Source organism: Chelon labrosus (assembly GCF_963514085.1).
Source record: "Chelon labrosus genome assembly, chromosome: 23".
NCBI lineage: Eukaryota > Metazoa > Chordata > Actinopteri > Mugiliformes > Mugilidae > Chelon > Chelon labrosus.
The window spans coordinates 19,214,027-19,268,003 of NC_140356.1; the positions used below are offsets into that span (position 1 = coordinate 19,214,027).

A 53,977-nucleotide genomic window follows, 5' to 3' on the forward strand; every position below is an offset into this window, starting at 1 on the left:
GAGATCTGTATCTCATTCCATGGCAACCCATCCGGATGTTGATGAGATTAGAAGCGTGCTTTCCAGAAAGCGTCACTTTCTAAAAGAGAGTATCAACTTGTAATTAAAAAAGTATTTTCTAATCTTTCTAATCTTGTCATTACTAAATTTTCAGAAATGGTCCTAGAATGACAAAACTTCTCACTTTCCAGAGATGATGAGGATTTTAGGAATGTCTCCTGGTGAACCGGCGCAAAAGGAAGAATCAGATCATCACATCTCACGGTTTTCCATCCAGTTGTTGACATTTTAGTCTGGGTCAAATCGATGGAAACCACTTCACTGGCTAGGGACACTCAGAAGATTTCCAAAACTGTGAGTGCCCTCCAAAAATGCAATGAAATAAAGTTTCAACAAACATCCTTACTTTTTGAAAAGGTCTTTACAAGAATGTTCTCAGCCTCAGTTTCTAAAATCAACGAATAATAAACTAAATTAAAGACAATATGGAAAGACTTTACATGTTTGCAAGGGTAAGGTACTTTCTAAAAGTCTTTGATTTCCAGTATTTCCACGTTTTTACTAAATACTTGTGACGTGATTAAATAAAGTTCCAAAAAAAGTCCACGCTGTTTTGAAAAGGCTTCTGCAAGAATGCTCTCGGCCTCAGTTAAATAAAGTAGTAACATATGAAAAGTGAAGATAATGTGGAAAGGGAAGACACTAAACTTCTAAAAGTCTTTCCAAGTTTCCAATAATTTCCCAGAATGTGATTAAATAAAGTTCCATCAAACTTTCTAAGGCAGTCTTAGCAGAAATGTTCTTGCCTTGTTTGACAGACTCAATCTCTAAAAAAGACCTTTTTAATAAATGAAAGTGTCCAAAACAATCTCCACTCTGGATGTTTGAATATTGAATTGGTCCCAAACCTTAACATTTGACTATCAACATTATGAGGACCCATTTGCACAAATGAATGTTCCACAAATTAACCTGATGCATGCACAGGCTTGGGTTTTAGTCTGTGCTGCCACCTTCTGGGGTGCAAAAAAGAAAACAGTTGTGAATAATTTTGTTGAGGGTGATTAGAAAGACAAAAGAGTAGGCATCAAATTGAGCCCTCAAATTAGCCATTAACGTGCATCAAAAGTAGAATTGTTCCTTCAGGATTTCAGCTTGTGATTAGTTTCAAACTAGTTTCCTCTTTTTTCTTTGTTGGAGGGAGCTCATATGGCCACTAGAGGGCCTCCTTGCCTTAATTTAGTGAAGTAGAAATTAGTAGGGGAGGCACATAGCACAAATTACTTCCAAGGACGAAGCTATAAACTGCTGGGCATTAGAGATTGAGATATTAAAGTTTACATGAGCTGGTTTTAGGATGAACAAGTATTATGACTGATCAACATTTTATGGCTTAGTATGATTTTGTATATAAAACAAATCTATTTGAATAACCAACCATGAAAGAAAATATTCCAGTAATCAAATAAAGTTTATTTTTACAGCACTTCTTATAGAACATCTTCAAATGATTTGATCGCATCACCTTCAAAATATGAAACAATAAGCAGATACAATCACAAAATGCATAAAAACATGAAATTAAATCAGCTCAAACAATAAAGAGTGCATCAGAGTAAAAAAAAGAATAAAGTGACATATTAGCACGATTGTTCAGTGAAGTGGAGTTGTGCATGAACCAACAAAAAGATGGAGGTCAATGGAAAAAAGAAAGAAAGCCTAGAGGAGCCGCTTTAACAAAACCTGACAGTTTGTTGGAGTGGGAACTCCAAGACTGGACGGAAGCATGTTAAATTCAGAAATGAGAAAAGGTCCATATGTATATATCGACCAGAGGTTGCGCTAGACTTTTTCGTTGTCTGTCATTTTGACTGACAGGGTCATAAAAATCCCGTCATAATCTATTTTTACCGTCACTTTAATTTCTTTAAATGATAATAAAGACATATTCAATAGCATTTAATTGTCATTAAAGTTTCATTAACTTTAAGTACTTTTTTCAGAACAGTATTGACTTTAAATGCCAATAAAAAACAACAACAAAAAAAATGTTTCGGCTGCCGACACGTCTTGTCCGTACTCGGAACTGGACTGCTAGCGTAAACAGCTCTTAGACGGTATCATAGGGTTGAAGTGCTTCGGTGGTATGCAAATTCCATTTTGGTAGCCGTTAGCTGCATAGACATAGACGTATATACATATATATTGTATCTACGTCTATGGTCTACGGTTAGCCGAGCTCTGACGTGTGCATCAGTGTAATCGGTGTACCAGGAAATCGTGCACCGACAAAAGTTCCGCGGTGTTTGGAACGCAATCTGCGATGAGAGACAAGAGCCATTTAATAAGGTCACTCGCCACCAAGTGGTCAGGGGTGTGAATTGCAATCTGTCAAAATGACGGATGGCCTTCAGATTTTTCCGTCTTATTTAAAAGAAAATGGTCAATGACGGAAAATATTGGGTTAACGTGACCCCTGATATCGACATAAGTAAATGTTCTCTTTCACTCTGATAAAATAGTTCTTTATTCCACAAGGCTAACTGGAGTTTTCACTTTCTCATATTTCTTGCACCTTGGCAGAAGTTGTCGAAAGTGCGCCAAAAACACAACTCCTCCTCATGGACCAATCACGCACAGGCCATCAGGCAATAAAGTGAAAAAAATCTGACGTTTCAGGACTAAAACTACTCACCCGCGTGAGTTCTCATGTGGTCAGTTAAAGAATCTGAGCGACTGAAACTTTTCCCACACTTTTTGCAAACATACGGCTTCTCTTGCGTATGAGTTCTAATGTGGAGGGTCAGAGCAGAATTTCGAATAAAACTTTTCCCGCACACTTCGCAGGAATACGGTCTCTGGCCTGTGTGAGTTTTCATGTGGTAATCTAAATGACTACTGTGAATGAAATTTTTCCCACACGTCTTACAGCAATACGGCTTCTCACCTGTGTGAATTCTCGTGTGGTCCGCTAAATGACCAGATCGACGGAAACTTTTCCCGCAGGTTTCGCAATAATACGGTTTCTCCCCGGTGTGAGTTCTCATGTGGGAATTCAGAAAACTACTTTGGCTGAAACTCCTCCCACATAATTTGCAAGAGTACGGCTTCTCGCCCGTATGAGTTCTTATGTGGTCAGTTAAAGTACTACTCCGACTGAAACTCTTCCCGCATGTTGTGCAAGAATGCAGCTTCTCGCCGGTATGAGTTCTCATGTGGTCCGTTAAGGTACTTCTCCGACCGAAACATTTACCGCACGTTTTGCAAGAGTACGGTTTCTCACCTGTGTGGATGCGTGTATGTTTTATAAACGCTGATGAGTCAGTGAATCGTTTTCCACAGGTGTTGCAAAGGTACGGTTTCTCACCTGTGTGGATTCTCTGATGTTTTGTCAGTTTGCACTGACTCGTGAACATTTTTCCACAAGTGTCACATTTCACAGGTGTTTTGATTGTGTAAGTATTACACAGATTCTCTGACATGGAAGATATTTCTACAGTGTTGCTGTGATCTGTGTCTCTGTAATGTCTCTTCTTTGGCGTCAGCTTTGCATTTAGAGTTGATACAGACTCTGCATGGTTGCTTTCTTCCTGACATTGGCTCTCAGCTGCAGGAGAGTTGCGAGAAAAGAGGTCAGTGTCTGGTTTTCCTCCACTGTGGCCACTTTCCTCATAACTAGAAGTCAAGGTATGATTATTCTGCTCTCCCTCCGGACTGGTGCAGAGTTCCTCCGGTTCCTCTTTAATCTGTGGAGGCTCTGGTTCCTGCTGCTCCAGACCGGTGTTTGTCTCCTGGTTACGAAGCTGCCCGTCAGCAAGATCCTCCTCCTCCTCCCGATATTCATCTTGCTGTGAGACGTCTGAAGAGACAAAGAAACGCCTCAAAAACATAATCTGAGAAAATATATTCTAGTTTTAACCATTAGTAGAGTGACTATTGACTTCTGACACTCTTGTTAGCAGTGGCTATAGTTGTTAGCAAGTTTCGCTGCTTGCTTCCCATGAAATTTCACTCGATCTCATATGAACCACGGTTGCAACAAGTCTGTGTACTCGATTATGTCAATTTGCATTTAATATGTCAATGCATTGCATCCGTTTACATAGCTCCCATGGTCAGACAAGCTGAAAATGAAAAAAGACCCAACCTGAGAGTCAAAAGTGTCAAAACAGCTATGCACAAGCATCTCAAAGGAAACATCTTGGGGCTTTACGACCTCAAAATGTCGACACAGACTATTACAGTGTGGTTTGAGGTTCGTGATGCTGAGCTGGTGGTCAGAGCCTGGGAGTCACTGTCGCAGTTGCGTTTCGACAAGAACTCAACAACAGCCTCCAAACATTAACATATTTTAAGACTCCCTTCCCCCTTTGAGATCTATTAATATAGCAGTCCAAGACTTTTACGTGCTGAACAGATTCAGTATTGGATTAAATAAGAAACTGTAATAATGTATTCTGACTGGACAAAATGCTAAAACCATTCAGGAAGCTACTTGAACGAGTTGTGAAACGTCTTCAAGAAACCCTACAATTAGAGTTAAGAGTCTTAACATCTGACCCAAGACGTTTCTCATCTGTTCACACCTCTGGCCGATACTGGTTTCTTAGAGTACCATTCATTGAGGAAACGTTTGCTGGCCATTGCCGATAAATGATCCCATTTAAACGGCAAGTCCTTCACCAGTCTTTTAGAAATAAAGAAGCTACTTGGATGATAAATCTTCTAGAAACCCTACTGGGTGATAAAACATGACCCAGATGACTGAAAACCTTCACAGACATAAAACCTCAATGTTTAAAAGTTTTAAAAGAATTCACAGACCTCAAACTGAACTTTGCTAACAGCAGAACGGAGAAGATTAAATGTCATGACACAGGTGCAGATGTAGAACACATCAACTGAAACTTTAGCAAACGAAAGTGCAGAAGGGTTGCTGTTTTCACAATCTGCTGTGACCTTCTTGTGCAGCAATAACATCAACTAAATATTTCCGGTAACTGCTGATCTGTCATCTACAGCAGCTTGGAGTAATTTTAGCTTTGTTGCTTCACTTCTGAGATGTTGGCTTGTTTCCTCACATGAACTGCTTGCTTCAGGTCCTTCGACCACATTTCTATTGGATTAAGGTCAGGACTTTGACTTGGCCGTTGCAAACATTCATCTTGTTCTTCTTTAACCGTTCTTTTGTAGAGCGGCTTCTGCGCCCGAGGCTTGTTGTCTTGCTGCGTGACCCAGTTTCTTTTAAAAGTCAGCTCACAGCCAGATGTCCTGACATTTTCTTTTAGACTTCGCTGGTTTCTTTTGTCTCCAAACATGACGCCTCTCATTTAAACCAAACTACTTTAGTCCCATCAATATATAAACCCTCAATATATATATGAATATAAACATACTCTCACTTAATACTGTATGTATATGAACATACTGTACTGTCTATACTACAAATGCCCAATCTTTATATTATTATGTACTATTATTGTAAAATACAATTCTATTATTGGTTTAATTTAGCATTTTGTTGTGTTTATAGCCATGCCAATAATTAATTATGCCATTTCTGAACTAGGTTTCAGAAAACTAGAGCTGAAACACATTTGCAAGCAGTATAATCTATCCTTATCTTTATTTTTAAATACTCTGTAAAACTCTTGTTACTAAAACTTATGAATGTATGTGTAAAAATCTGATTGATGACTAGTATTACCTTTGTTGGGTGTATTAAGAGCTTCATAGTTCCACGTACCTGTCCTGTGCAACTTTATTTCTGGTTTCAGGATGGTATCCAACAGTCTGCGCTGACCATCGAGCTCTTCCTCGTACTGGATGACGGTGTCTTCCAAGGTTGTGAATATTTCCTCGGCAGCAGCGGTTAGTCGGTTGTTGATAAAATGTCTGAAATATTGACCTGAAGAGATACAAGTTACTGCAACAACTGAAATATGTGACACAATCACAACCATTAACCCATTATTCATGCTAAATACTGTGTATATATGTATCTATATATAAACATACTCTCACTTCAAATATATACAGCGCCCTTAAAGTATTTTCCACATGTACACATAAAAATCACCAGCAGATTTTCACACAATCAAACCAATGTAACAGAAATATTACACTTGCGTATTTGTTTATTCAGGGAAAAATAGCCAATATTACATATCAGAGAGGTGCTCCTCTAGGATTAAATCAGAGTCCATGTGTTCAGAAGTGTTTCCTTCAATGTAATGAGACTCAGGTGTGGTTCAGTTCCTGGTTTAGTTTCAATAAATCAGGGATTTGTCTCAGTCTGATCTTCACAACACATGTTTGTGGACAAAGGAGCTTTCTGAGGAGCTCAGAGAAAGAGCTGTTGTTGCTCATCAGGCTGGAAAAGGTTCCACAACCATCTCTAAAGAGTTTGGAACCCACAAACAATCCACAGTCAGACAGATTGAAGACGACTGTCCCCCTCCACAGGAGTGGTCCACCAACAAAGATCACTCCATAATAGTCTGAGAGGTCCCAAAGGAACCCAGGGGAACTTCTAAGCAGCTAAAGGCCTCTCTCACATTTTCTAATATTAATGTTGAAGAATTCATGCCTGTCTGCAGTTCGGTAAACATCATGTGGAATATTTGGCAAAATGGACAGAGGAGAACAAAGTTTGATTTAAATGAGTGGCGTCATGCTTGGAGATAAACTGCATTCCAGCATCAGAACCTCATCCCATCCGAGGGTGGTAATGTCCTTATTTGGGTCTTTTCTTGGGGGCAATAAATTCCTCCAAGCAGGAGAAAATGTTCAGTTGCTGTTATTGCTGGGTTTACACCAGACGCTGGAGACAAGGGTTCACATACTTTTGCAACTCACACACGTGTACAAAGTATATTTTTCTTGAATCGATAAATTCTCAGGTATAATATTTCTGTTTCATTTGTTTAATCTGGTTCTCTTTGTCTACTTTCAGGAAAATCTGCACCTCTGCCTCCTCCTGGCAGATACAGGAAGCTGCCTTAAGACTGTTTGAAGATAGTTCACAGTAACAAAATACCCTGACGTTGAAACCAATCATAGCTGTGACGTCAGGAAACAGCTTCGGCCACCAAGATAGCAAACTGTTCAAAGTTTGCACAGATCAGGCCATAGCATTACGACCACCTTCCTAATATTGTGTAGGTCTCCCTTGTGGTGACTCAGAGAATGGACATGGGCCTTCTGAGGGAGTCCTGAATGGTCTTTGAGGGGAGGGGCCTCTGTGGATCATCCCACAGATACTTGATCAGTTTGGGATCTAGTGAATTTGGAGGCCAGGTCAACACCTTGTGCTGTTCTTCATGTTTTTTTTTTTGTTGTTGTTTACTAAAGTGTTTTTGTGGCTGCATCCTGCTGGGGATGGCTGCTGCCATCAAGGAGTGTCATTGCTATGGGGTGGGGGTGTCTGATCTGGTCTAGGTGGGTGCTACATGTCTAAGTAACATCCACACCAATGAATGCCAGGTCCAGAAGTTTCCCAGCAGAAAGTTTAATTGTCACAAGGTGGTTTAAATGTTATTTACTTCTCCTGTCAGTGGTTTTAATCTTGTGGCTGATCTGTGTATATATGAAATTCTTATTGGGGGCTGGGGGCCCCTTAAGATCTGAAGCTAGGATCGCCCCTGATGATGACCTTAATTTACTCCGTAGAACAAAAGCTCTGATTAGGATCCTCCTCGAGACATATCCGCTTGTTTATACATCAAGACTACTTCTAGTTACCTGTTCTTAACTTTGTTTCCGGTCTCCACGTGATATCCGACAATCTGCGCTGACGACCGATCTCCTCCTCGTACTGGACGACAGTATCCTCCACGACTGTGAATATCTCCTCAGCAGCAGCGGTTAATCGATCGTTGATAAACTGTCTCAAGTATCGACCTGAAGACATATTGCTCCTGCGGAAAACTATAAAAACATCTATCCACGTCAACAAACGCAAACTCCACCACGCACACGAAGGTGATTCCGCGTTCGTGTTTTTATTTCTCTTCTTCCGCCAGATGTGAAGTTTCTCGTTGACGCAGCTCGTTTCTAGATTCGCGACACTCCCACGGAATACTGTGAGACCGAAGGAATGCGGAAGTGGTTTATTAAATAGGCTTCTTCTTCTTCTTCTTCATATTCTTCGTCTTCTTCTTCTTCTTTTGGAATTTTTGGCAGTTTTGACGCTACTCATCATCTTACTTCCCTCTGCAGGATAAAATTATTTCGACACAATGAAGCAGAATTTTTTTTTTTTTAATTTTTTTTTCTTTTTTTTAAAAGAAATATTTTCGTTTATTTTTTTTAAACATTAATTAAACATATATATTTTTTTAAAAAAAGTAAAAAATTGTAAGAAATTGAAACACACAAAAATAATTAAATAAATTGTTTTAATTTAATTAAATTATTCAGAATAAATGTACCTCTCCCGCTTAAACAACTTAAGCAATTATCAACAGAAAATTTAAATAAATAAAATAAATTGTCCACATCAATATTTAGGCTGATTTTCTGTCAAATGTAGATCTTCAACCACCATATAAAATAAATAAAATAAATAAAAATACCTCTGAACAAATGTGCTTGTCTCATTTAAAGTTTTGGCAATTATCAACCAAAAAAAAAAAATAATAATAATAATAATAAAATAAAATAAAATAAAATAAAATAAAATAAAATAAAAACACGGAAACTACATTGTCCACATTGATTTTTAGACTGACTTTCTGTCAAACATAAATCTTTTAAATGGCTAATGAATAAAATACAATAAAATAAAATAAAATAAATCAGAACAAATGTGCTTCTCCCATTTAAACAATTGGCAAATATAAACAACAACAAAAAAAAAACTTGCATTGTAGTTGTCACTACATCTACACAGCAAAAAAGTACCTTAACAGTTTATTGTCTTTCATTTATTAATATTTTAAAACAGACAAAGCTTTTTATTGGTCACTGCTTCAAACAGCTAAACGGTGAGATTATGTCAGGGCAGAGATTAATAAATAAATACATAAATAATATATTAAAGTGTCTTGTTTTAAGTGAGTGAGAAAGACTTTACAGCTCGTACCATGACATGTATCATTTCCCCGTCACACACGATAAATAAATGTTCATGGTTCTGATCCAACAGTCGATAGAGATCCATTATAGACAGCAGCTGGTACGATATTCTTCTACACTACACTACAGTGCTTAATTATTTGGTTTCTATTTGCATACAGAGTGCGAAACTGAGGTCAGATCTCAAGTGCTGGGTGGGGACGCATGTGGAGACGTATTTTAATGCCAAGTGTGGACAAAGATACTTAAAGCTGACATCATGACATCCGATAAACTCACACATTCATCCTCTAAGAGCACTTAAAACCTGAAAGCGACACTACACCAACTCACCTGGACAAATTCTCACGCAGTTTTTCAAGTTTTGCCTCTCAGATAAGTTATTTCCATGATCTTCCTACTTGTTCTCAGTCAAATTCTTACTGTAAGTTTTCTTCCTTTTTGCAAGAATGTGCCTTCCGACCTGTATGAGTTCTCATATGGGCGGTCACTAAAGTACTTCGACTGAAACACTTCCCACACGTCTTGCAGGAATACGGCTTCTGACCCGTATGAGTTCTCATGTGGACGGTCAGACTACAACTCTGACTGAAACACTTCCCGCATATTTCGCAGGGATACGGCTTCTCCCCCGTGTGGACTCTCATGTGGACATTCAAACTCTTCCTGTAGCTGAAAATCTTCCCACATATTTCGCAAGAATACGGCTTCTCGCCCGTGTGGGTTCTCATGTGGGAAGTCAAATAGCTACTCTGAGCGAAACTCTTCCCGCAGGTTTTGCAGGAATACGGCCTCTCCTCTGTGTGCGTTCTCACGTGAACAGTTAAACTTTGGCCGTAACTGAAACTTTCACCACATATGTCGCAAGAAAACGGCTTCTGGCCCGTATGCGTTCTCATGTGGATATTCAGACTACTGCCGTGGCCGAAACTTTTCCCACATATTTCACACGAGTACGGTTTCTGGCCCGTGTGCGTTCTCAAATGGACGTTCAAACTGTTTCTGTGACTGAAGCTTTTCCCGCAAGTTGTGCAAGGATACGGCTTCTCGCCTGTATGCGTCCTCATGTGGACGGTCAAATTCTTATGGTGAGCAAATAATCTCCCACACGTCATGCAAGAATATGGTTTCTCACCGGAGTGAGTTCTCTCGTGGCAACTTAAATGAGCGCGACTACCAAAATATTTCCCACATATCTTGCAAGAAAACGTCTTTGTTACAGATTGTGACGTGTCACAGTTTACAGACTCTTTATCTATGTTAATATTACACTGACTCTCTGACAAGGGAGAGTTGTCTTCATTGTTTGTAGTTGGCCCTGTGTCTACATGCTGGCTTCCTTCCTGATATTCAACAGAGCTGTGAGAGAACAGCTGGTCATTATCTTGTTCTGATTCCCTGTATTCATCAACAGTAGGAGTCACCGTGAAGGCATCAGTCTCCTGTTTCAGCACAAGCTGTTCTCCCTCCTGACTGGTTGGAAGTTCTTCCGGTTCCTCCTTAATTTGTGGTTGCTCTTGTTCCTCCCGGTCCGGACTGGAGTTACTCTCCTGGTTATGTTGCCGCTCAGGTTGCTGTGGAAGGTCTGAAGAGACAAAGGAACACAACAAAAGATTAATAAAGTGATGGCAACTACAATTTCCAGTGAATGTACCGACTATTGTCCGAGCAGTCGATTAATCTTTTGCTTAACTAGTAAAATATAACAGAACTTTTTGTCTTCTTTTAGGGTTCTGGCAGTTTTGAGCGACTGGTCATATTAATGCCGGCAGAATAAAAAATTCCGGCGTCCCTGTTTAATGAATTTACTCACTTTTGATGTTTGGTTAAGGTCTTTTTAGATAAACATTTCAAAGAGTTGTCGTATTCTGTGCAAATAGATATATTTAAAGGGGAACTACTGTTTTTTACAACCTGGACCTTATTTTGTTTACTCACCCATATAACTTTGTCATTTGTAGTGAATCTGGAGATATTTACATCTGCATATATCCATATAGTGGGAGTGAATGGGGCACCGAAACGCAGCCTCTCAATAACGTATTATCTGCTGCGAAACTTGTTCATTTCACCAATATTTTGTTATCCTACGCTAGTGCTATTCCCCGTTGAGTCCGGAGTTACCTGTTGTCATCATCCTGGGTCTGTAGATTGAACTACAGACCCAGAATGATATGTCTTCTGACCTGTATGATGTCATCTCTGAGTACCACGTGCACCCGTGACGGTCGGCTTGTTTACCTGTAATTTTATACTTCTATTTTTTTGCAACATGGCTGAATATTTTTCCAGTTCTGAGGTGGTGGACGAACCATAGCAGTAGCAAATTACAGGTAAACAAATCAGGTCAATCTAGAGATCTATAGAGATGATGATAATAGGTGACTCCCGACTCAACGGGGAATAGCACTAGCGTACGATAACAAAATATTGATGAAATGAACGAGTTTCACGGCAGATAATGCGTTATTTAGAGGCTGCGTTTCGGTGCCCCAGTCACTCCTACTATATAGATATAAGCAGATCTAAATATCTCCCGAAGGACTACAAATTACGCAAAAGTTATATGGGTGAGTAAAAGATCGTATTTTATGCCAGAAATAAGGTCCAGGTTGCAAAAAACAGTAGTTTCCTTTAAGTCGTCTGTCCCCTACAAGACACTACCCCTCCTTGCTGACTGGGTTCTGCTCAGGAACATTAAACAATCCTCAGATTTTAAAAAAAAAAAAAAAAAAAAAAAAAAAAGAGGCACTTTACACTCCTTTAGCTTTGAATGGAAAGGGGAATTTGACATTTTTTTTTACATAAAAATGTTGGAGAACCCCATTACATACAGTATGTGGCGTCCACTTTTTATACAGTCTATGCCTCCAGGCTACATCGCCACCCTCGGCAGCCCCCTAGCGGCCTGGCGCACCAATCAGCTGCCTCAGATTGCATCAAAACAACAATCGTTTGTGTCACTTAGATAACATCCAACTAGAGCTCTGATTATGATTCTTTATGCCACACATCTTCCTCTTACTGTATTAAAACATGTTCTAGTTGCCACACACCTATTCTTTGCAACTTTACATCAGGTTTCAGGATGGTGTCCAGCAACCTGCGCTGACGATCGATCTCCTCCTCGTACTGGACGATGGTTTCTTCAACGACAGTGAATATTTCTTCGGCAGCAGCGGTTAATCGATCATTGATAAACTGTCTCAAACACTGAACTGAAGACATTGTTAAAAATGTAAACTCCACCGTAGCACTGAGCTGCTACAGCTGCTAGCTGCTGCTTTCAATTCACTACTTCCGCCTTGTCTTGTTTTGGTTTGATTGCCGGTTGGATAAGCAGCGCTCAGGTGCGTTACCGCCACCTAGCGGTCGAGAGGAGAAGAGGTGTAAAAAAATATATCAATCCATGCCCCGTTTGCCTTATAATCATACTAAAACAAGCTGTCAGACCTTTTATAGTGAAGTCTTGCATATTAAATTGCAAAAAAATAAGATTTTCAAAGTTTTTTTTGTTTGAATAACTAAATATTCTTATCAAACTCCAGCTTCCACCGCCCAATGACATGCAATTTAGATTAATTGGTGATTCTAAACTGGCTGTAGGTGTGAGTGTGAATGAAACAGCTTCTACGCAAACGAGAGAAGATTTCAATTCGCAGGCAATCCACGTGTACAGTAATAAATACGTATACAGTTCAGTTACAAATCAGAATGACACGAAATACATGTAGATCTTTGTTTCCCAAGATTTTGATGCACATACAAACCAAAACAGAGTCTCTTCTACGAATTATAAGACAGACAATCATGTTAAATATTAAAGTAATCCAGTAATAGTGTTACAACCAATGGTACATAGTGCTAGTTAGCTTATTCTGTGCAAATAGTGTTCAAACAGATCAAGACTTTACTTTAGATTTAGCTGGTAACAGCCATTAGACAATATGACGTTCACAGACTGACTGAGCAGCCTGATTTTAATCACCTGAGTGAAGTTTCATGTGGGCAGTCAAAAGATTAGAATGTCTGAAAGCTTTCCCGCACACCTTACAAGAGTACGGCGTCTCGCCCGTGTGCGTTCTCATGTGCACGTTCAAAATGCTACTCCGGCTGAAACACTTCCCGCATATTTCGCAAGGGTACGGCTTCTCGCCCGTGTGAGCTCTCACGTGATCGATGAAGGAGCGACTGTCGGCGAAACCTTTCCCACACATGCTGCACGCGTACGGCCTCTCGCCCGTGTGAATTCTCATGTGGACGGTTACCTGAACTTTATGGCTGAAGCTTTTCCCGCACACTTCGCAGGTGTGCGGCTTCTCGCCCGTGTGAGATCTCATGTGCGACGTCACCTGGACTTTCTGGCTGAAGCTTTTGCCGCATAATTCGCAAGGGTACGGCTTCTCGCCCGTGTGCGACCGCATGTGAACGGTCAAGTTGCAGCTTTGACTGAAGCGTTTCCCGCATGTTATGCAAGGGTACGACCTCTCACCTGTGTGAGTTTTCAGGTGGAAAGTCAAAGCGCTGCTGTTCCTGAAACTTTTTCCGCACATGTCACATGAGTACTGCCTCTCGTCTGTGTGATTGCTCATGTGGGACACCAAAGTACTACTGTATTTGAAAGCCTTACCGCAAGCTTTGCAGAAAAACGACCTCTCGTCTGTGTGAGTTGTCATGTGAGCTTTTAAGTGACCGCTTTGACTGAAACTTTTACCGCAGATTTCGCAAGAATACGGCCTCTCACCCGTATGAATTCTCATGTGGTTCGTTAAAGAACCGCTCTGGGTGAAACTTTTCCCACATGCTTTGCAAGTATACGACCTCTTTTCTGTTTTCTTCTGGCGTTTATTCCGCCTCTGATTTTTAATGCAAGACTTTTTACTTTTGTTGTTGTTACTTTGACTTCTGTCTCTGTTGTGTCTCTTCTTTTGATCAAGTTTTGCAATTCTAGCTGATCCCGAGTCCTCCTCATCTCGTCTCTCAGCTACGAGGAAGCTGTCAGAGAGTAGATGGTCACCGTTTTGTTCTGATTCACTATAGTCAGTTTCCTCATCAGTGAACGCATCAGTCTCCTCCTTCAACACAAGCTGCTCTTCCTCCTGACTGGTCCAGAGTTCCTCTTGTTCCTCTTTAATCTGCAGAGGCTCTGCTTCCTCCTGGTCCAGACTGGTGTTTGTCTCCTGGTCACGGAGTTGCTGAACCTCCTCCTCCTCCTCCTTATACTTATGAGGCTCTGAGAGGTCTGCAGAAACAAAACAAACAAAAAAAAAAAAAAATCACACTTATAAGTAAAAACATCTATGATTTTGTGTAGTTTTGGAGCATTTCTGTTTGAACCAGAGTCTACATACTCTTACCGTTCTCCCAATCTTGCCTCTCAGCTACAGGAGAGTCGTGAGAAGGGAGGTGGTCACTGTCCTCATAACACCAAGGCAATGTTAAGGTATCGGAGTCCAGCTTCTTTACGAGCAGCTCTCCCTCCTGACTAGTGCAGAGTTCCTCCTGTTCCTCTTTAATCTGTGGAGGTTCTGGTTCCTCCTGGTCCAGACTGGAGTTCCTCTGCTGCTGGTCATCATCATCCTCCATATGGCCATGTTGCTGTGGGACGTCTGCAGTCGCAAACAAATATAAATTAAATTATTGATCAATATTACCAATAAAATACCTGAAACTCCCGTACTGAGTGTTGTAATACGACCAGCACGCTCCAATAAAAGTATGAGACAGCTTTGATGATGCTACATTAAATATAAATGGATAAAAATTAAAAAAGCAAAACAAAAAAATTCTAAATAAAAAACAATATTTTTCGATAATATAGTAAAAGCAGCAAAAGTTCGGTGACAATTAATATAATTAATATTATTATTGAAAGAGAATATTTTTCTTGCAGATTTCTTTCGGTGTTGCACTTTGTCGACGGTCCCTAGGATCTCGCTGCGCATATATAGTGATATTTTTTTTTATTTTTAATTTATCTAACTCATGAGACGGTTCGTTTTCTTGATTAAAAGTTATATTATAGCTTATTATCTGCCTTATTACAACAACAACAAAAAATAATAATAATAAGTAAGAGTCATCACGTTGGTGTTAATACCGTTTAGTTTGCGAAAGGCGGAAGTGCGACTCTAACCTAAACTTTACGGTAATCTGTGGCACCTTAAAATAAAACGTAACTAAAGCACTGATTCGCGTGTTTCTTGCGCCACATTCTCTTCTTAGTGTATTAAGAGTCATTAATATTTTCCATACCTGTGCTGTGCAACTTTATCGAGGTGTTTGTGTTGATATCCAGCAGTCTGTGCTGAGGAGCGACAGATTCTTCAGATCTTTTATCCAGCAGCATCAGTCGCTCCTTGATCTCCGGACCTGAAGACATCGTTCCTCCCAACAGCTGCAAGATTCATCTGCGTTAGAACAACATGTGGACAACACGACCGTCTCGTGTAAAGTCTGCTAGTGCTTCTTCTTTTGTTGTTATTAATGGAGGGTTGGTAATCCAGCGTAAAGGCGCATTACCGCCACTAACTGGCCTGGAGTGTGAAACGCAAACATAAACAGAAAAAAGAAAATAAAACTAAAATTATCTAAATTTCTTCTTCTACTACTCTTGATTTTTATATTGGATTAGATTAAACTTTATTCTAATTGCATATAGTACAGGTACATACACAATGAAATGCAGTTTGTCATCTAACAAAAGAGCAAACAGCAAAACATTAACCTCATAATAGTAAATGTTTTACAACAATAGTAAAATACTATTGAATACTGGCATATAGACTGGTATATGCAGTATACGCACACTTATATAATAGATTCATATATAAAAACATGCATTTACATACATAATTGTACATGAATATACCTTTAAATGTGTCACAAATCAGAGTGATGTGAAACAGCAAATGCACTTGAACGTGTTTTTCGAGGTTTAGCTGCTCTTATAAACCAAAAATGAAGACGAACACTATGAACTGATGACATGCTTGCATTTCCCGAAAACAGAAGAGGTTAGGTGATATTAACAGTTAACCCTTTGACTCCCACATTAAGAAATACGATTGTAACGATACGATATGCAAGTGAACCTGCTGGTTGCCCTGTTAGGGTTATCCTGTTTCATTTCTGGAACAATGTTTTATTTTACTTTTTTTCATATAAAAAAACATCACAGAGAGCAGGATTTGTTAAAATGGCCTTTCATTTAATCAACAAACATTTCATTCCGGATCTTGAAGTAGCGGTCGGTGCTGCCCTCTGTCTGGAAGTTGGCGTTGAAGTGGACGTATCTCCTGAGAACCCGGAAACGCTTCCCTGACATGGTGTCTGCCACTGGAGGGAAGCGTGACTCGGTGGCCCAGTAATCGCCGATAGCGGGGAACTGGAACACGCCCACATACAGCAACACTGACAAGAAATCTTCGACTTCCGCAGCCGTGGTTTTGTTGAAGCGAGTACTGGTTAGTGTGCTCAGCCATGTGCTCAATCATCTGGTCAGTGAAGAGCTTCTTGAAATACTCAAAAGGCTCCTGGACTGACTCTGGAACCGTGAAGACAGGCTCGGGCACAGTGAATGTAGGAAGGTCCCTCTTGGCCCACTTTCTGGGTTTCAGCTTTGCAAATGGAGAAGACCGATCATGAACGCCGTCTGAAGGGTCCTCCATGAGCCTGCTTTTGGTTCTCCGTTTCTTTGGCGGTGGCGGAACATTTTCTTTGCATGGAGGGACCCAGTCAGCATCATCATCCTCCTCAGGATCACTGACATCCTCACCCTCAGACTGACATGGGTCTGCAGGGACAAGGGCAACTGTTGCGTGTCTGCTACTAAGCCAGTAAGATGTGCGACAGTCCTTTATTCCTGAAAGATAACAAGAAACAAACATCATGGTTACTATTAAATTACAGATGTTCATCGGAGTTACCTACATTTACCTATCTAGCTAGCTTTGAGCAGTTGTGTGTGTTAATCTACCTAAACGAGTATTCTGACATATCAAAATGTTTACACAATCATACAGATTCATGCAATGTACATATTAATGCTGTGTGATGTATATTTTTCAAAGCTATGACCTTATATTCAACAACAGCGTGACGACTTGAGTTAGGTTGTTTACACTGACTGCTTACACCAAGCTCAGATGTACATTTTATCGTCTGATTTATGCCCTTCAACTAAAAAAATGATTGTTAGGGTGTTTGGAAATGACATCTGAAAAGATTATCTTCTTACCTCAACTCCTCGTCATTTCTGAGGAGATGTGCAGAACCGAGTAACTTCTGGTTTTTCCAACAGCTTTTCAGACAATTATAATTCTGACTAGCAGCATCACCCAGTGGATATAATCGGTGTTGCATGCACGACTCAATGATGTGAATGAGGATAAACAGCCAAAGAGAGGTTTACAGAGTTTTTACTACAGCAATATGACGGAGAAAAAAAAATAAAAATGGTCAAAGGTGCGGTTACAATACAAGTCAAAGGGTTAAACATGATCCCCAGCATAATTCCTTAGATGTGAGTTACAATAAACTGACGGTAAAGGAGTCAAAAAGCTTCAGGGAAACGGTACACAGCAGAAAGAGAGAATTATCTCATTTGGTGTACTTCATTTTTCCACATTCACAAACAAATATACTAGGGATGCACCGAATATTCGGCCACCGAAAGACTTTTATTGCCGAAACAGGATGTTGTGATGACCCAAGCAACAACCACAGCCAGCACAGGCCTGTCTACCGTGTGGACGTATTTCAATATATAAAGTATTATATAAATATTATATAAAGACCCACTGATAGCGTTTTGCAAAACATGTGATGCTGAAATTTCAAGAGGCGTGCATCTGCAAAGAATTTCTCCATGTCGGGTTTAGTTTATCACCTGAAATCCAAACATCCAAGCAAGGAAGTTTCCCAGTGATGGTGCCGGTGGTAACAATTGTCATAATATTTTCTTTCGGGGTTTCGGTTTCGGTTTCGGCCTTGGGCTCTTCATGTTCGGTTTTCGGTTTCGGCCAAGAACTTTCATTTCGGTGCATCCCTAAAATATACCCAAAACAGAGGGCTGATATTGCAATAAATGGACACCTGCTCAAACAGGTGAAGACTTTTACTTTCATTTTTTTTCAAAAGAGAAAAAATTTGAGACTAAAAATGCCGTGTGCTTCTGTGAGATTGACAACACATCAATTTAACCATTGATTGTTAACGTTGGCACGGATCAAAATGAGATCTTATTAGGCGCATCTCATATGGCATGCAATAAACTCACAAACACTACACACGAGTTTCTGGATTACAAAGTCTCACGTGCGTGAATTTTCATGTGGACCTTGAAGCTGTCCCTTCGTCCGAAACTTTTCCCGCACGTTTTACAGGAATACGGCTTCTCGCCCGTGTGAGTCCTCATGTGAACCGTCAAGTCATTGTTACGTTTGTAGCTTTTCCCGCATGTTTCACAAGAATACGGCCTTTCACCCGTGTGACTTCTCATGTGGACGGTCAAGTCACTATTTCGTCCCAGACCTTTCCCACATATTTTGCACAAATACACCTTGCCGACTCTGTGCAGATTCTTGTGTGCCCTGAAGGCGGAGTAAGAACTAAAGCTTTCACCACAGATGTTACAAATGTGCGACTTCTCAGCTGGGTGAATTTTCATGTGGGCGTTGAAATGACTGGAGTGTCTGAAGCTTTTCCCGCATATTTTGCACAGGTATGGCTTTTCACCTGTGTGGATTCTCATGTGTACGGTTAAAGTCGTAGTTCGGCGGAAACTTTTCCCACATATTCTACAACGGTGCGGCTTCTCGCCCGTATGATTTCTCATGTGAACGGTCAAAGCGCGGCTTCTTGTGAAACACTTCCCACACATTTTGCAAGAATACGGTTTCTCGCCCGTGTGACTTCGGTTGTGGATGGTCAAAGCCGAACTCCTAGTGAAACTTTTCCCACATATTTTACATGAAAAAGATTTTGAATCGGTGTGCGTTCTCCTGTGCGTCCAATACACTGACAGGCTGCTAAATCTTTCCCCACAGACATTACAAACGTACAGCTTCTCCCCTGCGTGGGATCTCATGTGAACCGTCAAATGACCACAATGTCTGAAACTTTCCCCACATGTTTCACAAGAATACGGCCTCTCGCCCGTGTGAATCCTCATGTGGACAGTTGCCTGGACTTTCTGACTGAAGCTTTTCCCGCATACTTCGCAGGAGTACGGCTTCTCGCCCGTGTGAGATCTCATGTGAACGGTTAAATTACAACTGTGACGGAAGCGTTTCCCACATATTTTGCAAGAAAAAGACAACTCGTCCGTGTGAATTCTCATGTGGGAAGACAGAGCGGTGTTGTTTTTGAAACCTCTTCCACATATTTTGCAAGAATGCAACCTCTCGTCCGTGTGCGTGGTCATGTGCGCCACCAGGTGACCCCTTTGACTGAAGCGTTTCCCGCACGCTTTGCAAGGGAACGGTTTCTCTCCCGTGTGAGTTCTCATGTGGACAGTCAAGTCGCCATTTCGAATAAAACCTTTCCCGCACGCTTTGCAAGTGTACGGCTTCTCGCCTGTGTGCGTTTTCATGTGCACAGTCAAAGCGCCGCAGTTCTTGAAACTCTTCCCGCATGTTACACAACAATACGACCTCTCGTCTGTGTGGCGTCTCTGGTGTTGATTAAGTCTGGACAGATGCTGATAAGTGTTTCCACATGTGTCACACTTGAAAGACTTTTTACCTCGGCCAGCATTACTCTCTGGATGGCTTTGACTTCTCCCTCTTCCCTTGGCGTATCTCCTCTTTTGCTTCAGCTCTACATTGCTTGTTGACCCCGAGTCTTCACGCTCGCTTTGCTCCTCATCTTGGCTCTCAGCCGAAGTAGAGATGTAAGAGATGAGCTGGTCGCTGCTTGCTTCAGGTTCACTATCGTCACTTTCCTCATAAGTCACAATAAAGGCGTCAGTCTCCTGCTTAAATGCAAGCGGCTCTCCCTCCGAACTGGTCCAGAGTTCCTCCTGTTCCTCTTTAATCTGTGGAGGCTCTGGTTCCGGCTGGTCCCAGAACTGCTGAGCCTCTTCCTCCTCCTCCTCCTTATAGTCATGTGGCTCTGAGAGGTCTGGAGAGACAGCAAAAAAGTTTAGAAATAATAAAGAATGAAGTATATTCTAGTTTCAACCACTAGCAGGACACTATGCTGTGGGCATGTTAGAAACCTTTCAGGTAGCAGCTTTCCATTCACTGGTTAAAACAACACACAAAGAGTAATTTCATTACTTAAAGCTTGTGTTTAAATTAAAGGAAACACATTTTGAAACATCAGCAAAACCAATTAAGCATTTAATAGTCTTCTGGCTGGTCCACATGATGTTGATCAAACTGCAGACAGTCAGAAATGTTCTTTTTGGAGTAGTCCTTGCCACTCATTGTTCTCCTGTTGGTGGATTCATCAACATTAACATCAGCCAATGAGAGAGAGGCCTTTAGCTGCTTAGAAGTTCCCCTGGGTTCCTCTGGGACCTCTCAGACTATTATGGAGTGATCTTTGTTGGTGGACCACTCCTGTGGAGGGGAACAGCTGCTTCAATCTGTCTGACTGTGGATTATTTGTGGGTTCCAAACTCTTTAGAGATGGTTCTGGAACCTTTTCCAGCCTGATGAGCAACAACAACTCTTTTTCTGAGCTCCTCAGAAAGCTCCTTTGTCCGTTGCCATCAACAATTTCCACAAACATGTGTTGTGAAGATCAGAATGAGATAAATCCCTAAGACCGATATGATGGCCCCCCAAAGACTCATTACATTGATTGGAAACACTTCTGAACAGATGGAGTTTGATTTGGCCTTGAAATAAACTTGGAATCCTAGAGGTGTACTTATTTTTGCACCTCACAGATATGCAGTATTGGCGCATTATCCTGAATAAACAAAAATCTGCTGATGGTTAGAGTAGGTTGTATGAAGAAATACTGTATATTATTATCCTCCCAAGACCTGAGCTTTGGTTTGGATTGCATTTTAGATCTCTTCTAGCTATTTGGGGTTAGGAGGAAGCAATAAATATAATAACCAGATATTATCTTTGAACATGAAGCTCTTTTTGAAAGAAATGATGTCCACATATGTGGACACCGGGTCCGCAGAACACAATCAAGACACCACTGTGTATGAAGTGCAAATCTCTTTTAATACTGGCCTGAACATTCTTCATTTTCACTATTGCATATGTAACAGTTTCAACTTCTGAACATGGACATCATTTATAAGAAACTACCAGAAATGTCCTTTTTGCCTGTGGGAACAGTTGATCACACCTAACCGTTGTGAAAGACCCTGTAACAGTTGCGTGTAGCTTGCAAACACAGGAACACCTTGCAAGTTACACAGCGGACTCGAGTTTTTCCAGAACAGCCTGTCGCTCTGCAGCGTGCTGCATTCTTCAGGTTGACCACCTCTGGGAGATGTGCATTAGCCCTTCCCCGGACTGAGATGTGAGGCACTTCCTTCACGGAACGCTTTCTCTCTGAATCTAAATGCTCTGTGTTGTATTCCTGTTCTGAGAAGTCTGTAGTGTCTTCCTGTGCATTGTTATGCTGGGCCAAGAATGTCTTAGCCACTTCCATTCGAAATTCAAGAAACTGCATGATCCTTTTTCTTGGCGTGCCGCGTGCTGTGTGGTCCTGGCGGTACAGTAGCCAGCTGTTGACTAAAGCAACATCTGTGAAGTGCATGAGCATCCGAAGCGTCCACTTCTTGGAACGGTCGCTCATTCTGTAGTAGCTGATTGTCCTGTCTATGATGTCAACCCCGCCCATGTTGTTGCTGTATTCACGAACAACACTCGGTCGTCTGATTGTCACATATTGTTTCTGTTTCTTGTCCCATCGCTGGCAGGTGTCTTCAGGCTGTGCGTCATGTGCAACAGAGAGCATCAGTACTGGCTTGTTGTCATACCACTTCACAACGCAAATAGTCCCATCTTCAGTGGTGACTTGTGCTGAGGTACCTCTTCCATTCTTTTTCATTGTTTTGTCACTTGGTAGCTTCTGCACTGCTTCGGAAACCCGATTCTTCATAACTGTACCAGTCAGGTACACCTGCTTCTCCATCATTCGATTCACAGCCTCGATGGATGTAAAGAAACGATCGCAGTACACTTTTGTACCGGGACGGAGAGTTTCAGACAGACGATCAATGACCAAGCCTCCCAAACCCAGCTCTCCTGGTTCCTGGACCTGTGCAATCAGTGCATCTGCACCCTGATATAACTCAAAGTCAAGCACGATGCCTTCCGGTGAAGCACAAACAAAGTTTTTCATGCCGACTGGATTGGGCTTCATTGGTAGATACTGTCGACATGGACAGGCTCCTGTAAATGGTATCATCTGCTCAGCAACGGCGACACACTCGGGTCTTGTCTGAGATTTGCAGCCTTCCAGAATGCGGTCTAGAAAAGGCCTCACCTTCCAGAACTTGTCACATTCCCTCAGGTCTTCTGGAATCTCCTCATCAACGACCACCTTTATCAATTGCCTCAGTTTGAAGAATCTGCTGCGTGTGAATCTTTCCGTGATGGCCGGGAACCTCAACACGCTGGACCAGTACATCCTGATTCGTGGGTACGGGACGCAGGACATCAAAATTGAGGCACCAAAGAAATGATACATCTCGTCAACTGATGTGTTCAGTGGGCACCCACTCCTAGCAAGTGCCGTAACATTGGAGCAGTATACAGTCAGATCCATTAAATCTTTATCAATATACTGGTTAACATAGTCCAGAGGGGTCCAGCCTTCTCTGTCCTGCACAGTTTTGTCCTCAGGCTCAAACTGGGCTAGGTTTGGGGTCAATTGAGCAGCCTTCCAGCGCACTCCACATCCTGCAGAAAGAGAATCAGAATGAAAATAGTCTTTAATGCAAAGTAAGTTGACACATGTACCCATACATGGGATTACCAGAGATATCACTTAATGAATTCACTGTGCAAGAACAAGTACCTTGCTTGGGTTGTCCTTGAAAGCTTGGTCCTGCTGTTGGCTCTTCAGGGTCATCGTTTGAGTCATCAGACTCAATCTGCTGAGTCCAGTGTCTGGGAGTGCGGGAAATGGAAATGCCACAGTCTGAAAGATAACCTGTAGGCAGGTGTTGCAAATTAGCTTCATGCAACAATGACGCAACACAGTGCATGTTGTTCTTCGGCATAAGAGTATGTTATAGTTCCAATGTTACGGTGATGTTTATGCAGAAAACAGTAATTAACAATAATAAAGCGCTTGCTCACCATCAGTTTCACAACGGAGACGTTTACGTCCCCGGCTAGCCTCAGTGGGATGTGGAACAGGGTCCTCATTCCCACTACTCTCCTCCTCAGTGGTGCTTGGCTCCTCTTGTAGAGGATGGTAATCAGCATCATCCATGGGGTTGTCAATGTCCGACAGCTCCTCTACCTCGGAGCTGTCCCCAGCAATTGACTCCAGCACTATTTCCAGTGCATTTGGGAGAGGAATGCTCTCTGGAAACGATATCATGAGAAAAATCAATGTGAAGTTATTTATCACACATGTAATGTCAATTAATACTGTTGTAAACTTGTGTTTTCAAACAAAATCCTCCATTTTCTGCAAACTTTTAAGCTAAAACTTTTACATTTTCAACAAAGTTAAGTCCCATCGTCCACATATGTGGATCCAAAGCTTAGCTGCATAGTAGATCTTTACTGTTACAAACTTTTATCATATTTGCATGGCATATTAAACATGCAACACTATTATGCATAACCAACAACAAAAATGAAACTCTATTAGATTTCTTTTACCTTGTGGACATTTTGGTCGGATGTGGCTGCCTGACTTTTCTGACGTGTTCGCCGCCATCTTGAAATTTCTCTGTAAAGTGTTTTTCTCTTCTGACACCACCAGATGGGAGTGTAAGTGTCCACGTTTGAGTACAACAGGTTCCAGTTACACAGAATTAAGTATTATGGCGCAGTACAATCAAAAATGTGAAGCCCACATATGCGGACGCCAGGGACAGAGACTTCTGGAGTCCACTTATGTAGGCTCATAGCTTCAGCTCTGGATTTCAAAGTTATCCTACATACTTACTTTCTTCGGGATCCTGATGCTCAGCAACAGGAGAGTCGGCAGAGGGGTGCAGGTCACTTTCCTCATAAGTCACCATGACGGTATCAATCTCTTGCTTCAGTATAAGCTGCTCTTCCTCCTGACTAGTGAAGAATTCGTCCTCTTCTTCTTTAATCCGCGGAGACTCTTGCTCCTCCTGTTCTTCTTCTTTAATCTGTAGAAGTTCTGGTTCCTCCTGGTCCAAACCCAAGTTCCTCTCTTGGTTAAAGTGCTGCTGGTCAGCGAGAACCTCATCGTGGTCATGTTGCTGTGAGACGTCTAGAGAGAAAAAATTAACAAAACAAAGAGGTTACTAAAGTGGCGATATATTCCAATAATAGATTATGAGTCGGCCGATCCAAGTCCCGAAAATGTCCTCCCCTGTAGCTTTCCTAAAGTCTTTCCTTGTCTTCTCCTAGAGTCGACTGGATTCAGTCCAATAAATCTTTCTGTCAAAGTTAATGTAGTGTGGAGAGGGTAGCTGGTACCTTGTGTTCTCTACTCCAGAAATGTTCTGGTCATCCAACGCTGCCATAAACTCCCTAACCCTCTCTGGAAGATGTTTCTCCTTGACGCTGTCTCCAGGAAACTTTTCTCTTCTTTTAAACGTTCAGTGTTTGTTGTTGTTGTTGTTGAATTCTGTTTAGTGATTTTAAAAGTAAAGAGCAAAGTTCTTCACACAAAAGACATGTTTTGTCAGATGATTTTGGTTCCTCCTCTTCTTCTTCTTCTTGGAACTTTGGCAGCTTTGACGTTAGCAAACCAATATTAAAACAGAAGAAGAAGACGGCATTTTTGGCGCTACAGGGACATTGGTTTTGGTTGATGTCAGACCTTAAACAAATATATAAATATAAATACTGCTGATACAGATCAGGACATCCCTGGTCACTCCTCTGTCCATCACCACATTAAGCCCCGCCCCAGACGATCTGATTGGCCGGTGAGATCTTTGCAGGAGCATGATCACTTCCCAAGGGAGAGAGTCCAGACCAACTTTCCAATCCAGCTGCTAAGATGCTCTCAAAGCAAGTAATTATTGTGTTATTTTATATTTACTTGCAATAAACAGTAGTACATGAAGATAAAAGACATAATTCAGATTAATTAATTAAATGATTTCTATGTGTCATGTTAATAACTTGTAATAAATAGATGCACTCATCTGATTTCTATAAATGTAACGGAGCTCTTTAACTAAACGTACCGAGGAGCTGCGATCATGACACTTCATGCGCATTAATATTCTCTTGTTGTTTAATTAAAGACCAGTGACAGCTCCACGTACCGGTGTTTCTGTTTGACTTCTTTATCTCTGGTTTCTGGTTGATGATGTCCAGCGGTCTGTGATGACCATCCACGTCTCCCTGGACGAGGTCTCCTTCAGAGTCTGAGTTTGTTTCTTCACCGGAGTCTTTTAGTCTCTCGTTAAACTCTGAGTCTGAAGACATTCCTCCTGCAGCAACTGCGATGTTTATCTGAAAGCCGTCATCTATAAAGCTGCACAGAGCTAACGCTACAACTGCTGTTTGTGTTCGGTTCTTCTTCGTCGAGTTTAATTCCGGCTCAACAACCGGGGCGTCTGGCTCAATACCGCCACCTACTGTACCGGAGTGGAACATGTCCTCAGGTTAATTTAAAAAAATCTCTCTATATATTTTTTTTAATTTTATTTTTTACATTTAAAATTATTTAAGAGCTAAGATTTTTTTCCCCAAATATTCCAAATTAAACCCATTTGGAACATATTTAAAATTAAATGTTTTTGTGGCCTATAGAGTCAAAGTCAGAAAGAGTAAAATACAATGAAACCTAAAGCAAAAACAGTCAAAAATAAAGACAGACATTAAATATACAGTCACTTACTGTACCTCCTCTATATCTAACCATATTTACTTTGTTGTTTATTTTTCTAACAACATATAAAAAACCACTGACAGGAGAAATAAATAACATTTAAACCATCTTGTGACAGTTCAGCGTTCTGCTGGGAAACTTCTGGACCTGGCATTCATTGGTGTGGATGTTACTTAGACATGTAGCACCCACCTAGACCAGACCAGGCACCCCCACCCCATAGCAATGACACTCCTTGATGGCAGCAGCACGAAGAAAGAAATGAAGAAACCCTCAGAAGGCCCATGTCCATTCTCTGATGAGTCACCTGCACAATATTAGGAAGGTGGTCATAATGTTATGGCCTGATCGGTATATGCACTGCTGTCCTTCGATGGTGGAGATTATATAAAGTATATAAATTATCAAATTACTCTGAGTAGCTGGCATATATACTGTTTATATATATAAAAATAAATGATGGCGAAGGCGGAACTAAAAGTGACCTGATTTCCTCTCCGGGAGCTTCACACTGTGACACCAAGGGGAAATCAAATGACATCCTTAGTAGCTTTTAGCTTTACTGAACGCAAAGCTGTGGTTTTAATATAATAATAATAAATAAACCGCTGTTGGAGTAGACATGTCCTCAGTTGGGTATTTGAGACAGTTTATCAATGATCGATTAATCGCTGCTGCTGAGGAGATATTCACAGTCGTTGAAGGAACCATCGTCCAGTACGAGGAGGAGATCGATCGTCAGCGCAGATTGTTGGAGACCTTCCTGAAACCTGATGTAAAGTCACAGAGAGCAGGTGAAATGTGATATATATATATATATAAAGGTCTGAATACATCAACGAGGGGACGCAGCGCAGGAAGGAACCAAAACACCGGAAGTGTCAAACATGCTAACGAGGCTAAGGCTACATAAACACAGCCACTGCAGCTAGTCATATCATCATGCTAGTATGAGTGTTTTTTTAATGAAAAAATGTAGTTAAATGCTTTAATATGTGTTTTATTTTATAATTATGTCCATAATGTTTCATATTTAAGAGTTTTAGAAATTAAAAGGTGCATAAATAAAGGTTATTTATAGGTTTTTTTGGGTGAAAACAGAGAAGATGAGCTTGATAACAGCGTTTATTTAATGTTGACACTCATCTGGTCCATTTCTGTTTCCGCCTGGCAGAAGAAATGGGACAACTTAGTGTGTTTTAGAAAGAGAGGAGCAGTTTGTGGGTGAGTTTCCAAAATATGGAAGAATCTGTGGCCTCTAACACGTCAACGCTGAGGAGAAAATGTCTAATTCCTGCCTAATACGGTAGATCCCATCCCTGTTGGTCGTGATGAACAAGAAAATCAGTAGGACTCAGTTAAAAAATAATAGTTTTTTTGGATTTAATGTGATAATAATAATGGGGAAATCACAGTTCCTGCTATTTGACCCATTCATTTGTTCACACCGTACAGTTGGAGCAGTGGGCAGCAGCCTCTAGGGACTATGTCTGGGGGTTAGATGCTCGCTCAGGGAACCTCAGCCACGGTCACGACAGGAGGTGAACCCGGGACCCCTCGGTCCTAAGCTGCACCTCTAACCACTACCCCACAGCTCCCCCACAAAATCATCAAATGCATCTCGATTTGAAAGATTTAATATCGACTGATAAAATGATGCACTTCCTGCATCCTGTCATCTGAAATCTCCTTGAAGTCCAGACTGTGAGATGAGTGAGGGAGATTTAAAACATGACGGGAGCTACAGCTCTTGAGAAAAACACCGTCAGAGCCTAAAAAGCTGACTGGATTTAAAAAGTATGACGACAGAGAAGAGCTGGACAAATGTAAAGTAATACGCAGAATTTGCAACTAGATGTAAAATATTGTTCAAACTTTAGCATCAAGTAAAATAGTTTCGAAATTAAAAATATCTCCAAATGAATTGGTGTTGAATCGGGACCCAGTGACCCAGAATTTAATCATTTGAATCATAATTCATTCATTGTCTGTAACCGCTTGTCCTCTGGAGGGTCGGGGCTGGAGCCTATCCCAGCTGTCATTGGGGCGAGAGGTGGGGTCCACCCTGGAACAGGTCTCCAGTCCAGAGACACTCACACCTACGGTCAATTTAGAATCACCAATGAACCTAACCAGCATGTCTTTGGACGGTGGGAGGAAGCTGGAGAACCTGGAGAGAACCCACGCAGATACAGGGAGAACATGCAGACTCCATAATTCAAATAACTAAAAATCAAATAAACTCTTTATTTAGTTTTTCTTTATTTTAGAGTCTAAATATTAAGCTTGAACTACCATAAAGTACACGGACCCCACCCTTAATCGTCAGTGTTATAATGTTATGGCTGATCGATGTATAAGGTCAGTGTAATATGTGTAAATAGAAGGTTTTTTTCCTTTTTAATTTCTCTAAAGTAATATATGACAAATATAAGCAGATAAAACTGAGTAACCTTTTCGATGTGTTTCCTTTGTCTCTGCAGACGTCCCACGGCAACATGACGTCGTGGAGGAGGAAGTTCTCGCTGACCAGGAGCTCTGTAACCAGGACAGGAACTCTAGTCCGGACCAGGAGGAACCGGAGTCTCCACCGATCAAAGAGGAACTGGACGAACCAGAGTCTTCGCAGGTTAAAGAGGAAGAGGACGAACTCTGGAGCGGTCAGGAGGAACTGAAGCAGGAGGCCGACATCCTCATGGTGACTTATGAGGAAAGTGACTACAGTGACCCAGAACTAAACGGCGACCAGCTGTTTTCTCACAACTTCCCTGTAGCTGGAAGTCAAGATCGGGAAGAAAGCGAACACGTGGACTCAGACTCAACTAGTAATACGGAGCTGACGCCGAATAAGAGACGCGACGGAGACAGAAGTCACAGTAACGATGAAGACGTCTCTCACATGTCAGAGAGTCAATGTATTACTGACACAGGTAAAAAGCCCGTAAGGTGTGACACTTGTGGAAAAACTTACCAGTATCCATGCCGACTGCTTATACATCAAAGAAGCCACACAGGCGAGAAGCCGTACCACTGTAGCATCTGTGGGAAAAGATTTGTTGACCCATATGCGTTGAAGAAGCACACAGTAATCCACACAGATGAGAAACCGTTCTCATGCAACATATGCGGGAAAAGTTTCAACCAGAACGTTCACTTAACCATTCACATGAGATCTCACACAGCTGAGAGACCGTACCTTTGTATCATCTGCGGAAAAGGCTTCACCGACATGTGTTCGCTGAGAACCCACACGGGAATGCACGCGGGCAAGAAGCCGTACTCTTGTGTGACGTGCGGGAAAACTTTCAGCCAAAACACTCACTTAACCGTTCACATGAGAACTCACACGGGGGAGAGGCCGTACTCATGCGAAGTGTGCGGGAAACGCTTCATTCACAACGGCAGCTTGACTGTACACATGAGAACGCACACAAATGAGAAACCGTTCCTTTGTAGCACCTGCGGGAAAGGGTTTACCGTCACGTCGGCGCTAAAACGGCATCTAGCTATTCACAACGGCGGGAAGGCGTATTCCTGCAAAATATGCGGGAAAGGTTTCAATCAAAGCGCTCATTTAAATGTCCACATACGAAGTCACGAGGGTGAGACGTTGTGAAACTGTCAGATTGTGCCTCTTATACAGATGTGATGCATTTGAAGCAGTGTTACATTTTTAGTCTGTGTTAAAAATAATGTTATGTCTTCACCTGTGTGAACACGTGAAATTGTCTTTTAAGCTATGTTTGTTCTTCATGCTATATACTATGGATGTACTGACAATGATCAAGTTCTGAAATGTTCTACTTCCTGCGCCGATGTGCATTATTTAATATTTTTCATTCTCACATTAATAAACGAATGTTCTTTTTCTTTTGTGAATGCTGTGTGCCTCTGTAGACACAATCTTTATTGACAATATTTACACAGGATTAGTTTTATCTGGAGACGTCATGTGATTCAGAACTGACTCCCCCGACGTCTGTGTTTCACGTGGCGCATTCACACGGGATAAACAAACTCTGTGTTTTACTTTCCGCTTCATTCCACTGATAGATAGATAGGTAGATAGGTTTTATTTGTCACATGCACAGTTATACATAGTACAATGCACAGTGAAATGTATTCCTGTACCTGCAGCCGGTAGTAAAAAAAATAAGTAGTACAGTAAAACAGTAGTAATTGCAAATTCCTTAACACACAAGGTAAACAATATAAGTGTAAATGTACACTGAGAAATATAGAATAAAATATAGACGGTAAAACTCAAGTGTAAACTTAGAGGGGGTGTAGTTTGTATATATATATACTAGGGCCGGGACTTTAACGCGTTAATTAAGATTAATTAATTACACAAAAATAACGCGTTAAACACTTTTTACGCATTTTAATCACACTTATTTTTGCACTGCGGAACGTTTCTCACTGGATGAGTTTCGGCGGACCGATTATACTGGAGCACCAACTAGCGTTCATTACTTCAGACAACAACAAACCACAGTGAACATGAACGAAGAAGCTGATGAGACCGCTTTGGTTGGCCCCGTGGATGGGAAATATGCTATTGCTACACTTAATGGCAAAATTGCACTGGTCTGTTGGACAAAAATAAACAATATTTTGTTGCTTAAGCTTATGTATTCAGTCATTATTCAATGGTATACTAAAAATCCATAGGAAAAAAATTACTTCTCACTCTTCTCAGGTCAAATATTTATATGCGATTAAAATGTGATTAATTTCGATTAATTAATTACAAAGCCTCTAATTAATTAGATTAATTTTTTTTAATCGAGTCCCAGCCCTAATATATACACATTTACAGTATTGAGCAGGTATGTGAGTAAAGTGCAGTGGTATTTAAGTCTGGTTAAGGCTCAGAGCTGAGCAGGCGGATGGCATGTGGATAGAAACTCTTCTTCAGCCTCTCAGTCTTTGTCCTCAGGCATCGGAAACGCCGACCTGATGGCAATAGGGAGGAGAGAGAGTGTCCGGGGTGACTGGGCTGTTTCAGGATCTTCTTGACCCTTAACGTTTGGTGTAAATATCCTGCAGGTTGGGGAGGGGGGTTCTGATGGTCCGCTCCGTTGAACGGACCACCCTCTTGAGGACCAGGAAGTCCTTCCTGGTACAGTTTCCCATCCAGGTGGTGATGCACCCACACAAGATGCTCTCGACGGTGCAGGTGTAAAAGATCCTGAGCACCTTGAGAGGGAGCTTAAAGTCTCTGAGGCGTCTGAGGAGGTAGAGACGCTGTCTGGTCTTCTTCACCATGGTGTTCAGGTGATGAGTCCATGACAGGTCCTGTGAGATGGTCACTCCCCCTGCATGTCAGAGGACGTTTTACACTTTTTGAGAGCTTTAGTTACTTTGCAAATTCTAATAGATAATAAAAAACATATTTTTGTTGCTACTGATCCCGGTGGAGAAATTGCGAACGACCTGTCAGTATTTAAATCAGACCCACCTTTACAGATGAACACATTCATGCTTGATGTAATGATTTCATCCGTCTAAATGGGGTGAATCTCGACTTTGCACCCTAACATCTGTCCAAACTTTGATTTACAAAACATCCTTCATGATTTTTAAGAGACAAGAGGTGGACAAAAGCCACGAATCGAACAAAAGTCTTGAAAAAGTATAAACGCACCCCTAAATCACAGAGATGCAGATTCGTACTGGATAAGTTTTATCACGGGACCTCTGAGTTACAGGAAATAGGGTAGGTAATTTGCGGTGTAATTTTTACTTTACAAATTACGGACATGGATGATTCACACGGGATTAAGATCACAGACGACCTCCGCAATTATTAGAAATGACATCAAAACAAAGCACCGATAGGAAGTATTGTTTTGATTAATGTGATATTATGATTTGTGACTCCACAAATTTCATTTTTGTTCAATTATATGTTGAATGTGAACTAAAATCAAAAGTGAAAGCCGTCTCAGAGAAGATTTCTCTCGTGCAAGAGGTGTTTTAATACCATACCTCAACTGCTAGAACGGGTTTTTCCTGCCTACACGATGGCTGGATAAGAGAGCTGAGCTGCTGTTTTTAGACTGGGTCTGAACACCGTACTGTGAGGAAGTTAGGCGCTAATGGGATCTGCTTTTTTTTCAAGAAAGCAAGAGTCAGGCGTTAGTTCTCAACTTCCTCAGTGGTTTTTAAGGTGTTTTTAATCTCAGTTTTTATCCATTAACCGTTCTGTAAAGATGGATGAGCCATCAGCGACGTCACCCGTTAGGTCTCCTGGGGATTTTTTAAGGTTTTGAAACGACTGCTCCACGACTGCAAATACTTGAAAGAATCTGAATCTACAGGCTGCATTCACTTCCAGCAATCACACTGATCCGCCACAACATTATGACCACTGACAGGAGAATGACGTGAATAACATTTAAATCATCTTGTTGACGATTCATTGTTCTGCTGGGAAACTTCTGGACCTGGCATTCATTGGTGTGGATGTTACTTAGACATGTAGCACCCACCTAGACCAGACCAGGCACCCCCACGCCATAGCAATGACACTCCTTGATGGCAGCAGGATGCAGCCACAAAAACGCTAAAACAAAAAACACGAAGAACAGCACAAGGTGTTGACCTGGCCTCCAAATTCACTAGATCCCAAACTGATCAAGTATCTGTGGGATGATCCACAGAGGCCCCTCCCCCCAAAGGCCCTCCCCACTAAAAAGACTCAAAAGGCCTATGTCCATTCTCTGATGAGTCACCACAAGGTAGACCTACACAATATTAGGAAGGTGGTCATAATGTTATGGCCTGATTGGTTTGGGTTTTTTAAAAAATTATTTTCTTGAATTGAAAAACAAGTAAAATTTAGATAAAATATTGTGTTTTGCTCCACACTACAGTCCAGTTGGTGGCGGTAATGTGTTTTTAATCTGGTCTGAAAACTCCCAGAATGAATAAAAGAAGAAGAAGAGGCAGCCCAGCACCAGGCAACACATCAATGCGGAGATGATAGTTATAACTTTAGCCTCCTAAAAACACCTGATGAGGTTCGTGTTGCAGATAAAATAAAAACAAAAAACCAGCAGCGATGTCTTCGAGGCAGTTTTTCAGACAGTTCATCAACGATCGACTAACCGCTGCAGCCGAAGAAACATTCACAGTCGTCAAAGAAACTCTGGTCCAGTACGAGGAGGAGGTCCAGCGACAGCGCAGATTTTTGGACATCATCCCGAAACCAGGGATAAAGTTACAAAGCGCAGGTATGTGAAAGCTTTTATGGATTTAAGTGAGGTTCGTGGCTGGTGAGGCGACGATTTACAATCATGAACCCAATGGAACAAATGGAACAGCTTAAATTGGCTGCTTCCACTCTAACTGGTTACGTTTCACATCTCAAATGAGCACACATATAGATATAAGGTTCATATCTGGCACAAGGAACTATGTCAAATCTATAGTGGTTAAGAGAAATTCATTCTTGTTCAACATGAGAATACCTAGTGAGAAACAAACACTTAAATATTTGAATTTAAAACCAAATCGTCACTGTGAGGAAAAAGAAGAAAATGACCACTCTTGCAATGAGGATCTTGAAGTCAGCGTCTCTTTATTCAAACAGTGCACAGAGTCTCACACAACACTAGGTCATGGGAGAGGAGCTTCTTCAATACACGTCATACTGCCTGTCATCAAACATGTTATCTGTTCTACTGGAAGAGGGAGTATCTTCAGGTGGCACCAAGGTCTCAGGCCTCCTGCACTCTCCTTGAACGAACAAGTTTTCTACAAAACAAGGCACATAATCGTACATGAATATAACCTGTTTGCTAAATCTAGTACCTAAACCCAATATTTTTTTATTCTGTTTATACTTTTTCACACAATTGTACAACTAAATACTTAAAAAGAAAAATATTTCAATGTGGAATTACATGGTTAAATGGATTGCATTAGTTATATAAAAAGAATACATACACAGGGAGCAAGTTACAACGTTTCCATCTGTTAATCAGTTAATACCACTTCTCTCAATTCTCAGCATTAACGTCATTTGGAATCCTTCTCTTGCAACTCACTTTAGATCACGTCCTGGCAGACATTCTTTTCATCTAACATCAAAAGCTGTTCCTGATACCTGTTCTCCCGGAGCATAACATCTCCTACCATCCGTCTAATCAATGCTTTGATACATGGTATGAAGCAACACATGACAACAAGGAAGAAAACAAGAAATGGCATCACTGGAGTAAGAAGTTTAAAAAATACCATGTACCATGGGCCAATTGTAAACCACGAGTCATTAGTCTTAAAATTTCTATTAACAGCATCACGTAGTGAAGTTAGATTAGCAATCGCCTGTTGAATCACTCCTCCATCCTCATCATTGTCAGGTACATAAGTGGTGCAGCAGGAAGTACCAATAAGGACACAAACCCCTCCTGTTGCAGCAGTAAGGTGGTCAAGCACAATGCGGTTCTGGAGTGTTATGGCTCGGAGGCCCTTCAGTTCCTGCCTCTGAGCCTCAAAAATAGATAATGTGGCATTCACAAACCCAGAGAATCGGTAGTTCATAGTCTCCATTCTTAGCATGAGCTTCCCCACGCCTAGAGATGGAAACAAAGATAAAACTACCTTTTCTCCAGTAGTCCACAGCTTATGGTCTTGAGGGACATCTGTTCCCCAAACTGAGTCATGTCTTTGAAAGGACCGTTTCCTCCGATGCCCTTCATTCAAATGAGGCTCTGCTGAGATAATGTAAGAATGGTCAGGCTCGAAGGACCAAATTATGTGAGGAAAAGAAGAAAATGACCACTCTTGCAATGAGGATCTTGAAGTCAGCGTTTCTTTATTCAAACAGTGCACAGAGTCTCACACAACACAAGGTCATGGGAGAGGAGCTCCCAGAACAGAAAAATGAAACAGCATTTACACACAATGATAGATTGTCTTCAATACACGTCATACTGCCTGTCATCAAACATGTTATCTGTTCTACTGAAAGAGGGAGTATCTTCAGGTGGCACCAAGGTCTCAGGCCTCCTGAACTCTCCTTGAACTAACAAGTGTTCTGCAAAACAAGGCACATAATCGTACATGAATATAACCTGTTTGCTAAATCTAGTACCTAAACCCAATATTTTTCTATCAGTCACCTTAATCAAATATATATATAGTAATATTGAGTTGTTAAATCTTCTGATGATTTGATCCATTTTGTTGTTGTTTTTTTTACTTTTTTTACATTAGCTAAAGGTCTAGTTTCTGACAATGTTTTAAGATCCCAACGCTGTCGCCCAGTTGACTCAGCGTAGAAGAAGAGTTACAGCATCGGCCCGTGAGTTACAGCATCGGCCCCCTTCCATGAGGCAGGAGTACTGGCTGCCTCATCTCGTGCTTCTTCAGCAGAGGTGGCTAAAATATTCACATTCTGTACTTAAGTAAAAGTACGGATACTTGTGTAAAAAAAAAAATAAAAAATACTCTGGTAAAAGTACTGATTCAACTCCTTTACCCAACTAAAAGTAAGAAAGTACAGGCTCTGAAATGTACTTAAGTAAAAAGTAAAAGTGATTTTGCCATTAATGGAACAATTCATCCGTTGATAATTTTGCAAAATGAGAAAGTTCTTGCAGAATAATCTAGACTGAATTGAACCAGATGTCCTAAACCGCTAGCTAGTGTTAGCTATAAACAGTGTGTTTCCATAGAATTGCTAACGTTGTAAACTAGCTTCCAAAAAAATCCTCAAAAAGCTAATGATAGCAACAGAAACCACACCATACATGAATTAGTTTTTTTCACATTAGACCAGTAGTTCTCACATAGTGGGGTCAGGTGGACTTTAAGTATTAGCGTCTTTATTGATGCTTGAATGATAAACAAGCTTCCAGTCACTAGGTGGCAGCAGAGCTCACACTAATCAACAGGCTGCCTGTTCAAAACAGTAGAAGAAGAACACAGGACACGAATCATCGACTTTCCTTCTCTAGTCCGATGCTAGTATATACAGTCAATGTGCTCTAGTCATGTCTGGTCCGATCATGTCACGTGTTTTACGTCTCGTCATCCGTGGATCAGCAAGACTAAATGTGTTACACTCACAGGGGCGCGTACCACCAAACTCTGGGCCCTGTACACTCTTAATGTCAGTGGGCCCCTATCCATGCCAGTGCACGGAGCACACGAGCAAAAACATAAAAAAGAAATAAAAGAAATTGGGGGCATTTATTTATAAATTAACAAGCATAAATCAGGTTTTAAGATAAAATCAGATCAGATTATATTAATAACTGGCTCTTTCATTCACTACCTGAATTGATGCATTTGTCCTACTTGTGCTCAAACACCTATAAACATTAGGCTACATCTGGTTTGTGTACTAACGCTTTGATCCATGACACATTTTGATTTAAAAACATTTATTCTTGAACAGGAGCCAACAACTGTACACAGAGAATCAAATCAAAAAATCGCATTTTTCAATAAAATTGTTCTTCAGCTTGCAGAAATAAAGCCTTGCTAAAGCCTTACACGAGATGTAAGGATGTAATTTACTGACTCTGGACTACGACAATGTTAACATTAATTGGATGCAGTTACGCAACAAGTAAACTCGGTTCACCTTTCGGAAAGAAAGCAGTTAACAGTTGCTTCCCCTCATTCTACCTTATTTCTTTTTCTGGTACCCCGATTTGTGTTTTTTGGGCGGCATGATGACGGCTAGCCTCCAGGTCATTCAATCTGCGCTCACTGACGTACTTGTCTATGGGCGGACTAAACCATTTTGCGTCTCCAAGAGGGGGCATTTGTGGAGTAGAGACTCTGGAGCCAAGGGGCGCTAGCATCTCCTCGCTACGTTAGCTTTGACAGACGCACAGTGCATACATGATCTAGGAGAAAACAAGTAAGACAAGAAAAGTCTTTATGAATCTTCAGAAAAGGACGTTTGTTCATGTAAGATTGGAACAGGACTCGGATCGGGCTGATACTCGGTGTTAGAAAATCTGTATCGGATCGAGACATCACAAATATTTAACCTTTTTGATGTGTTTCTTTATGTCTTCAGATGTCCCACAGCATCTTCACCATAAGGAGGAAGAAGAGGAGGTTCTTGTTGACCAGCAGCAGCCCCGTAACCAGGAGAAGAACTCCAGTCTGGGCCAAGAGGAACCAGAGTCTCCTGAGATTAAAGAGGAACCAGAGTCTCCTGAGATTGAAGAGGAACCAGAGTCTCCTGAGATTAAAGAAGAACCAGAGTCTCCTGAAATTAAAGAGGAACAAAAGGGACCAGAGTCTCCTGAGATTAAAGAGGAACAGGAGGAAATCTGGAGTGGCCACAGAGAACCAGAACCAAGCCAACAGCAGGAAGGATCAACAAGCAATGCAAAACCGAAGCTGACGAAGAGACATAACAGAGACAGAAGTAACACTGATGACGTAGACAACTCTTCCACGTCAGAGAGTCACGATAATCCAGACACACGTAAAAAGTCTGTAAAATGTGACGTTTGTGGAAAAGCATTTCGGTTTCTGTCTCAAATGATGAGTCATCGGCGAACGCACACGGGCGAGAAACCCTTTCGTTGCAAAACATGTGGGAAAAAATTTAGTCAGCCTTCTCATGTGACTGACCACAAGAAAATCCATACAGGGGAGAAGCCGCATTACTGCAAAGAATGCGGGAAAAGTTTTAGGCGACTCGATGCTTTGACCCTGCACATGAGAAGGCACACTGGCGAGAAACCGTTCCTTTGTAGCACCTGTGGGAAAGGATTTCTTACGGTATCGGTGTTAAAACGGCATCTAGCAATTCACAACAGTGGGAAGCCGTTTTCCTGCAAAATATGCGGGAGAGGTTTCAATAAAAGTGCTCGCTTAAATATCCACGTAAGAAGAAATCACAGAGGTGAGAACAGTAGGCGAACCGGGCAGCCGGCATTTGTTTATGACACAAGGGGGCGGCTTGGAAAAAAAAAAAAATGAATAAATCTCCACCGCTACATGATTCTTAAGAGACAAGAGGCACGAATTGAATAAAAGTCTAAATCACAGAGATGCAGATTCACATTGGATTAGTTTTATCGCAGGACCTCTGAGTTACAGGACAACAGTATTGTTTTGATTGATGTGACTGTTCGAATTTCATAATTGTGTTCATATGTTGAATGTGAACTAAAATAAAAAGTGAAAGTCGTCTCAGAGAGGATTTCTTTCATGCAACAGGTGTTTTAATACCATACCTCAACGGCTAGAACGGGTTTTTCCTGGACACAGGAACTTTCAGGTGCCACCCCCTACACCTGTCTATATGATGGCTGGATAAACGAGCTGAGCTGCTATTTTTAGACTGGGTTTGAACACCATACTGTGAAGTTAGAAGGCTGCAATCACTTCCAGCAATCACAATGCATCTTATACACCGATCCGCCACAACATTATGACCAGGAGAAGTGAATAACGTTGACCATCTTGTGACAGTTCAATGTTCTGCTGGGAAACTTCTGGACCTGGCATTCATTGGTGTGGATGTTACTTAGACATGTAGCACCCACCTAGACCAGACCAGGCACCCCCACCCCATAGCAATGACACTCCTTGATGGCATCAACCATCCTCAGCAGGATGCAGCCACAAAAACACTCAAAAACAACTTAAAAAAAAAAAAAAAGCATGAAGAACAGCACAAGGTGTTGACCTGGCCTCCAAATTCACTAGATCCCAAACTGATCACATATCTGTGGGATGATCCACAGAGGCCCCTGCCCTCAAAGATCCCCCCACTAACAATATTCAGAAGGCCCATGTCCATTCTCTGATGAGTCACGACAAGGGAGACCTACACAATATTAGGAAGGTGGTCATAATGTTATGGCCTGATTGGTATGTTTTTTTCATTTTCTGGCTTCTTGAATTGAAAAAAAGGTTAAATTTAGATAAAATATTGTGTTTTGCTCCACACTACAGTCCAGTTGGTGGCGGTAATGCGCCTTTAATCTGGTCTGAAAACTCCCAGAATGAACAACAGAAGAAGAAGAGGCAGCCCAGCACCAGGCAACACATCAATGCGGAAATGATAGTTATAACTTTAGCCTCGTGATTTGTCAACCTCCTAAAAACACCCGATGAGGTTCGTGTTGCGGATAAAATAAAAATAAAAACCAGCAGCGATGTCTTCGAGGCAGTTTTTCAGACAGTTCATCAACGATCGACTAACCGCTGCAGCCGAAGAAACATTCACAGTCGTCAAAGAAACTCTGGTCCAGTACGAGGAGGAGGTCCAGCGACAGCGCAGGTTTTTGGACATCATCCCGAAACCAGGGATAAAGTTACAAAGCGCAGGTATGTGAAAGCTTTTATGGATTTAATAATAATATTTAATAAAAAAAATGACACAAATCAACACACAGGGAGAAGTTTAAGTTGCATGAACTTATCCAGAAAGAAGAGATTTAGAGAAACAGGTCCATGAACAGGGAAATAAATTCACAGGATTAAAAATGGATTATTTATTTATTTTTTAAATATTTAAATATGAGTTTTGCCTCATGAATTAAAAAGAAAAAGAAAAAACACAACCACTTTTTTAAATGAACACCTGAAAAGGAAAAAGCATCATAACTGATGTCTGTTCATTAGTAATAAGAGCCCTTTTAAAATATTCTGTTCTTGTAGCTGAACAGAAGTTTTTATTTTTATTGTCCAGTTAAAAAAAAGTATAATTTAGCAGCTCTCTGGTTCAGCAGCAAATAAAACTAAAAGCTATAAAGATAAAGATAAAGATAAAAATTCAACAAGTGAGAAGTTTGTAATGATTCAGACTCAGTGAACACTGTTGGTTTATTTGCAAATATATATAAACCCTGAGAGCATGTCACCTTGAGAGTAGGGTGACATCAGGTTTCATACTCCACGCTCACGTTGGTTTCCTGCTGGTACACATTCAGCCAGTTGAAAAGCACTAAAACTTGTTTTTGTGTTGGCGTCGTGCTTATAATGCAAAACAGGAACTGTCAGGTTTGCACCTTGTAGGAAGTTAAATTCAGAGTTGTAGGCGGTACTGTAGAAGCACCTTGACTCTGGCTCGCTCTGTGAAAACGCCACCCAAACACTAGTTGGTCTAGAGGGGGGGGGTCCAACCTGGATCAGGTGTCCAGTCTATCACAGGGCTAACACAGAGAGACACTCACACCTACGACCAATGTAGAATCACCAATGAACTAACCAGCATGTCTTTGGACGGTGTGTTGTAAGTAAGACAAGAAAAGTCTTTATGAATGTGAGGGAAATTCTTAAATGTCCCTTATTATTTTAATATCATAAATGAAACCTAACATATGTGGATGCAACATTAGATTGTATGCAGGGTGGAAGCTTGTGTTATGGTCAGAAGCTCTGCCTTATGATAATCATGTGGTTGCAATGTATGAATGGATATGTTGTTGTATGCTCCATTGTATAATATGTTGTGAGAATTAACATAAGGAACTCATTTTAAGGAGTTCATCCTGAGGGGGTATTTGTAGTACCTCTTCTGTGTATTTGTGTTCTGGAAATAGGTCACTGTATATCACACAATGATGGGTAAAGTGAAGGAGAAGTGTTATGTGTGTCATGAGATGTATGTTGAGATGTTAGTACAATGAGTTGTGTCAAGTCATATGTGATCTTATGACGTGACTACAGATAAGAACATTGTTTAGGCTAGTAGAAAGGCTGAGGAGAGACTGCCTCTCTTCAGTCATCATCTGTTGCTGATGAGTGGCTCTTGCTTGCAAGCAATAAAGGTTTTCCAGAAAATAAATATTGTGTCATAACTTGGTATTTTGACCAACTCTCATCTGCATTAGACAAGCGTCTGATTTTCAGTTGCCACGACATGAATCTTCAGAAAAGGACGTTTGTTTATGTAAGATTGGAACAGGACTCAGATCGGGCCGATACTCGGTATTAGAAAATCTGTATCGGATTGAGACATCGCCAATGTTTAACCATTTTTATGTGTTTCTTTGTGTCTCCAGACGTCCCACAGCAGCTTCACCATAAGGAGGAGGAAGAGGAGGTTCTCATTGACCAGCAGCAGCCCTGTAACCAGGAGAAGAACTCCAGTCTGGGTCAGGAGGAACCAGAGTCTCCTGAAATTAAAGAGAAACAGGAGGAACCAGAGTCTCCTGAGATTAAAGAGGAACAGAAGGAAATCTGCACCAGTCAGGAAGGAGATCAGCAAGAGCTGGACCAGGAGACTGATGCATTTGAGGAAAGTGACCACAGAGAACCAGAACCAAGCCAACAGCAGGAAGGATCAACAAGCAATGCAAACCCGAAGCAGACGAAGAGACATAACAGAGACAGAAGTAACACTGATGACGCAGACAACTCGTCCACGTCAGAGAGTCACGATAACCCAGACACACGTAAAAAGTCTGTAAAATGTGACGTTTGTGGAAAAGCATTTCAGTATCGGTGTCAAATGGCGAATCACCGGCGAACGCACACGGGCGAGAAACCCTTTCATTGCAAAACATGTGGGAAAACCTTCAGTCAGCCTTGTCATTTAACTGACCACATGAGAACCCATACAGGGGAGAAGCCGCATTACTGCAAAGAATGCGGGAAAAGTTTTAGGCGGCGCGATGTTTTGACCATTCACATGAGAACGCACACTGGTGAGAAACCATACCTTTGTAACATCTGTGGCAAAGGATTTGCTGACCGATCTACATTAAAAACGCACTCAGTAATCCACAGTAGTGACGAGACGTATCCTTGTGAAACATGCGGGAAAACATTCAGTCGAAGTGCTCATTTGTCTGCCCACATGAAAACCCACACCAATCAGAAGCCCTACCGGTGCAGCGAGTGTGGGAAATATTTCAAGCACACCTGTACTTTAAACGCCCACATGAAAACTCACGCAGGCGAGAAGCCGTACTCCTGCAAAACTTGCGGGAAGAGTTTCAGTCGAGGAGATACTTTGACTATTCACGAGAGAAGTCACACGGGGGACAAACCGTACCCTTGCAACACCTGTAAGAAAAGATTCAAGGATTATTCAACGCTGAGACATCACATAAGAGTGCACACGGGTGAGAAGCGTCACTGCTGTAAGACTTGTGGAAAAAGAATTGTTGGCCTATCAAAATTTGAAAAGCACATGAAAACTCACGGAGATGAAATGTTGTGAGACTGTCAGAGTACCATGGAACCTCAGAGAAGTGTGATGTATTTTGACTTAACAGTATAAAAAAATGGAAAAACGTTTGAGCCTTTTGACTTTTGACAAGCAACTTTTTTCCCACCTCACCTCCTTTAAGTTTGTTCATTTGGCAACATAAACTGTTGAAAAATCATGATTTATAAATACACATACACATACTTTTTACTCCACTTATTTGCCGATTGTGAACACTTTTCATTTATTCACACTTTTGTGTTTCATTTGATATTTTTACGTATTTTGTAACTTCACACAGATCTATTGTAGAAAATGTTAAATCAAAGATGCTATATAAATAAATTTTATTTTAATAATGAAGTTTGATAACAGGTTTTAGCACTAATGAATGCTGTACATCTCTGGACTAGTCCACCGTGCGTGGAAGAAAAATAAAAATGTTCCCTTCTCAGCAACGTTTGTTAACATGAATATTTCTTTCAGTGCTGTTTGTATGTAAGACGTAGTTATACATGTTGTTGATATTTATTCTAACAATAAAACTTAGCAAAGTGAATTTATGAACGTTCACCAAGGTCGACCTGTGTGTCTGGTTTGACACTAACCTAAGTTTTAAGTCTTGGATAACTAAACTAGTAATCCTGTTTTTACCAAGAGAAACATTTCCATTTCTTTTTAAAGACGGACTCTATTTTAATTTTTTTTTTTTGATGATTGATTGTTATAATAGCCGTTTTGAACAATAAATCATTCTCTTGACTTCAGACAGTGCGAAATTTAGCTTCCAGGCAAAACAAAAGAGGACAGGGCGTTTGTAGTTAGCGTCCCGCGGCTGTGGAATTATCTATCCGAGGAAATCAGGTCACACGTGGTCTCCTTTAAATCTCTTAAAACATACTTCTTTCTGGAGTTTGATTGACTTTTTATTAGTTTTTTTAATACAATTTTGAGTGTTTTATTGTTTTTATTATTATTATTATTATTATTATTAAGATTATGTAACTTACATGGTTGTCCAACGATGGCCCAGATTGGATCCAAATCACACACACGTTAAATCTCCAACAATTTTCATTTTATGCGCTTTACTATAGTATTATATGGGTAAATATTAGAATTTATAAACCATAACATTTGGAAAAACAATATATTTGAAATAAAATATTAGTTTTTTTGTTTGTTTATATTGTTTGTTGTTTTTTCTGTATAATCTCTTCCTCCAGAAGAAGAAAAAGAAGCCGTCAAAGAAAATTCAGTTGAAGGCGGAACTGAAAGCCTGCCCACTGCCTACCCGGGAAGTAAACAGTGTGACACCCGGCGGAAATAAACAGAGCGCGCTAGTAGCTTTAGCTTTTTTTTTTTTTTTGGAGTTTGTCCACATCGTAGCAGACTGTTGCGTGTCGTCACACCGTGAATAAATACTTCAGTTATTAGAATGACGGTGTCTTCCGGTCGGCGGTTCACACATGTCGATCGACGATCGATTAATTGCGGCTGCTGAGGAAACAACCACAGCCGTTGGAGAAGACGTCGATCCTCAGCTCAGACTGAAACAGACATAAAGTCACATATGGCAGGTTTGTAAAACTATAAATGTCCTTTATACACTTATTAGGGAATATGCTAAAATGAATCTACATGCTATAACGAAGCTAACTAACAAAGCTACAGTAGAGTAAAGCTAGTATGCTAATGGTACAATAATATGCTGTTGTGTTTGTGTATTTGTGGTGTTTTGGTTTAACACAGCTGTGCTTAGCCTAGCCACTGTGGGAAGTTCATGTAATTAGTTAAAGCTAAACTAAACTCAAAGTGTCAGAGATTCATAAATAGAGCCTCGTTACGAAACTCAAATACGAGTTCTATTTGGATTTTATATTTTATTAGGGGGTTTGTTTCAAATGATGCAAAGAAGAAAAAGCAATCGGAGCCATTTTGTTGTTCACAAATTTAACTCTAAGGCGCACAGGTGACGTGTATGACTACTTCTGTCCATCTTCAGCATAAGCCCCGCCCCTAAACGATTTGATTGGCTCGCCAGATGTTAGCTGGAGCATAATCAGTTCCCAAGGGAGAGACTCCAGATAAAACTCTCCGTTAGGGGTTTCAATGATTTCAGATTTTCTTTTTCAAAGTCGAATATTATGTGTTTATTGCAGTTGTACGCTCATGATAATAAATAAATAAAACACTATTGTAGCTGAACGTTGTAAACCATTGTAAGAGTGATTAATAGAACAGACAGAACGCATTAAATCATAAATTCCTTGGTGCAAGTAATTAAATAAGCCTTAAATGTCAGAACTGTGGTGAAAACGAACCAAGAATTTTGGCCCTCCCCTGCTTTCAGCAAAATCTGGGAGTCTAGGAGCCTTGAAGCGAGAGCATAGGAGGATACTGGTTTCTTTTCTGATGACAAACTACTAAAAAGATGGACGAAAACAAAATTACATTGACAGAAAGCAACAAGGAAAACGAAATAACCTTTCTGTTGTGTTCCTTTTGTCTGTCCAGACGTCCCACAGCAACATGACTTTAAGGAGGAGGAGCTCTCTGACCAGGAGAGGAATTCCAGTCTGGGCCAGGAGGAACCAGAGCCTCCTCAGATTAAAGAAGAACAGGAGGAAGTAGAGCTTGTGCAAATTAAAGAGGAGCAGGAGGAACCAGAGCTCATACAGATTAAAGAGGAACAGGAGGAACTCTGGACCAGTCAGGACGGAGAGCAGCTTGAAGTGAAGCAGGAGACTGATACCGTCATGGTGACGACTGGTTACGAGGAAAAGAGTGACCAGAGTGAACCAGAACCAAATGCCTCTGAAGATGAGAGTCAAGACTCAGGATCAGCTAGAAATGCAGAAGGGTCAAGTCAAGATGATAGTTTGACTGTTCACTTGTTGGTCGGTGCAAAGCTATACTCTTGCACAATTTGTGCTAAAAGTTTTAGTCAAAGCAGCCACTTGACTGTCCACATGAGAACTCATTCGGGTGAGAAGCCGTATCCTTGTTACAGCTGTGGAAAAAGATTTACTGACCCATCATCGTTGAAAAAGCACGAGGTCGTCCACAAAGCTGAGAAACCATATTCTTGCCCGACATGTGGGAAGAGTTTCAGTCAAAGTGGTAACGTGACCGTCCATATGAGAACTCATACGGGCGAGAGGCCGTATTCCTGCAAAACATGCGACAGGTGTTTCAGTCAAAAGGGTGATCTGACCGCTCACATGAGAACGCACACAAATGAGAAACCGTATTCTTGTGAAACATGTGGGAAAAGCTTCAGTCGAAGTAGTTACTTAACTGTCCACCAGAGAACTCACACGGGTGAGAAACCCTTCGATTGCAAGATATGCGGGAAGAGTTTCAGTCGAAGTGGCCACGTTACCGTCCACATGAGAGCTCATACGGGTGAGAAACCGTATTCCTGCAAAATCTGTGGGAAGCGTTTCATTCAAAGTGGCGTTTTGAATGTCCACATGAGAACTCACACGAATGAGAAACCGTATTCTTGCAAAATTTGTGGGAAAAGATTCAGACGAAGAGATCATTTAGATCTTCACACACACTACACCTCACACGAATGAGAAGCTGTATCCTTGTAACTTCTGTGAAAAAAAAAAAAAAAAGATTTGTTGACTCATCAAATTTGAAAATTGGTACAAGAATTCATACATATTCATTGTGCTGCCTTTATATGGCAAATCATGTACAATCTTGCATCTGTGTGAACAGGTGCAAACTTCTATAATAAAGAGCAATGTTGCCATGAATTCTCCGAGTTACACTATGGGCTGCAACACAGGCTTCTTTTACAATTGTGAAAATAATTAGCACAAAGAAAATACTTTAAAGTTTATTTTTGCTGTGTATTGCAACTGTTGTGCCTGAAGTATGTTCTGAAGATATCTCAATAACCTGAAGACTCTTAGACAGGTGGTCCAGCTCATGCATCATCATCACCTTATGGACATTATGTCCATAACTGTAAATGTCTCAGTTGTATTAAAACTTTATTTTTGAAGATGTCATGTTAAAGATTGCATATACAGTAAATAAACTTTGCTGTGAACGGATATTCCCAAATTGCAGGCTCGAGATTTTGTACGTTCTTTTGTACGTTCTGTCTCTGACACAACTCACATAATCATCTTTAAGAAAGTACACATCTGCACCAAGTTGGGGGTATTGGTACTGTTTGGTTCACACTGAATTTCTGATTTTTTTTTGTGAGTATGTGGACAACTTAGTTGGTGGTTGATAAACTGTTCATCAAGGCTCTAGTCCTCTCAATTGAACATGGTTGTCTTACGATGGCCCAGACTTGATATAAATTACATTCTTCACTTTAATAACACAAGTTTTGATGTGATACATATTTGATTTACTATATTACTTAGTCAAATGTCAGACTTTGTAGTTTTGTTGAAAAGGACATACAGGTGGCAAAATTCTAGTTCAAACTGACATTTAGTTATGTGCCAAAGAGCTTGAAGTCTCCGGGTTAGCCCGCCATTGGTTAGCCCAGTGGTTAGCCAATGGTTATGCACTGGCACAGATAGTAAGCCGGAGCAATAACAATATATGTGATAATAAAACAAAAACAAAAAAAACAAAAAAAAAACAAAGAGAATGTAAGAATGCAAGATGCACAGTGATCGTTTACTCACATAATATGACCTCTACCACAGTAAATTTTGTCGAAGGTGGCACCTTAAGTGAACATTTGGTGGAAATGACTACAAAAAAGCTCATATTATTAATTATTTGAAGTTGTGGAGAACTTTGTTGAAGATAGTGGTGTAAACGACTACTTAAGGAACCCAAGTTTGGTCAGAGGAAACATTTTAGTGTTTAATTCAATTCAATCTAACAGCATCACAGACTACATCCTCCAAAATGATCATGCAGGTGAATTAACACCTTTTTGATTCTGTTTCAAAGTCAACTCTTTTCCCAAGCGGAACGAGAAGCTAACTCAGTGCCTCCACCGGATTTATTTAAGTGTGACACGCAGCGGACGTGCTCAGAATGCGCTGGTAGCATCGTCTTTGTGTACGTCGTGTCGCAGATAAACACTCGATACTTTGTTGCAGCAACAATGTCTTCCGTCCAGTATCTGAGGCGGCTGATCAACGATCGACTAACCGCTGCTGCCGACGACATATTCACATTGTTCGAAGAGGCCGTCGCCCAGTACGAGGAAGAGATCGATCGTCAGCGCAAACAGTTGGACACCGTCATGAAACCGGAGATAAAGTTACAAAGAACAGGTGTGTTCAGCGCCAGGGTTTAGTCAAGCCCTCTCTTTTGTAGTTCCTTGTTTTAGGGTCTACCATAAACCAAAACCACATCCTTGTACTGTTAAGTCTTCCTCCTCTCTGGTTTAAATTGCGGTTGGCCACCATCAAGACTACTACCACTACCGCCTCTTCTTCTTGTTCTGTTTGAGTGGCAGTTGGATATTGTCAAAGCCGCCAAAAATCTGCAGAAGAAGAACAAAAATCAATAACTTTACTCTTGAAAATGATGTTATGGACATAAACAACAGTCTTACGTGCCCTTCCACTGCTCTCCACTCATGCCCTCTTTTTTACAAGTAGTATTATAGTGTATATTTATGAGTGATGTTTGTGAGACGACAGTTTCATAGTCTGAAAAACACTCAATCATAGCTCCTGTCCGAAAAGAGGCCAGAGGATAGTCAGTGGAAGTCACTAATGGCATGTGGATACATAGGTTCTATGAGTCAAGTCAGTCGCATGGTACTTAAAGGGGAACTGCTGTTTTTTTACAACCTGGACCTTATTTCTGGCATAAAATACGATCGTTTACTCACCCATATAACTTTTGTGTAATTTGTATTCCTTCAGGAGATATTTAGATCTGCGTATATCCATATAGTGGGAGTGAATGGGGCACCGAAACACAGCCTCTAAATAACGCATTAACTCCCACGAAACTCGTTCATTTCACCAATATTTTGTTATCGTACGCTAGTGCTATTCCCTGTTGAGTCCTGAGTTACCTGTTATCATCATCATCATCATCCAGGGTCTTTATTGATTGACCTGCAGACCTCGGATGATGTCTTCCGACCTGGATGATGTCATCTCTGAGCGCCGTGTGCTACTGCTACTGCTATGGTTTGTCCACAATCTCAGAATTGGAAAAATATTCAGGCATGTTGCAAAAAACTAGCAGATATTACGTTATTTAGAGGCTGCGTTTCGGTGCCCCAGTCACTCCCACTATATGGATATACGCAGATCTAAATATCACACGAAGGAATACAAATTACACAAAAGTTATATGGGTGAGTAAACGACCGTATTTTATGCCAGAAAGTTTGTAAAAAAACAGTAGTTCCCCTTTAACCCTTGTAATTCCACTTAAGAACAGCAACAGCTGGTTTAAATATTATTAATGTTAGCACTGATGCCTCACAGCAAGAAGGTTCTGGGTTCTAATCCAAGGTCCGACCGGGGCCTTACTGTGTGGAGTTTTCATGTTCTCTCTGTGTCTGCGTGGGTTCTCTCCAGGTACTCCAGCTTCCTCCCACCGTCCAAAGACATGCTGGTTAGGTTCAGCTGCCGGGACTGGTGTATGGACAGTATGCAAGGCTCAAAAATGGCATATGATTGGTGGGGTTTATCTGTCATTACTTCAGTAACCTTTTTTTTGTGTTCCCTTGTGTCTCCAGCAGACTTACCACAACAACACGACAGTCAGGAGGAGGAGGAGGAGAAGGTGGAGGAGGTTCTTGTGGACCAGCAGCCCTGTAACCAGGAGAGTAACTCCAGTCCGGACCAGGAGGAACCAGAGCCTCCACAGATTAAAGAGGAACAAGATGAACTCTGCGTCAGTCCCAAAGAACTTTGCAGCAATCAGGAGGAAGAGGAGCTTGAAGTGAAGGAGGAGATTGATATTCTTATGGTGACTTCTGCTTGTGAAGAAAGTGACCACAGTGAACCAGAACCAAACAGTGACTTCTCTCACAACTTTCCTGCAGCTGAGAACCGATACCAGGAAGAAAGTGAGCATGTAGACTCAGGATCGAGTAGTAATGTGGAGCTGGAGTACATCTTTCCCCTGTCAGAGGCTCAGTGTAATACAGATAAAAAGTCTGTAGTATGTAACGTATGTGGCAAAACTTATAAGTATCAGTCTGAACTCGTCATACATCAGAGAATCCATACAGGCGAGAAGCCGTATTCTTGCAAGATATGCGGGGAAAGTTTCGGACGAAGCACTTATTTAAACGTCCACATGAGAATGCACACAGGTGAGAGGCCATACTCCTGCAAGATATGCGGGAAGAGTTTCAGTCAAAGCGCTAATTTAATTAGCCACATGAGAACTCATACGGGTGAGAAGCCGTATTCTTGCGAAACGTGCGGGAAAAGTTTCAGCCGAAACACTCATTTAAACATGCACATGCGGATGCACACAGGCGAGAGGCCGTACTCCTGCGAAATATGCGGGAAAACCTTCAGTCGACAAGCTAATCTAATTAGCCACACGAGGACTCACACGGGCCAGAAGCCGTATTCCTGCGAAATATGCGGGGAAGGTTTCAGACGAAGCACTTATCTAATTGTCCACATGAGAACGCACACAGGCGAGAGGCCGTATCCCTGCGAAATATGCGGGAAAAGTTTCAGTCAGAGTGCGAGTTTAGCCAGCCACATGAGAACGCACACGGGCGAGAAGCCGCATTCCTGCGAAATATGCGGGAAAAGTTTCACTCAGAGTACTAATCTACTTACCCACATGAGGACTCACACGGACGGGGACCTGTTTCATTGTAATGTGTGTGGGATGAAATTTTTCGATCTATGGGTGTTTCAGATGCATATGAAAACTCACGCAGGTGAGGAGCCGTATTCCTGCGAAACGTGGGCAAACTGTCAGACAGTGTTATAGTTTCACTGTATGCATGAGAAATCTTTATAATACATGTGGAAAATTACTTACTAATACGGATGCACCGAAAAATTTTGGCCGGAAATCGAAAATGCACTTTTGGGTCATTTTCGGCCCAAAATTGCTGCGGTTGTTGCTTACGCGTGTTGTTTCGACGATAAAAGTCAGAAATTTTTGCATCATTTTTTTGGCCCAAAAAAATGACAACTGCAGCAATTGTCGGCCGAAAATGCACTTTTTGGCCATTTTCGGCCGACAATTGCTGCGGTTGTTGCTTGCACATGTTGTTTCGGCGATAAAAGTCTGAAAATGCACTTTTGGGCTATTTTCGGCCGAAAATTCATTGCTGAAACAACACGGCCAAAACAGGATGTTGTGATGATCCAAGCAACAACCACAGCAATTGTTGGCTGAAAATGGCCAAAAAGTGCATTTTCGGCAGACACGTGTTGTTTCGGCGATAAAAGTCTGAAAATTTTCGGCCGAAAATGCACTTTTGGGCCATTTTTGGCCGAAAATTCATCGCTGAAACAACACGGCCGAAACAGGATGTTGTGATGATGCAGGCAACAACTGCAGCAATTGTCGGCTGAAAATGCACTTTTTGGCCATTTTTGGCCAAAAATTGTTGCAGTTGTTGCTTACACGTGTTATTTCGGCGATAAAAGTCCGAAAATTTTTGGCCGAAAACGCACTTTTGGGCCATTGTCGGCCGAACATTTATCGCCGAAACAACACGGCCGAATCAAGATGTTGTGATGATGCAAGCAACAACCGCAGCAATTTTTGGCCGCAAATTGCCCAAAAGTGCATTTTCGGCCGAAAAATTTCGATGCATCCCTACTTACTAACACATGTACATATTAAATTTCACATTTCTGAGAAACCATATTCTTGCAACATGTGGGAAAAGTTTCAATCAGACTGGCTCTTTGCCTGCCCACCTGAAAACAAGCGAGAAGCTGGGAAACTCAGATCTTTAAAAAATGTCTTCATCTGTTTTGTGACTGCCTAAACTCATACTTTATATTGTAGAAAATGTTTTATAAAAGGCGGTGGTGCTCTATAAATAAAGTTTCTTTATTTCTTTCTAAGTGTTTTTAATTCAAAAAGTGTTCTTCTCCATCAAATATTCACCACATGGCGACTTGCCTGACAGAATCTGACCCTGTGCCTCGATCTAAAGGGCATACTAGATGGTGTTCCTACTTTACAACAATGTGCAATATGCCATGTGAGCTAATTTCCCTGGGGAGATAAATTGTGTTAAAGGTATATTATCTGGGATGTGTGTTTTTCTTTCATGTCGACATTGTTGACAACTCTGCCGTGTTAGAGAGTTGTATCAATTCCTGACATTTAAAGGTGCACGAGTATCCACACAAGATCTCACACAGAGGAGAAACCCTTTAATTGTAACACCAAAAAGGGGTAAAATCAGAGCCGGCCCAAGCTTCCATGGGGCCCTAAGCAACATTTGATTTCGGGGCCCATTTTGTTGCATTTTATTGTGAATTAATTATTGGCATTTAAGAGACATATGATATCTGGCAGGTGAGATGCCAGCAGTTTAAAGGATTAATCTCCAGTTAATGAGTTTATGATAATCTCACGTAATCTGTTGTTACCCCGATCACAAGAAAGCAACACTTGATGTTCAGGGATAACGTGGTGCAGTTGTGAGTCACCTTCAACGACCAATGCGGTTTTCTTGCATTAATAAATTTAAAAAGTACCTTCAGCACAAAATATAAGCAGTCAGCAGCCTCACGTCCACCTGCATCAGTGTCAGCCTTCAAACGCCGACGTAGGTCCAACCCTGAGATGTGTTTCATCAAATAAATCGCCCCGTAATTTAAAACGCTCCAGTCAGAGTCCAGTCTTTGACAAAGCATGGCCTTTATCCGGCGTAAATTATTCAGGGAATCTCATGACAGGTGGAGCTGAGGGACAGCTAAAAGAATAAAAAAAAAGTACATACTTGTCATCTGTCTTGTTAAATATGAACAAATCGGCCTCTGTTTACAGGCGGCGTATAGGACCTTGAGCCAGACTGGTGCTGCTTCCTCCGGTAGAATACTAAACAAGGATTCTGGGTGTGAGAACATGAATGTACAAAATCTCTTTCTGCAGAGCAACTCAGGGCCTTAATAAAAGGAAGCAGAGACACACACACACACGGGCTGTGTCAAAGGGTATATATTGTGTATATAAGCCGTTTAGCCCAGCGTGCACACTCACGCCAGTCTTGTTGGCAGTAATCAGAGTGCAGTATGTTTTTCCCAGAGGTGTAATTCATCAAAGTGACGGCTGCCAATGAGTCTCAGTCAGCCAAACAGCCACAGCTAATCAATCATCAATCTACCGGCTCTTTGTTTCACAATGCTCTGCAGTCACTGCTGTCATATTTTCCACACACACATATATTTGTATTTCTATACACTCCTTCCATGGTCACCTCGTTTATTTATTTTTTGGTTCCTTTCCCCTTTTAACGTCAAAATGCGGCGCTAGGACCTGACATGGATTAGATTAGGAGTTAATTTTCCTCATTAAGTCAGGTTGAGTGAGTAAGTAATCAAGCATCTATGATGTTTACTGTAGAAGGATTTTTGAAATCCAACATCCTTAACATAATAATTGGTTGTAGCAGATGGAACACACCAGCTCAATTTTATTATACTGTGTTATATCATTTGTGGTGACTCATCAGAGAATGGACATGTGCCTTCTGAGGGTGTCCTGTGGTGTTAGTGGGGGGGCCTTTGAGGGGATCATCCCACAGATACTTGATCAGTTTGAAATCTAGTGAATTTGGAGGCCAGGTCAACACCTTGTGCTGTTTTTCGTGTGTTTTTTTAAGCGCTTCTGTGGCTGCATCCTGCTGGGGATGGCTGCTGCCATCAAGGAGTGTCATTGCTATGGGGTGGGGGTGCCTGGTCTGGTCTAAGTGGGTGCTACATGTCTAAGTAACATCCACACCAATGAATGAATGCCAGGTCCAGAAGTTTGAACTGTCACAAGATGGTCAATGTGATTTACTTCTCTTGTCTCTGGTCATAATGTTGTGGCTGATCAGTGTACAAACCTTGAAGGTCTTAAACTGGATGTGCTAAATATTAAAACCCTTCACTGAAACCAATGCTATCCTTCTCCTGCTACTAATACCTGTCTGTATGATTGGTAGGGCTGCAACACAGTTATTTTTTTGATTAACGTACCGACTGTTCTTTGGTAACTACTGAAATATAACAGAACTTCTCCTAATACATGTTATTCAGATATAATGATGACATATTTGGCCATGATATCTAAGAACCTGTTTCCAACTTGAAGTTTTTTCAAATGATACAACTCAACAAACGTTCAGATTTATCAAGCGTAATTAGGAAAGATGTTTTGACTTTTTTCTTTGATTTAGCTTCAGTAACTTGTGCTAATTGTAATTGGAAACTCGCCTGCGTTATCCCAGAGTAACACTGATTGATGTTAACATTGTTTGGTTTTATAGGTCTATATGTGCAGAAACAATCTGCTTAAATCTGTGAATGCACCACACAGCAGCACCACCATGCTAGCCATTAGCATCGCCATCCATTAGCATCTACTCTTGAGTCTACAACAGCGTCACGTCCCAGCCTCTGGCCACCGACCAATCATCAGACTAAAGTCCTAAATTCAGGTCGCGTTGTTAACAAGTCCCGTATCGATGTAAGTTAGATATTCTCTTTGTCCCTTAATGGACTTCATGAATCGCTCAATTTGTTTCTTTCATAACTCCCGAGAAAATGAACCTCATTCAGTTCGATCAATATTCACTTTCCAATCCTGGTCCTTCCGCAG

The 53,977-nt window shown here is 41.2% G+C and overlaps 9 protein-coding genes across 10 annotated transcripts; 5 read left to right on the forward strand and 4 right to left on the reverse strand.

Annotated features, from left to right (window-relative positions):
- Positions 1-946: 946 nt before the first annotated feature.
- Positions 947-8,205, reverse strand: LOC311508642 (uncharacterized protein). The gene is made up of 3 exons (XM_084573512.1): positions 7,744-8,205; positions 5,747-5,908; positions 947-3,859 (listed from the first exon to the last, which is right to left on the reverse strand). Exons 1-3 carry the CDS (start codon positions 7,910-7,912, stop codon positions 2,688-2,690), a joined length of 1,503 nt encoding a protein of 500 aa, XP_084429638.1. The 5' UTR covers positions 7,913-8,205; the 3' UTR covers positions 947-2,687.
- A 435-nt stretch (positions 8,206-8,640) lies between these two features.
- On the reverse strand, positions 8,641-15,528 carry LOC311508896 (uncharacterized protein). Its single transcript, XM_084573886.1, has 5 exons — positions 15,334-15,528; positions 14,436-14,687; positions 13,062-14,320; positions 12,135-12,321; positions 8,641-10,663 (listed from the first exon to the last, which is right to left on the reverse strand). The coding sequence occupies exons 1-5, from the start codon at positions 15,458-15,460 to the stop codon at positions 9,498-9,500; spliced, it is 2,991 nt and encodes a 996-aa protein (XP_084430012.1). The 5' UTR covers positions 15,461-15,528; the 3' UTR covers positions 8,641-9,497.
- Positions 15,529-18,132: 2,604 nt separating this feature from the next.
- LOC311508907 (uncharacterized protein) lies at positions 18,133-25,818 on the reverse strand. Its single transcript, XM_084573897.1, has 3 exons — positions 25,493-25,818; positions 24,187-24,483; positions 18,133-20,202 (listed from the first exon to the last, which is right to left on the reverse strand). Exons 1-3 carry the CDS (start codon positions 25,653-25,655, stop codon positions 18,383-18,385), a joined length of 2,280 nt encoding a protein of 759 aa, XP_084430023.1. The 5' UTR covers positions 25,656-25,818; the 3' UTR covers positions 18,133-18,382.
- Positions 21,383-24,205, reverse strand: LOC311508908 (piggyBac transposable element-derived protein 3). The gene is made up of 4 exons (XM_084573898.1): positions 23,898-24,205; positions 23,364-23,594; positions 23,080-23,214; positions 21,383-22,961 (listed from the first exon to the last, which is right to left on the reverse strand). The coding sequence occupies exons 1-4, from the start codon at positions 23,953-23,955 to the stop codon at positions 21,397-21,399; spliced, it is 1,989 nt and encodes a 662-aa protein (XP_084430024.1). The 5' UTR covers positions 23,956-24,205; the 3' UTR covers positions 21,383-21,396.
- Positions 25,819-26,540: 722 nt separating the features above from the next.
- LOC311508528 (uncharacterized protein) lies at positions 26,541-29,893 on the forward strand. The gene is made up of 2 exons (XM_084573322.1): positions 26,541-26,855; positions 28,545-29,893. The coding sequence occupies exons 1-2, from the start codon at positions 26,684-26,686 to the stop codon at positions 29,675-29,677; spliced, it is 1,305 nt and encodes a 434-aa protein (XP_084429448.1). The 5' UTR covers positions 26,541-26,683; the 3' UTR covers positions 29,678-29,893.
- A 3,060-nt stretch (positions 29,894-32,953) lies between these two features.
- Positions 32,954-38,440, forward strand: LOC311508529 (uncharacterized protein). Its single transcript, XM_084573323.1, has 2 exons — positions 32,954-33,302; positions 37,109-38,440. The coding sequence occupies exons 1-2, from the start codon at positions 33,131-33,133 to the stop codon at positions 38,023-38,025; spliced, it is 1,089 nt and encodes a 362-aa protein (XP_084429449.1). The 5' UTR covers positions 32,954-33,130; the 3' UTR covers positions 38,026-38,440.
- A 661-nt stretch (positions 38,441-39,101) lies between these two features.
- Positions 39,102-42,615, forward strand: LOC311508527 (uncharacterized protein). Its single transcript, XM_084573321.1, has 2 exons — positions 39,102-39,381; positions 41,061-42,615. The coding sequence occupies exons 1-2, from the start codon at positions 39,210-39,212 to the stop codon at positions 42,221-42,223; spliced, it is 1,335 nt and encodes a 444-aa protein (XP_084429447.1). The 5' UTR covers positions 39,102-39,209; the 3' UTR covers positions 42,224-42,615.
- A 940-nt stretch (positions 42,616-43,555) lies between these two features.
- Positions 43,556-46,553, forward strand: LOC311508530 (uncharacterized protein). Its single transcript, XM_084573324.1, has 2 exons — positions 43,556-43,791; positions 44,729-46,553. The coding sequence occupies exons 1-2, from the start codon at positions 43,785-43,787 to the stop codon at positions 45,793-45,795; spliced, it is 1,074 nt and encodes a 357-aa protein (XP_084429450.1). The 5' UTR covers positions 43,556-43,784; the 3' UTR covers positions 45,796-46,553.
- A 534-nt stretch (positions 46,554-47,087) lies between these two features.
- LOC311508274 (uncharacterized protein) lies at positions 47,088-50,323 on the forward strand. 2 transcript variants are annotated; one of them, XM_084572978.1, is made up of 2 exons: positions 47,088-47,481; positions 48,912-50,323. In XM_084572978.1, exons 1-2 carry the CDS (start codon positions 47,310-47,312, stop codon positions 50,132-50,134), a joined length of 1,395 nt encoding a protein of 464 aa, XP_084429104.1. In that variant the 5' UTR covers positions 47,088-47,309; the 3' UTR covers positions 50,135-50,323. The 2 variants fall into 2 exon arrangements, with proteins under 2 accessions (XP_084429104.1, XP_084429105.1); XM_084572979.1 differs by having other exon boundaries at positions 48,915-50,323.
- The last annotated feature ends 3,654 nt before the right edge of the window (positions 50,324-53,977 follow it).

Coding starts and splice junctions, on each gene's coding strand:
- LOC311508642 (XM_084573512.1), bottom strand. CDS start 7,912: ATGTCTTCAGGTCGATACTTGAGACAGTTTATCAACGATCGATTAACC. Junction 5,909..7,743: donor GGAAACAAAGTTAAGAACAG/GTAACTAGAAGT, acceptor GTATCTCTTCAG/GTCAATATTTCAGACATTTT. Junction 3,860..5,746: donor AATAAAGTTGCACAGGACAG/GTACGTGGAACT, acceptor TTGTCTCTTCAG/ACGTCTCACAGCAAGATGAA.
- LOC311508896 (XM_084573886.1), bottom strand. CDS start 15,460: ATGTCTTCAGGTCCGGAGATCAAGGAGCGACTGATGCTGCTGGATAAA. Junction 14,688..15,333: donor GATAAAGTTGCACAGCACAG/GTATGGAAAATA, acceptor TTGCGACTGCAG/ACGTCCCACAGCAACATGGC. Junction 14,321..14,435: donor GAGGCAAGATTGGGAGAACG/GTAAGAGTATGT, acceptor TTGTTTCTGCAG/ACCTCTCAGAGCCTCATAAG.
- LOC311508908 (XM_084573898.1), bottom strand. CDS start 23,955: ATGGCGGCGAACACGTCAGAAAAGTCAGGCAGCCACATCCGACCAAAA. Junction 23,595..23,897: donor CCGACCAAAATGTCCACAAG/GTAAAAGAAATC, acceptor TATCGTTTCCAG/AGAGCATTCCTCTCCCAAAT. Junction 22,962..23,079: donor TCAAGGACAACCCAAGCAAG/GTACTTGTTCTT, acceptor CTCTTTCTGCAG/GATGTGGAGTGCGCTGGAAG.
- LOC311508907 (XM_084573897.1), bottom strand. CDS start 25,655: ATGTCTTCAGACTCAGAGTTTAACGAGAGACTAAAAGACTCCGGTGAA. Junction 24,484..25,492: donor GAAGTCAAACAGAAACACCG/GTACGTGGAGCT, acceptor TTTTCTCTCTAG/ACGTCTCACAGCAACATGAC. Junction 20,203..24,186: donor GCATCAGGATCCCGAAGAAA/GTAAGTATGTAG, acceptor CTGTCTCTCCAG/ACCTCTCAGAGCCACATGAC.
- LOC311508528 (XM_084573322.1), top strand. CDS start 26,684: ATGTCCTCAGTTGGGTATTTGAGACAGTTTATCAATGATCGATTAATC. Junction 26,856..28,544: donor TGTAAAGTCACAGAGAGCAG/GTGAAATGTGAT, acceptor TTGTCTCTGCAG/ACGTCCCACGGCAACATGAC.
- LOC311508529 (XM_084573323.1), top strand. CDS start 33,131: ATGTCTTCGAGGCAGTTTTTCAGACAGTTCATCAACGATCGACTAACC. Junction 33,303..37,108: donor GATAAAGTTACAAAGCGCAG/GTATGTGAAAGC, acceptor TTATGTCTTCAG/ATGTCCCACAGCATCTTCAC.
- LOC311508527 (XM_084573321.1), top strand. CDS start 39,210: ATGTCTTCGAGGCAGTTTTTCAGACAGTTCATCAACGATCGACTAACC. Junction 39,382..41,060: donor GATAAAGTTACAAAGCGCAG/GTATGTGAAAGC, acceptor TTGTGTCTCCAG/ACGTCCCACAGCAGCTTCAC.
- LOC311508274 (XM_084572978.1), top strand. CDS start 47,310: ATGTCTTCCGTCCAGTATCTGAGGCGGCTGATCAACGATCGACTAACC. Junction 47,482..48,911: donor GATAAAGTTACAAAGAACAG/GTGTGTTCAGCG, acceptor TTGTGTCTCCAG/CAGACTTACCACAACAACAC.